This window comes from Punica granatum, unplaced genomic scaffold (genome assembly GCF_007655135.1).
Source record: "Punica granatum isolate Tunisia-2019 unplaced genomic scaffold, ASM765513v2 Contig00639, whole genome shotgun sequence".
NCBI classification, from domain to species: domain Eukaryota; kingdom Viridiplantae; phylum Streptophyta; class Magnoliopsida; order Myrtales; family Lythraceae; genus Punica; species Punica granatum.
In genome coordinates this window covers 1-67108 of record NW_022204485.1, presented here as the reverse complement: position 1 = coordinate 67108, position 67108 = coordinate 1, and the positions used below count along the sequence as shown (strand labels likewise).

Genomic DNA, 67108 nt, shown 5'->3' with positions numbered 1-67108 from the left:
TGAAAAAATGCAACTTTTCGATTTAACGATTGAATCATTTAACGTAGCATGTAAGCATTTTTTCGTAAATCCCCAACTCATAGCAAATGGTCCTTTCACAATACTGCATTAAAACATATACACGAATCTCAAGTCAAATTATATTTTTTCATTTTTATCTCATCTCTTTTTCTCACATACTTTAATGAATTTAAAAATATATCATTTTTATCCCATCTTTTTTCCTTGTAGGCCCGCGAACGAGCGACAAAAAATACTAATTTATATTTATCTCTCATCCTATTAAGTAAAGTTGAATAATAAATATTAAAATAAGTATAGGTCAATTTTTATTAAAATGTCAAAAATAATGAAAGTTAATATTTTTATTAAAATAAAGTTTATGTTAAAGCAAACTAACTAAAAATCCGTGCATCGCACGGGCCTAAAAATCTCGTGGATTTAATATAATAAAATAGAATCCTTAATGACTAAAGAAGCATGACTGACAAGGAAGTGGCCTTAGTGTAATGGCACAACCTGCCAACTCGGATTCAAAAGGTTTTGGATTTGATTCTCGCCAGTGAAAGTTATGTTCTTATCCTTATAATAGGTCTATGAGCCTTTCCCTTAAGGTCCAAAAAGAGAGGCATGAGAGTCGAAAATGGAACTTTTTTATTATCGGACAAGTGTATGCTTATCACACTATACCCTCTTTCTCGAGAGTTTATTAATTCTTTTGTTGGTGAATGGAAAGTCTATTAGCTTGCATTTGTTTTTCAATTATTCAACTCAACTTGATATTGTGCAATGATTATAAGTGTCAACAATTATATATGTGTGTGTTTGGATTTAGAATTTTTTTTAACTCAATTCAACTCAACTTATCTTCAATTCAACAACACAATTATTACTTTTTTTTAACCACTCAATTCTCTCAACTATTTATTGCTTTTTCCAGTTCCACAATTCACAATACAATCATTACTTAATTATTATTTTATCTCAACTATTCATTATTTTTTCACTCATTTTCTCATAATTCAATAACACAATCATTACAAACCAATTAAAACCAAAACTCAACTCAACTCAACTCTAATACCAAACACATAATGTGTAAGAATATATATATATATATGTATGTATATAAATGTCAAAGTATGTGGGAAATTTACTATTGAAAAATTTATATATATATATATATGAAAATAGATTATAAATTTATTATTGAAAAATGGATGTGTATGTATAGATGTGAAAGTATATGAAAATTTTACTATTAAAAGTTAATTATAAAAATGATTAGAAAAAAATATGTGAAAGATCTATTATTTAATTAGAAAAGGATAAAAAGTAATGATTATGTTGGTGAATTGAGGAAAAAATAAAGTTGAGTTGAGTTGAGTAATTAGATTTGAAAATCAAAATGAAGCCTTAATTTCAATTGATGATGGTATATAGCATCATATTGAAGGGATTGTCCAAAGAAAAATAGCCATATAAAGCAAGGGAAAGAAGAAAAGGGGAACTTTATTAATATCGATGAACAATGATCCCACTATCATCACAGGACGTAATGATTAAATTGAAAGCCGCCTTGTTTCTCCCTAATAATAATCTTGTTGGGCGAAAATGACATGAAAACCATAAATTTGGAGGAAATTTGATTTTACACCCTAAAGTTTAAATGGTTGTCTCCTGCCCCCTGAAATTGAAGACCATCCTAACACACACACAAAAGTTGGAATTCTTTTCCTAGCTTCCGATAAATAATCCTCACACTGTAAAACGAATTTCAAAAGTTGCAAAAAATGTCGATCCTTTTCATAGCTATGCAAAATTATTATTATTATTTATTAAATAAAATAATGGATAACAGTGACGGCAACTTTGTCACCCCTGCTACGCAATGCTCATATTCTCATGTTCAATCGCGAACATATCAGACGAATTGAACAACCAAAGTAAGTACTGACTCTATTAATTTAGCACACCAAATGCCTATTATAGTTTACAGAAGTCAGTATCCTGCAATCCCAAGCAAATAACACATTTTTAGCAAATGTTTTGATACAAATGCATAAAGAGAATTCGAATCCAGGATATTGAGATTATCAAACCATTATCTTTGATAGTTTATTATTATTATTATTTTTTTATAGTTAGCACACCCTGTTTTGGTCATGTTATATTTAAACTAAATGCTTTTGGACAATTTTCTAAGCAGAAAAAGTATTTTTATTATTGATCGATAACTCAAGCACCTTTTCTTTGTGCCTAGTATATTCGGCTTCTCGATTCCTATCCTGTATGTTCGACGTACATATTGTGTCTAAACATGTATTACTTCCTAAATAAATTATATCATCATGTAATTAAGGGAGTTATCTTCTTATTGGCCTTTTCTTCTGTTGAAATTTTTAGGCAAAATCACTAATTTAATAGGTTATTCAATTTATTAATTGGGAAAAGGAGGGAAACTATAAATGCTTTTATTCCAGGGGCTAACTTTGCGTGCAAGAAGCCAAAAATTGAATGGAAACGTACTGAGGGGCCCCGCCAGCTTCTTGATTTGACCCCAAACCACTCGAATAAAAACTCCTTGGCCCATTCGGGCTCTCTACAAGAAAAGATTTAGGTACGGACTCGTGCTTTGCACAAAATTAATATATAAAAAATAATGTCTTGTGAAAAAAGTTTATTTAAAAAATTATTCACGAAGGGAGAATTTTTTTATTTTTTAAAAGTAATTTTAATATTTATTTAAAATTTTTATATAAAAATTAAGTATCATAATTAGATGTAGATCCATATATTATGGAGACTACACATATTGTTTAATTTATCGAGAAAACTTTTGATTTTTTAATAATAATATTTATTGTAAATTATGTCCTAGTCGATTACATATTTAACCCTCCTGATATTGCTCATAGATAATCAACATTCTTTTGGGGTGTAGTTTGGGGGCTACTTAGTTTTGTTGATGTTATACAGGGTAAATGGTCTCTGATGTAAATCCTTTTTGTTTAATGAAAGTCTCTACCATTTATCCAAAAAAAATATTTACTGTTTATTCATGAATTGATAACTTTAAAAAAAAATCCAAGAAACCATTCTATATTTATTCTTGATTTTCGATAGAAAATTAAAGTCTTCGAACAGTCGAAAGAACGACTAACCACGAGTTGAAGGTTTCAAAAAAATGAGTCATGACACATTCTTGTATCAATTACCTGAATTACATATCATTATTGATGATTTAAATCTATTCAAAATCTTTATTTCTAGTAAATTTTTAATGGTATATTTTTATGTTATATATCGAGCTAGAAAATTTCAAGAGCATTAAAACATGGTTTCTATGAACTAATCTCTTGAGAAAGATGGCATCTCTCTCTCTCATCTCTCTCTCTTTACAATGAGTTCGGTGTCCGCGGCAATTTACCCGTGCTTTCATTAGTTCATCTCCTAAATGAGTCAAATGTTAGTCCTTCACGCTCGACTTAGAGGACTCACTCAATGACACACGTGGTTCCCAAAATTATATAAGTAAAATTGACTCCCACGAACATTTAATAGGGTTATAGCTAATAGGGCTAGAATTGTCGATTTGCTTCATCTATTAATAATATTTGTAAAAATTTCTTATATTATTTTAAAATTTGAAGACAAATATAAAAAGGAGTTTATCTATTTCTATTATTATATTTAATTTCTTTAGTAAAGGTCCGAGATAGAATATAATTCGAAATAATTTATAAAATTGCAAAATCATATTTTAATTATCGAACCCATATATCCATACTATGAGCAAGCTCCTTCAAATATATATATTCCAGAAAATTTTTAACAAGAAGTGATAATAAATGCATAAATCGTTTTCAGATGGAATCCAATCTAATATGTGTATATATATATAATTCAACTAATTTTTTTTTATACAAATGACAATGCATAATGTCATGAGTATAACAAAATATCTATAAAATTATTAATTAATAACTGATAAATGTAGAAATCGCTTTCTAAATATAATTCACTCCAATATGTAGATTAATATATATATATATATATATATATAACTCAGCTAATTTATATATAAATGAAAATGCATAATTTCATAAATATAACAAATTTAAATTAATATTGTTCAAATTTTCAACACGATAATTAATTAATTAACTAAATGACTTAAAAGCCTATTTTGCAAAAATATGAACAAATTATATAACTCTGTGATGAACCGGTGCACCGCAATGGATAGAGCTCTAAAAGAAAAGACCACTTGATTATTTATGTAATTAAAAAAAGATTATTGCAAGACATTAATTTAATGAAATTAAGATAATTTGAAAAGTTCAAAATTAACAGCTACCTGCTAATTTTACGAACTTATGATTCAGACCACGTTAGTATGGAGGTGCGTATTTAATCAATCTACTGCTCGTGCAGGTCCACTTTCAAAGTTCAAACAGCGACTCCTCTCGTTTATTGGAATACTATTCTTAAGTCAACATATTATCCTTCTAGATGAACACATTTGCGCCAATTCACATTTGTCGTGAGGAAAAATATATTCAAGAATCGAAAAATAATTTGATCATTCATTTCCAAATTTATAATCAATAATGTTATTTTTACTTTCTTTATAAGTATCGAAAAATTTATGAGAAGAAATAGATGTCAATCAATCTCGCTCTCCCTCTCGCTTCATTATAACGATTAAAATTTTGCTCTTAAGATATTATTATTTTTAGTAGAAAATAGGCTTCATTCAAGCAAATATCTGATTCAGTACATCAAGGGGTCCGAGACGGGACGTGGCTCTATTTAAAATTGTGGGAGATGCGGCTCGACCATTCTGCTAAAGAGAACACCAGAAATATCCGATGAATAAAATCTTACATCTGCATTTAGGAACTCAATGCCCGTATCAGCATGTAGGTCACTCGCGCCCATCTTCGCAACCATGTCCATGCAAAAGTTGGCTTCTCGGTAAATGCGGTTAGCCTGCGATCCCTGAAGCCGGTTGGCCAGAAGCCTACTATCGATAATAAGTGATAAATTGACTTTGTTCGCATGACCATTACCCCAAACGAGATCATGTGCCACTACTACATCAACTTCCACATGTAGGTGATCAATGACCATATCAATCCTTAATTGTAGTCCATCTCAAAGGGCCCAAAGCTCAGCTGTGATACTTGTTGCCAGACAAATTCTCTGCTCAAAGCTCCCACACAACGGTCCGCTCTCATTGCAAATAATGTTGTCGCCTCCAATCTTACTAGAGTCACTGAGCGCTGAACCGTCTGAAATAAGCTTGAACTGTTTTGAACTCGGGAAGTAATGAATATTATTATTATTTTTATATATCTCTGTCTTTACGATTTTCATTTTAAAATGTTCAATCTTGTTTTTTTGAGTTTAAATGGATGATTTTGTTTTGGGTGGGGATTTTGGGACAAACATAACCCTAACATTCGGGAGCTGCCCGAGTACAAGGTGCCAAATAAAGTGGATATCTTTTGCACCATTTTAATGCGATTCTCTCAGTCCCCACGTTTACTATGTCCGAACAATTCCAGACACAATACTCCTTTTCCAGCACATCTACCCGAGTTGTACTCGACCGCTTTATAAAATTCTCTCGTCTTTCGATTTCCTCGGAATCTTTCACTACTACGACTAGATGTATCATCGCGCCGAAACAAAACATCGAATCCGTAAAACGGGCGCAATGTAATTCACGGACAGAAAACCCGAACCCGAGAATTAAGCAACTGCTCTGTAGAGACATCGACGCCATTGACACATTCTTTGAGATATTCTAAAAACTTTCCCTGCTTTTCGTGCTGTGCAAATTGAACTCGGGTCACACGACTGAGGATGGATACACGATGTAGCAAGGGAACGATGCTGATTCCTAGTACCGAATTGCACCTCGTCAAGATCGTATCAACCGTTGCACTTTGAATGCCGGATAAGGAAAATGTTGGTCGATGAGTTCACAATGATGATTTGTATTCCATCGTCGTTGTTGCAATCTCAAAAGAGAAGATCCAAACTCAAAGCCCATTTAATTATCTAACTGATAAGCTCGAGCCCATCCATCTTTAGGCCCAACCCGGCCCATGATATTATCGTCTCGTCTATTTTTAAAAAAAATCATATATAGTAAGTTTTTTTGAGCACTTCCTATGACGTGTCAAATTGTAATTGGCCCAGCACATTCATAAGCATGTACCCTCCCGCAGCAGATCCAGGAATCCTTCCTCGTTACCCAGAGAACGCGAGCTCGGGTCAAAAGCAGCTTGTCTGTGCACTCAAATTTGATAGGAAATCTGCGAGTTAGGGTTAGGGTTTTGCTCCAATTCTTTCAATTCAGCGGTCTCGGTTTCCCCTCTCCCCTCCAAATTCTCCATTGAGCTTTCCCTCCGAAGGTACTCCGATGGCGGATGCGTACTGGAACCGGCAGCAGCAGCAGCCACTGCAGGTTCCCCCTTCCGGCGGCATGCTTAAGCGGCCTCGCCCTGATTACGGTACCCTCTTCTTCCTAATTTCCGGTTCTTATTCGTGTAGCTTCCGAGGAAACCAATCGTTTCCCTGAACTGGAGTTTGAGTCTTCTGCTGGTAGATGAACCCCTAGGCGACTAATTTGTGGCATTTTAGGTCGAAATGCGATTCATTTTTTTTTATTTATTTATTCAGTTGATGAATTTGCTAGTTTGGTGGGGGGAAAATTAATGTCGGATTTCTGTCCTGTCATTACTCTTCTATAACGTGTGATAAGTTAGAACCATCTCTTTTGAGAGCCATTGTCGATGCCCATGGCATAGAAACATCTGTAGTTATTGCCAGAAAGGTTAATAATGCAACAACTAAGCTGAAATCGTGCAAAAGGTGGAAAATACGAGCTCGGAAGTTAAACTAGTTAAATTAGAACGAAGGAATGAATTGATGCTTTAACACTATCTTGAAACAAGATTGGCAGAGCTAGACAGGAGACTCATTGATGCTATCGATGGAAAATTTGGGTTACTGAGCAATTCAAATTATGCAGAATCCTCGGCTCCTGGGATGCCATCAGGACCTGAGGCACAGAACTATCCAGTGCGTGATGATGACCGAGGTAGGGTCCATGTCGTTAAGGACACAAAATCAATAGGGTCAGCTTATGATCAATATCTCCGATCCACGGTGAGTCCTCATTTCAAGCCATCCTCTTTATTCTCGCATTCCTCCTCTATGATCACATGTGCTAAAGTATTTATGATAATTGCTGTGTAGCAACTCTCTAATCTTAACTCGGGGGAAGTTGGCACTTTTGTTGGTGGTGGTGGTGCTGGTGGCGGAGGTGGTGGTGGGTTGGCGAGATCTGGCCCCGGGCAAATGTCTAGCTATCCCATGGCCGATCCTACAGCAATGGTCCGTCCTGGACCTCTTGTTCCAGATATGGCTCCAAATGGTCGAAATACCGGTTTTGGTGGTCAGCATCCAGCAGACATCATGCCTATGCCAGGACGGGAAAATGTTCTTTTACCTCCTGATGCTTCCAGCACTTTGTTTGTTGAAGGGCTTCCCGCTGACAGCACGAGGAGGGAGGTAGCTCGTATCCTTTTTCATGTACTTGGAAATTTACTAATATTTTGGTTTCGTGCCGTTATATGTTGCTTCAAAGCCTTCAATTTCTTTCTCATTTGCTTTGAAACTTTCTTAGCTCTGATCTAGATATATTTCGTCCGTTTGTGGGGTACAAAGAAGTGAGACTCGTAACTAAAGAATCTAAACATGTGAGTGGGCTTCATCTTTCTGTTGTGTTCTCTTGTGTTATCACCTTGGTTTCTGCTGAGATTGCGGCTTGTCTCATCTGTTATGTCGAAACTTTAATGCAGCGTAATGGCGATCCTCTTATATTTTGCTTCGTGGACTTTGTTAATCCAGCCTGTGCAGCCACAGCAATGAGTGCTTTGCAAGGTGATTTTGTCACATGCTTTTTAATTCTGAACTGTTCTTCTCTCTGAATAGCTGAGATGCAACAAATGAAAAATATAGAAAAAAAATTGAGTATCAGATGAAGATTGCACTAAGCGATTTGATCATATTATTGTTGGGGTAGTTTCAGCCTGTCTATTTGATATTAATAGTGGACTTTTTAGAGAATATATATATATATATATATATATATATAGTATATACCCTGTGGATTTCCACTTCTGCTTGGAAATTCCAATATAAAGGACTGGGTAAAGCATTGCCATTTCTAAGCAATATCCGTTTCTTAATATCTCATGAGGATTCGCGATTGAATCTTACAGGCTACAAAATGGACGAGCACGATAACGATTCTACTTATCTGCGACTCCAGTTTGCTCGAAACCCTGGGCCCAGGTCAGGCCCTAGACCTCATGGGAGGAGGTGAAAAGACGTGGCCCAGCGCGAGTTCATAGCCCTGTGCTCATCTTGGGTAGAACCTTCAAAATAACTAATCTTCTACTGGGTTTCACATTTTTCTCGTTAGGGTGTTTAATTAATGTATCGTGCTTTGCTGCTGTAGTTACTATTCAGTCACTGTAAGTTCGAAGTATGGGATTTAGCAATGTGCTTGGGGGGGTTGGGATGCAGAAAATGTGAAATGAGATCACCAAAGCATTCGATGAACTGCTATGCAAGGTGATTTCATGGTTTTGCCATTTCAGAGGATAGGTTTTGTTGTATATTCACTTTTTTATAGGATATTGTGAGAGATGTTCTATGTGTTCATGGTTTCTATCATATCCCGGCCACATAAGCCTTGCATCGTTATAGTAGACTGAGCAATGCTGAAGAGCATGCTCTTGTTCATGTCATACTTTTATGGCAACAAATGGCAATACCATAAGAGCAATTGAAACTTAACGATATCGACCAACCGCTCACCCCCCCTTCTACTGCTGGCTCATTGTGATGTCCTGCATGGGCTGGTTGAATTTCGATATGTAAGGTTTTTGTTCCATCCGTCTGCTCTTGCACTGTTTGTGTCCACTAAGCAGGCCCACTGACCGGCTTGGATTTGCTTGTAATTTGTGCAAACTGCAATGCTGATAAAGCTTAGTATTAGTTTAGCTTTTATGTTTTGGGCCATCGGAAAGATCAACTCTCGACATATCATCAAATGCTTACTGAAATTCTTCTTTCCTATTATAATGCTGTACATCTAAAACGGTTTTTTATTTTCGGTGTGAATTCTGATATCTGAAAGTTTAATTGGATCATGACTAATCCAGTCGAGCTGGGTCGACCTATTAAGGGGTAAAACTCTCTAAAGTAGATTTTCTGTATTAACAAAATTCGAATTCATGACCTTATTTAAGGAAAATATGCATTAAATCATTTGCTGAGATCAGTCCTTTGACTATATTTCTTTCCCCTTCTTTTGTCGGTATAAAGAGCAGCACTTTAATATAAGGGTTCAAGAGATGCATGATTGAGCTTGAGGTGAGGCAACAGTATACACAACAATGATACATCACTGTTTTTCTTTCATTATAAACAGATTGATGTGTATATATATATATTTTAAAGTAGCCTTATAGACTTAGTATAATAAATTGAAACTAAAATTTTAAGGTTATAAGGCATACTCATGACGTAGTAAAGCGTCACGGATAGTTTCATTATGAGAATCGAATTGGAAATATTTAGGTTATTAGACGAGATTGTATATCATGGCACCGCACCCTTTTTTAAAAAAATTACTTTTTTCCTTTTCTCATTATACCAGAAGTGTAATAAAATAAAATTTTCAATAACTAATAAAATGTCCCATGTATTTTCACTGTAACAATCGAAAATGAAATCTTTTGGTTATTAAGTGAGAGCGTGCACCTTTACATTACATCCTCTTTCTCCTAATAAATCGATTTTCATTTTGTCTGAAAATGGCAGCAGGTATGTATAATTTTTATCGATATATATTTTGATATCCAGAAACCCAACGAACCCCGACTAATTCAATTCGAGCTGAGTCGGTCCGTTAAGGGGATAAAGTTCTCTCAATATAAATTTTTTTTACTCACAAGATTCGAATTCAAAATCTTATTGAAGGGGAATAAAAGTCGAATAGATTGAATTAATTCATTTATTTATAATTTGAATTATTATTATCAGCATGTCTTTGACTAGAAACAGAGAGAGCAAACCAAACCCACGTGGCACGAGCAATTATTGAAACTAGAGATCACCATTTAAATCTGGGAATATCCAAGACGATCCCGTTTTTCTTTACAACCCACTTGTCGATCGATCAATAGATCTTCGATTTAGTGTTGACTTTTCCTCGATTCTAGATAGAGCATGAAGCTTTCGTGGATGCGTTAGAAAAAAAATATGCTTCTACGACGTATCGAATATCATATATGTGCTCACGATTTTAGCCGAGTTTTAGTTCGATTTACCAATGAGATATGGCCAATGAAGCTCGAGCGCCATGAAAACCGACGCTTTTCTTGAGCATAGTTGGATCTGTGATATAATTAACTCAGGGCATCGAAAAAAGCATATGCTCCAAAATGATTGTCAGTTTAATATATGTATAATCTCAACAAGATTAATTCGATCTCACCGAACGAGGTTTGGCCGGGGTCTTTTTCAAAGGTGAGACATGTCTTCATGCCGATTATATCTACAATGGATTTATGCACACTACAGATCTTTTTCGAGTAATATGAGATAATCTCATAGTTATATACGAATGCATCTAATTAATGAGTCTCTATAAGATCCATACATATACATACATACATAGTACATTGTTGAGGCCAATTAACGACACCCAGAAAAAAAAAAGAGGAGAAAATGAAATAGCTAGTGATCGACTGGTGTCGGAGCAGATCTTTGACTCATTGCAGATTGGCAAGAAAAGTCAATATAATTGGTGGGTTAAACAGATAAGTTCTATTGTTTAGTCATTATTAAATTTGCTATACTAATAGAAGTATAGATAAAAGCAATTTCCAAATAAAAAATATTCTCAAGTGGTGATTAGTTTGGCCTGTCGGGACTAAACTAACTGGAGAGTAGAGAGACAGAACAGACAGTACAAAAATGTTGAAATCAAGCTAAATAATTTTTAAAAGGTGTAATACAGTGACGCGTGCTTTCTTTTGATAATTGAGAAGTTTTAACTTTTAAATTTAATATTCATTATGAGACCAATTGTGCCATTTTATTTTTTTTTGAATAAGTATCGTGCCCTTTTATTAACTATTAAAATTTCTATTTTATCGTTCTAAACCCATTAGTATCATTTGTAATCGAAAACACTATATAACTTCTTAAAAAAAAAATCTTCCAATAATACTTGACAAAAGATGAAATCAGATATATATATATATATATATATATATACGCGCACACATATATACACATGCATAGATGCCCATATGCATATAAGTCATAATAAAATAATTAAAGTCGTCGTACGTTTGGTGACAATGGTCCAAGATCTCATTAGACATGCATGCTAAAAATACACATTATATCAGAGAACATGCATATTCCAAATGTTGTAGCTCACTATTTAAGACTTCAGTTGATGAGTCGAGTATATGATTCTTTAGGTTATTAATTAATATAAACCGAGGTGTTCGCACATGTAGACATCAAATAATACGTTTCTATAATTTAAAGTTAATAGTTGTCGATCAGTTCAACATGATGCTGAACCGGCATCTATACTGTGCTATACATAATTATTAGGTCTAAATTTCATTCATTTTCTTGTAATTATATTGAGGAAAAGACATTTTTAGTACTAGAAGTTTAATTTTCTATCAATTTTGATCCTATATGTTTTAAAAATGTCAAATCAATCATATACGTTTGTTTTGTAAAGCAACTTAATACATTCCGTGACTTATAGGACAAAAAAATGCATTTCTTTTTCAAAATTTATAGGATCACATTTTAATCGAAAGTTAACTTATATAATCAAAAATGTCTTTTTCAAAACTTATAGGATTAAAATTTTCTTGGGGAACAAACTTATAGGACTAATTCGGTACTTTTAACTTATATGATCAAAATTGACTGACACTCAAATTTATAAGACGAAATATATATATATATATATATATATTAATAATTATAATGACCAACCTAATGCAAGAATGGGTCCTAGATTACCCCCATTGGATCAGGATGAAGAAACATAACATAGATCGATCGACTCAGTTTCATAAAAATTTCTCATGTCGTTTTCTTTGGGAGAAAAAAGGAGTCGAGGCCCGGTAGAGTTACTTTCCCTCCGTTTCCTTCGATACAAGCAAAGTCGTCCTACCGATATGCATGCGTGGATGCCTCAATATTGTATCTTGTACGTCATGTGCACGACATTAGTTTTCCCTCTTCATGGTACGTAGTGTGTACATGTTGTGGAGGCACCTCAATGCACCACATTTGCAATTGCATGCATCATCTTTCCCACACTTATATTGCAAATTCAACGATAACGGGGTCATTCATCAGATTTGACTTTTATTTTGGCAAATAACCTTGACGTGGCAATTGTTACCCAAAGGCTCTCGCAACTTGCATGTCGGCGGTGTTCGGTAGGAACGATGTCCAATGCCATCTTATGAAATTAAAAGATTACAAATTCAATTTTTGATTGGTGAACTTCTCATATTTATATATATTTAAATTAAAATTTTTTATTATCGTATTATGTTCATATAATCCCTTGTAATTCAAACAGAAGGATGACCAGGGCCGTATTCTTTGGGGGAAAAGAAATGGAATTCATACTAGAAGCCATATCTACACCGCCGTACGTGTATGTATGATAGTTCAATAATAATATGTTGGGCCGACAATTCGAGCTTGTTTTATATGCACACAAAAAAAATTGAAACCTAACAATTTTCAAACAGGAAAAGGACTTTGAAAAGGATATAACAATACTAATAATAAAAAATAATAGTAACAAATAAATATTAAAAAGGGACAACCAAATAAAAAAAGAGGGTGTAGCGCAGTGGCGCACGCTTTCGCATGTTGACTTCGAGGTTACAAGTTCGATACTTAGTGGGGACTACCCTTACCGTTTCATTAATTATTTCGAATTTTTCTTTCATTTTACTAAGTATCGTGTCTCCTTTATAATCGGAAAAAAAAAGCCAAATAAAACGTGTTTTCTCTGGTTTAAGTGTTCTTCAATTCTAGCTGTACGTCTTCACCTCCTAGAAGATATAACTAAGAATTAATATATATCTGTAAACACTGAAATAACTTTGGACCTGATTAGTGATTAATATCTTCCTGAATTCAAGATCATGATAATTTTTTTATGTAACTATAGCAACATTTTTAGTCGTTTTCCGATAGAATGTGCTGTTCTCATCCTTGCGCTTAGGCTTTCACCTAATCTTTTTGGTACGGAAGAGGGACGAACAAGTCCATGAGTTTCCGTGTGAGAATAATCCTGTTAGGACATAGAGTCATATTGTTTGACTAATCATTAATTACTTATTGTTTTATAAATAATTATATATATATATATATATATAAGGAGCGATAAAAAGATGGAAAAAGACAGAAAAAGGAGAAAAAAAAAGAAACTAGTATTACATCACGTCTCGTACAACTTGTACTACATGGCGATGTGCAATATTTTAATAATGATTAACAATGAACACAAGAAATTGGCTTAGATAGCACTTGAGGAATCGGTGCACTCATCTCCTTAAGGTTTGATCGGTTCGGATCTTGTTTACAAGCCGATTGGAAGTAATTATCTCCGTGAAATCATGATCATGCTAACCCGACGTATGACTAACCTGCTTGAACTGACTCGTAAAAGAGTTATAGGCATAGGAAAGTTAGATTTAAATCGATCACTGTTTTGACTACCGATAAATATTGTCATCGACTAATATTATGTAGCGTTGAATATGTCCTCAGTCGAGCAAAATATTTCTCATCATCTATATATGGCTCTTCTCTCTTTTTAGAATCTTAAGACGGTACATACACTCAAAATCATGTTAAAAAGGCTATAAATCAATTTTATGCATTGCTTAATTAAAACTATATACATATGAAAGTTAGATCAAACAGTGATCAATCGCCGCCGGGTCCCAGATGGCAAAAATTTTCCACAAAGTGAGGGACCATAGAAAATGCTTCCCCTGAAAAAAAGAACTTAAAGTAAAAGATTCATCTTTTTTATTTAGGGTGCATCCTGATATTTAAAAATCTAATGAATCTTGAATAATCTAATTTGAACCGAGTCGATCCACTAAATGATAAAACTATTCTAATCATAAATTTTCTTTATTCACAATGTTCGAACAAAAAATCTTACCTAAGAAAAATAAGAATCGAATTACTTAAACTAATTCATATTAATTAATTTTTCTTATTTTTATTTTTATTTTTTTGTTCCTTTGGGTCATAGGGATCCATTAACGAAATAAATGAATAAATACTAAAAAAATAAAAAAGTACAAAAAATTTCATAAACGAGAAAGAAATTTAAAATCTTTTAATAAGAGTTCCAATAAAGATGTATATTTCTTCATTACATTTTTTTAATCGGACATTAGTTATATACAATTTAATTAATCGAGGCTGCATGCAACTATTACTTTATTATCTTGCTTAGCTTGCATCCTCAATCAATCAAAACCAAACTTTTGAACAACATTTATTTTTCACCCAAAGTCAAATTTCTCCCAAGCCTTCGAGAGATGACTCTCCCAATTCAACCCCTTGCCATTTGTTCTTATTTCATGCGGTATCTTTTACCACGGTTAATTATTATTGTTAATTAAAAGGGGGTAAGAAACCAAATCTATATAAAGAGTGGGGGAGGGAAGTGTTAAGGCATACCCAACACCCCACAATTTCGTAGGGCAAGGAACCAACTACAATGGGGTCTCCAATGGCCTCTCTGGTTGCCACTCTCCTAGTGGCCTTCATGTCCCTTAGCTTGCCCTTCGAGACCACTGCGAACTACGCTTACTCCTCTCCTCCGCCGCCGCCCAAAAAATTGCCTCCTTCGCCGTCGCCGCCTCACCACCCCTACAAGTACAAATCCCCACCGCCGCCTCCGCACATCCCGAAGTCCCCACCGCATCTGCCCCCCCATAAGCCCTACAAGTACAAGTCCCCTCCCCCGCCACCCCCAGTTCACATTTCCCCACCACCACACAAGAAGCCCTACAAGTATAAGTCTCCTCCCCCACCACCGGTCCACAAGCCGTCACCACCACCTCATCCAATCTACAAATACAAGTCTCCTCCGCCACCACCCCCGGTCTACAAGTACAAGTCTCCTCCCCCACCTCCAGTCCACTCTCCGCCACCACCCCCTCCTCACAAGAAGCCATACAAGTATAAGTCCCCGCCACCTCCTCCTCCGGTTCACAAGCCACCACCCCACCACCCTTATCTCTACAAATCCCCTCCTCCTCCGGTTCACAAGCCACCACCCCACCACCATTACATCTACAAATCCCCTCCTCCTCCGGTTCACAAGCCACCAGCACCGGTTCACAAGCCACCACCCCACCACCCTTATATCTACAAATCCCCTCCCCCGCCGGTTCACAAGCCACCAGCACCGGTTCACAAGCCACCACCCCACCACCCTTATCTCTACAAATCCCCTCCCCCGCCGGTTCACAAGCCACCAGCACCGGTTCACAAGCCACCAGCACCGGTTCACAAGCCACCACCCCACCACCCTTATCTCTACAAATCCCCTCCCCCGCCGGTTCACAAGCCACCAGCACCGGTTCACAAGCCACCACCCCACCACCCTTATCTCTACAAATCCCCTCCCCCGCCTTACCACTATTAGAGGATAAGTTTGGTGGTACTCTCATGGTAGGTCGAACATTATTTTCTATGTTCATTTTTACCAAAGTGATATATACATTTTTTAATGAAATATTCAATACTGATTCCGAATCTTTAAACTGTTCTAAAAGTTTCTTGATTTGGTTCATGCATTTCACATGATCTTCTCGATTAAAAATTTTCAAAATAGATATAGAAATATTATGTAAATAATAAAGCATTGCTATTGAAATGTAAACTCATTGATTCATTCATTCATCCACCTTACATTTGTGCAGGACCACGATGGAGAGTATTGAAAGAATAAGTGAGAAGCTAATGAGCCTCAGGCAGAGAAAGAAATTGGATCGATAAAAAGCGAGTCTCCGCGTTTTGTATTATCAATCGTTTGAAGAAAGAATAATACTGAAAGATGGTGTAGTAAAAGGATTCCCGTCGATCATTTTCATATAATATTTCACTGTTTGGATGTACCTTGGCCTTCCCAAACATGGCCGATATGATATAAGCATGTAATTTCTCTTCAATAATAAGATCATTTCCCTTCAGATAACAATGGAGTTTCTCATCCCTCGTCGTTCTTCGAGTTATCATACACGAATGTAGTCATCGAACTCAGTGTCGTTGATGTTCGGATACATTCCTTGACCAGACTGAGAAGGAACTAGCTAAACGTAAACAATCCGGGACAACCTTAACAACCCAGATATATATTTAAAAAAAAAAAGAGGATAAAACGCCTCACATTCTTATAAAAGTCTGCAGTTATATAAAACTAACTATTATTGACAGTGCCAAGTCTGGATCTTACCAACGAGCTGCTACCAGTGAAATGCATGCACAACACAAGTATGCTAGTTATATATTTATATATACACATGTAAAAGAATATGCATTATAACCGACTATGTGAACTATACATATGGTGAGAATATAATTCTATATTTAGAGAAAACAAGTGTAATGCTATGAAACACGCTCTTGCTTAGGTTCTAAGAGTAGTCAAGTTCAATTCTCGCCAATGAAATTATGTGTGCCTAATTTTTAATTTTATATTTCCTTATACTAAGTCTATAAATCTCCCTTATAACAAAAAAAAATTCTAGTTGCGTTAGATATGTGGTGGATGTAATCGGCCATAATATAATTCATTGCAGAGAAAAGGGGTGTCGGGATCAGAATGACTATTCAGCATGCTACATCCATTTATGATCATTGTCCGTCGGAAACGACCTAGATCAGTATATCCTATATTTCGATTTCTATATATATCAAGGACATGACCCTATATACAATTAGTAAATTTCTCACCTTAATGGGGTGCAGATTGGCTAACGAATCGCCCGCTTTCGCTTTCTATTAGTGCTAACAGGTTGAGTACCATTGGACTCTATTTTTTACTATTTGGTGTTCCGCATATTCTGATTATACATGGAACTAGAGATTTAGCTTGTGTTTGGTTTTCGAGTTGGATCATGATTCAATTTAACTTGATTTTATGTAATGATTATATGTATTGATAAATATATGAATTTGTGAGAATATATATATAATATATATATATATATATATATATATGTATATATAAATGTGAAAATAGATGAAAAATTAATTATTAAAAAATTAATTATAAAAATTGTTAGGTAAAAGTATGAGTGAAAAATTATTATTAAATGGAAAAAAAGATAAAATAATAATGATTGTAGTGTTGAATTTGAAAATGAATAAAGTTAAAGTAAAATTTCTTATTTAAAAATCAAATAACCTTACAAAGCCAGATATTTCTTCTTCTTCTTTTTATTTTTTTTCCAGGAGATATAATAAAAGGTCACACCAAAGTACATAAATTTAATTGGTCAACAGAGGTTAGGTTGTGCAAAGCCACATTTTATGTTTTTATTTCTTTGTCTTGGTGGAAATTGGGGTTGATTGTGGGGGCAGAGGACCCCCCAACATTTAATAATCATTGAACAGCCAATCAGTAATATAACGACGCCAGCTACATGGCCATGCAAAAGTTTAACTGACCGTACAAAAATATATTCGATCTAACTGTGACTTTCCTTGTAAGTTTTTCAGTGCATGGAAACATGATTTAGTTAGGTAGAGAAATGTCACATCTTCTAATCCTATTATATGTGTACATATATATATATATATGTATGTATATCTAATTACTGTCGTCATATATACCATAAGGACACCGATGATGTAATTTTTCTCGCGATAATGATAATAATTTCGATATTTTACTACCCAAAATTGATTATGAGAGTTGAATCTCGATCAACAATGATGGTGTATCTTAATAACTTAAATCTACCAAATCCAAGATAAGAATTAGTTTCTTGTTGTTCCATGACTCCTCAGAGAGATTAGACTGAGTTTATACGAATGAACTACTATTATAAATGAATGTCCGACTTTTTATTAATAAAAAATAAAAAAATTTACCGACCCTTAATCAGATGATTTCTGATTACATTTTGGGTTGTAGGATTAAGTGGCCATGTAAAGCTAAACTTTTACATTGACATGACATTTGATTTCCTGCTATTGTCTAATATCAGGGCAGAATAACTTTTTTTTTCCCCTCAATAATCAGTGAATTTTTTAAATAAATAAACCGATCTTTATGAATTAATTATATTTCAATTATGATCGGGTGTCAAGAGACTCGAGAGCATCCAGTCGAGACTCTAGAATCTTACGAGAGGGTTGTGGGGCCCATGTGATTATGATCTGAAAATTACACATTCATTTAATTTCTTATTACAAAATTATCGATCAATTATATATGTATGAATTTTTAGCAGACAACTACACATGCATATGGGATGAAGAAAATCGTGCAATATTTTCCCACCTAATCCCATCCTAATATTCCTACACATAATTATTCAAACTTGTCTTCGCTGGAACTATTGACAGTAACAGAGATGGATGGTGATAATAAGGAAAAGGACTTGATAAATTCAAAAGACCGAATCCCAATTTATTTATATATACATATATACATACATATATATATATGTTTTGGAAGATTTCACGACCCAATTGCTGAAGTCTCTGTAAGGATTTCTCGGAGCGATCCGAATAATGTGAATTCCACCACAAAGGTTGATCTAATAGTCTCGAGATGCCCCTAAACAGTATAGTAACCGGACCGGCATAGATAGAGAACCATGCTTTAATTTAGCCACTTAATCGTCGCTCCTTTGCGTGTCTCTTCATAATTACATTAAAAAAATGTAAATATTTTGATTGAGAAAAGAAAAAGGCTAAAATAATTGTACTCATAGTCTATGATTGAAAAAGAAATAATGGATTTGTGCCCACAGAATTAATTAATAATCAAAAGAAAAAAAGAAAACCAGCTCCTATTATTCAACCCCACCATTTCCATTACAGACAGAAAAGTAGGAAAAATCAGAAAAAAGAAGAACAAAGATTGAAGGAAAAAAAAAGCAAGAAAAAGATACAAATAAAAGGATTATAAGGAAACAAGTAAATCATGCTGAACCTGCTGGCCGCTGAGATTCAAGCACATCATCCCCATTGTACCACACATGATCTAAAATATATTATTAATCTAATTTTAGATATAGGTCCACCGAATTTATATATCAATTTCATCGAATTTCCCCCCCTTTATTGATAACTCATGTAGTTTTTGCACATGGTCTGGTACAAGTGATATAACATTATTTCAGCCCCACCATGTCATAGCTAAATAAAGCCTTCCCAGCATTGTCCTATTGTATGCAAATTGCAGCATTCAATTATTTGGGGGTGCCGATGAAATTATATTTTTCTTAAAGGTTCATCTAGCTTTTTTTTTTCTTTTGAGTTTTTTTTTTTCCATTAGTTTACGATACGTAAGGTATCCAATGGCCAGACAAGAAAAACTCACGTTTAGTATAGTACCATGTTTATTGCTATTTTGTGGTTTTAAGAGATTCGAAAGGATCGTAATTTCACCGCCAACTAACACAACCCTTTCCTTACTAGGAAGTAATTATTGATCACACCTTAATCAATATTCCTCAAAAACGTAGAAATATGGCTAGAAAGTACAGAGTGAGTTTAAATATATCGAAAACAGTAAGATATATATAGTCATACGCGACTCTTATCTTATAATTTGGAAGGATCGATCCTCCATAAAACTGACCGGAACTAACTATTTGAATAATGCATGACAGCACATCTTGCCAAGTAGTTCATAGAATAGAGTTATATATAAACTTTGTGAAATGTTCAAGTCTTCCTTTTGTCCCTGTCTAAACCTACCAGAGAAGACCACGATAGGACCACCTCTCTTTCCCTTTTGCAACTAGGTTTCGAAACAAACAAAGGCAAATAAAATGAAAGAAATTCAACGAAAAGTAAAAGTAAAAAAAAAAAAAGAAACTTGTGTGTCTTCTCGATAAAAAGATCAAAGAGAGTCATTCCATGCATGCTGCCTTTAAAAAAGAAAAGAAAAGAAAAAGGAAATTAGACCATAAACAGAAAACAAATCATTTTATGAAGATTCTAAGATAATTTAGATGGAATCATTGAATTGGTTCAAATATTTCAGTACTTGTTTCTCTTAAATAAATTTTTGAATTTGAATTTATGTATGAAGAAAATTTACGATTAACAGAACTTTATCAGTTACTGGACTAACCAGACTTGAAGTGAAGTCAAATCCCTTTGATCTCGAGCACGCCATCAATTTAAAAAAAAAAAGAAAAGGAGGAGGATTCAGACAAGAAATTCAGAGGATATAGTAAAATTAATGCCTTAAAATATTTACCGACTATTATTTTCCGCCATAAAACATGCTTAACGGTTTTGTCTTTTTTCTCTTATTTTATTATATTATATAAATAATACATGCACGCATACATTCACACACAGACACATGCATACATATATGTGTGTACATATATATATATATATGTATGTCTGTATAGTCCAGCAAATCTGCATTAATTAGGAATTGGTAGCTTAGTTAATTGATTTATTTTTCAGTAATTAGTAGCTTTAATATATTTGCTTTTCTTAATTCTTTTTGGGTAATAATATATTCATCTTCTAGAGAGATCGACCTTTTTTTTTTTTGGTTTTAGGAAGAGAGATCGACTTTTCCATACCGTCGGCTGATCCTAAAGTAAAGATCTACCCGCACATGCTCATCGTGCTGCTAGCATGTCTCATCCGATGTTAATAAATCGACCAAGCGATCGACCTTTTGGTAAGTTCAATTAAATTTACTGCTAGACATGCTGATTCGATATAATAATAATTGCTGATGGGACCTGCACGATATCCTGAACAACGTGGGATGGACTCGAAGAGACGAGTATGGATAAGAGTGATCAGTGATGGGTGTAAGAACGTGACATGGGCCATGTCTAAGATAGATCAAGTGATATAGAATAGTCTATTGACATATGACAATTGGACGTCCCTCCCCAATATTTTAGGATCCAATGTTTCTGGACTGATTCCTCGTCCATGTTCGTCCGCCCTCTTAGTTAAACTAAACTTCTTTGATCTTATCTGTCGAATATTTGCGAGAGTAACCGTTCTTCCTGTTGGGGGTTAGGGATGTACTCAACCAAACAATAACGCAGCGATTAATCTTCCTCCCCTTCTAGTGTAATCGAGATAGGAACTAATCAAATCAACCAACAAGCAGTAAAGTAAAACAACACCAAGAATTTTACGTGGAAAACCCCAATGTGGGGAAAAACCACGGGACCAACTCCGAATCAACGATCCACTATGAAGGTTATACAATGTCTTTCATCAAGGGTAAACCCTTGGATCACCAAACTCAAGAGAAACACTCTCTTGGATCACCCAAATACTAAATTCGTCACCCACACCGGGTGGTTCACAAAATCAGCTGAAACAGCACCTACAGAGCTCGAATAGAAATTCTGACCGTTCAGAAGTTAGCCCCACGTGTTGTGAAGCTGCTGTCAAAATTTCGTCCCAATCGGAGTTCGTTTGATGTCCCGATCGAGGTTTGATCTCCAGCTGCGCGCTGCCCCTGCTCTTCGAATTCTGCTGTCTGCTCTTCCCTGGTTTTGTGCTGCTATGCTGCTGCACTTCTGCCGCTCTACTCCAATCTGCAGCTGTTCTGCTGCTATTTATACCTCAGCTGATTTGCTGAAACAAAAACCCTAATAAAATGGGTTCTTGGGCTTATTAAGGCCCGATAAAAGCCCAATACAATTTGAGCCCAACTTCCTCCAAATTGGAGGGATACCCAACAATTGGTATCCGAGTTCGGAAGTAAAAAGCCCGGCTCGAAGTCCTCCATATAGTCCAGAATGGGGGGGAATTGTTGGGCCGTGACCTAACTTGTTAGGAAAAATCCATGGGCTTACTTCAGACTCTGGCCCATCTGCAACCCAAAAGCTTAAGCCAATGGGTTACTAGACCATTATCTCTTATAAACCTATGGATTTCCTCTCAACTTTTCCATGTGGGATTACTTCCAACACCCGCACTCACCATTCTCCATATAGGAGAGAAACCGGCCCAACAATTCCCCCCCTTCTCGACTATATGGAGGACTTCGAGCCGGTCTTCCACTTCCGGACTCGGATACCAATTGTTAGGCCCATCACTAGCCACGAGTTCCACACTCGGGCCTTGGCGTGGTGTGGGTTTCCACGCATAGCGTGTGCACTTCCCCAGGATCATTACCTTGGGCTCTGATACCACTTGTTAGGAAAAATCCATGGGCTTACTTCAGACTCTGGCCCATCTACAACCCAAAAGCTTAAGCCAATGGGTTACTAGACCATTATCTCTTATAAACCTATGGATTTCCTCTCAACTTTTCCATGTGGGATTACTTCCAACACCCGCACTCACCATTCTCCATATAGGAGAGAAACCGGCCCAACACTTCCTTTGCGCGAACATTTTTACATGCCCGCGATTGAATTTTTTTCAAGAAACACATCCGATTGCTGCATCAAAGTCAAACTCTATAGAATTTACCATCTTATCGAGCGACATAGAACATGTACTACAAAAGTTGGATGACACAACAAGGCGCGTCTAGGTCAAACAAGTAACGCAAATGCTTTAGATTGATTGATCAGTGATAAGTCTGTGAATTACAGTCCATATAGGGGCATTTGATCCGTAACATATTATGGATATTGTAATTGGACAATAAGGGCTAGTGTAGGCCTTTAGGCCTATCACCAAGGCCTAAACATACATCGTCTCTATTCATGGCATATATTAATTAGAGAATTTCTAAAGGTAACTCCGTAACACACAAATATACTACTCTAAAATTTCTAGATGAACTTGGACTTCACAGCCTGCTTCTACTCGGCAATTACAAAGACCTCATCGATAACTTGATGTCTCCTCATCATGTCCTGCCCGAACTATTTGTTATTATCCCTATTATGCTATTTGATCTTTCTTTTTTTATCAATTGGACTGCCCTATATATCCCTCGAGCTGATAACTACCTTACCCACAACATTGCCCATTGGGCTGGTTCTTGTAACTTGAATGGTCCTATTGACATCTCATCCATCCCTCCGGCAATTCGCTTCAGAGAGGAAGAGATGCAACATGACCCATTCAAATTTTGATACTTTTCTTTTTATTAATGAATGCCATCTTCAAGCAAAGTCTATATATATATATATACTACTCTAAAAACACTCTTCTAACTTCAACCCCAAAAAAAAAAAAAAACGCTCTTCTAACTTGAATGTCGAAGTTGCAGGTCTTAGGCCGCGGATGGACTCGGAGGAGGAACATGGAAATTCTTCCCGCATTAGTCAGTACGCTATCACATTATCGATGATGCTAGAAAGTAGAAACTCTCAAAGTTTATGCATAAAAGCTTTTTTTTTTTTTTCTTTTCCATTTTTCCTTTTCCTTTCCTGTTTTTTTCGAGATGACATGACAAAGGAGAGGGAAATGAGAGTGATTGGAGCACCTTATCCAGAGAGGAGCAAAGAACGAGAGTGATTCAACCGCAGGTGACAAGTCCTGTGGATTTGGGCTGATCTCATCATGGAATGACGACCTTCACGGTATTCTAATAACACCACAAGGCCCATTCCAGCCTATGCCTGTTCTGTTCTGTTCTGTTCTTTTTTTGGGTTAAACACGTCCATATGGCCCAAGGATGATCCTCACGTTCCACGGGGACAGACCACACCCGTCCATTTCTGCCCAGAAGAAAATAACCTATAATACATCGGCAAACCAGAATGAGAATTCAATGCAGCAACACTTGCTCTCAACTTGTAATCGAGGTCATAGGTTCGACAAATTGAGGCTCCATTTGCATTTTCTGATTCACTGTTCGAGGAACGAGCAATGCGTTATCATCAACAAGAGTAAACCAGCTGACCATCGAATATGCAAACGCAAGTCGAATACATGTAATGTATTACAGACAAAGGGCGATATACAGTTACAAAGCTGCAGTGTAGACAGGAACAAAGAGTAAGATACACTGTCCAATACAAAATGATAAAATACAATGGCAACCTCGAAAAAAAGAGCAACAAGAAGCACAGGAAACAATCGCTCCACACTTTTTTCTTTTCCCCCTTCCCAGAAGGGCACCGTAAATCCATCTATCAAGACAATGCAGTGAGTGCAGCCCCGAACACAAACCCTCTGCAGAAACCATCCCCGAAAGCAGGCACCTCGTCAATCCACCTCCACTCTGACTTGCCATCGCAGTAGTCCCACAACGCCAGTCTCCCGACCCTCTTCCCAGAGAAGCACACCCTGTTCCCTCCGCCAAACACCTTGAACTTGCTCGACTCCTCTGAGAAGCACCGGAACATCTCCACGGGCATCCTGCCCGCCTCATCCCACTCCAGTGTCCCCAGATCGAGCCTCAGTATCAGGATTGTGGAGCATGACGCATTCAATGAGAATGAGGATTTCAGCCCACCCACCATCAGTATCTGATCCTCAGCGCCACCCTTCACCAGGCGTGGCCGCTTCAGAATGTCAAACACATCCCCCCACTCGTGCCTCTCGAGTCGGACCCAATGGTGGGTCGATGATGATGAGTGTGATGTCTTCAGGGAGCAGGAGAACAGCTTCCACTGACTCCTCCACGGTGACCCAATGTCACAGAGGGCATAAGCAGAGTCTGAGACGAGAACTGGGCTTCTAGGCTTAGACGGCAAATTGGAGGAGAACTTGAGCCACCGGTTTGAACCTGTGTAGTACAGAGCGGCTAGCTCAGTCAGTACCATGACTCGGTTCTCCGAGTCAACAAGGACCGATCCATGGCGTGACCAAGCTGAACCCAAGTGAGGCAACACCTGCAAGGCAAAATGCACATCAATTAACCGCTTTACCACACAGAACACCATTTTAAAAGCTAAATTCATTCACTAAACCGTTTATGACCATGCAGTACTTCTTCTGCAGAGCCTCAAGATTCTCCAGGACGAAGCAAAATCTAAAACTGCTGGATTATACCAGAGCCGCATAAAAGGTGATAATCCAATGCACTACTCACAACGAACAAACGGTTGCTGACTCTAATCTTCATGAGAAGTTGTCAACTAATAGCCAAGAACCAGGAACCACAACAACTTATCAGCCAAAAGAGAATCTCCTGACAGGCATCCCTTCCACCAAGTGTGTTTCTTTTTACATAAGTTATTACTTGGTAAAATTCTTGAAGGATCACCCAGAAATTTCAATCAAACAGACAACTTCAAAAAGGATATCACTAAAGCGGCAGTCGCAAGTCGTCTTTTTCGTTTTCCCTATCCCCTTTTTTGAGTGAACGGTTGACAACAATGCCATCGATACTCAAACAACTTTACATGAAATGCTGAGAATGTTCGGAATCACAACTACTCCGGAGGTGATAAGTATTTATAATAGCTGAAGATTTGATGAAAAACGCAACTTTGATGATTCCACGAAGCTACGCATCAAAGCTACACGATGTACAATTCACCTAATTTAATGGGCATCGGAGCAGCTAATGTTAACAGAAACGAATGATACTTCCGTAATTCCACAAGTTGGCCAGGCAAGACAGAATTCAATTGAGAAATTACAGCATAAGGTAAAGATAATACCTTGAATTGACGGGTCAACGGGTTGCAGGCAACGAGAGACCTGCTGGACTCGGGCGAGTCAACCGAGTCGCCCCAGAGGTAGACCAGGCCGAGCGAGGACGCCGCCACGGGGTGGAGAGATCTGAAAGGGAGAAACCCTAAGCTGAATCCGAGCCATCGGTCCTCGCAGGGGTCGAAAGCGTGGAGGACCGAGGACGATTGCTGCGGCAGCGAGGAGTGGCGGCTGGTATGCCGGTAGTGGTGGTGGTGGTGAGGCGGCCTGAGAGCGATGAGGCGGAGGGGCAGCGAGGCGGAAGGGATCAGCAGGTGGTGGACGAAGGAAGGGGAGGTGAGGAGGTGGTAGAAGAACTTGGATACGGATCGGCAGACGATGATCTGCCGGAGGGGGAGGGAGGAGAAGATCTGAAGCAGGGCGTCTTCGGGGAGGTTGTAGATCGGAGCGGAGGCAGCGTCCATCTGACGGTGGCGGCTCAGCAGAGAAGGCGGGCGATGAGGGTTTGAGGCGGAGGAGAACCTGATAGCGTCCAAAAGGATCGCTCTTTGCAAGAAACAGTGTATTTAATTTCCGTCCCTCTCTCTCTCTCTCTCTCTCTCTCTCTCTCTCTCTAGTCTCTCCCCTTTATTTTTCTTCCTAATTATTTTTTTACTTTTTGCTTTTTATTAGTTATTTCTTCTTTTGGTAAAAGTAAAACAAGTAAACATAATTTCATAATTTTCTCATCTATTTCTTGAGGACAATAAAATTTGAAATGAATATACCATTCTATTTTCCTCTATCTTGGTCAAAAGTTTCTCCTAGGCTTGCTAAAACGAAATGGAGTGGGAGTCCACATTCATATGTTCGGCCGCAACTTAGAATAATAAAATTGGATATTTGATTCCACGTTCTCCTCAAATTTTTAAGTGTGTATTCTTTTTTTTTCGGGTCTAGTGAAAACATAGGAGGAGAGAATTAACGGGTATGAAAAATATCATAAGTGTGAATCAATGCAATGTCAATTTTAAGTAAAAGTTTATATCATTACACGATATTCCCTTCCCAACTATCTATGTAGAAATTTCAACGAGATATTGAGGCGATCGAGAATTATAGAAGGCCTTTCTAAATGTCGCTTAATTGAAAAACCAAGCCATTGTGATCTTTGGACGCCGGTACATTTTAAAGAATTGTAAAAGAACCTTTTTATAAGACTAAGTAAATGAAGGGATAACGTGAAGTGTAATTGGTTCCTTTGAGATCGATATGATATATTTCCAGAGCAACATATTCTTTTTTACATGCCCTTGCATAGTTTCCCACTTCGTCGGTGTACCTTCGGTGAAGGGCGGCTCAAGAGAGTTGCTGACGCAAAGCCAAACTTAATTACAAGGCCTTTTGGTTCTTTATAAGATTAAAAAATAAGCTAATATTTAAATTTCATTCTTTTATTATTTTAAATAAGAAGTTGATTATTAAATTCTTATAGATAATCTTTTCTAGTATTATTTTGAAATTATTGCAAAAGAGATTACTCAACGCAAGTACTTAATTATACGTTTATTGCTACAAGACTTTTCAACAAAAAATAGAATGTTCTTGAAGAAAAGTAGATTTAAAACTATAAAATTATAATAATAGTAGTAGTAATAATAATAATCCACACTTTGTTTATACAAAAGAATTCAAAATTAGAGAGTAAATTAGAATTAAAGAGTATCAATGGAAGGGAAAACATTGATGACTTGGAGAAAATTTCAAAAATAAACAAGATCGTCAGCGATGCAAAAAAAAAATCAAGAATGTTGGAAAAATAAGAATTAATTTGGAATTATAAAGAGATAAAAACGAAGATGGTGGGGAAGTGATTAGGATGTAGTTGAGTAATTGATACAAGTGACTAGGGAGGATGAGATTTATTACTGATTAAGTTAGAGATATGGATAAATATAACTATGTAAAATTTTAACTATAATATTTATTTATTTATTTTTGTTAACCCGGGATGTCCGAGCTTCGTTTGACTAATTTTCGAGGCTCCGTGAACTCCTAGCGGCGTACGGAATAAATAATCACGCCAATGGCATTCCGGTGGCTCCAAAAAGAATTTTAATTATAATATTAGTAAACTATGGATGGTGCCTAAATTTTGGGGGCCCTCGATCCTTTCCTTGGGTTACTTTACTGCTGGGCCGCCCAAGCTTTGGTTCATGTACGTGTTTTTTTGGTAAACTTCATCATACATATTTTTTCCTTTTCTCTTTTTCTTCTTCTTTTTGTGTGTGTACTGTGTGTTAAACTTGTACTTAGTTTTGCATTTCTCTTTATCTTGTACCATTAATTAAGCAAAATTTCAATTTTGTAACTTACGACCTTATTTATAGAATGCGGTTAAAAAATTCGAAAGTACAACTTATTCTTTTTTTTTCAATTATAAATGAGGCACAAAATCTAGTACAATGAAATATGAATTATAAATAATTAATAAAGGGATAGGGATAATCCCACTAGATATTAAACATGCGACCTATAAGTCAACAGCCGAGAGCACGTGCTACTGCACTACACCCTCTTTTGATAAGTGAAACTTATTTTTTGTTTAACTATGATACGATTTAAACTAAAAGAAAGGCATTGAATGACAATATTGTTCACTTAATACTATACTCTCTTCTATCTTTCTTTGTTAAAAAAGTTGAAAGTATCACATTATTTTTTTAACAAATTCTATTTTCAATTAATACTTTTTTTTTATTTTTGGTAAAATGTAGAGCTCCGTTGAGATTTAGAAAAATGACATTTAGTCTCAAATATGCACTTAACTCCAATTGACCGATTTGATCAAATCTTTATTTTTGCAAAAATAACAATTAAGTCATGATTTTTGGCCTTTTTTTCCTTAAGGCCATACAGTTGTTTGTTACAGAATAAGATCACCATTTTACATAAAATTTTCATATAAGGACCCCTTCATATATTAAAAATAATTTATTTAATTTGATAAATTTTAAAAATAAAAAAGAAGTTGAAATCATTGAACAAAGAAGAGAAACAAAGAGAGAAAATGGCGACCGTGGTCCACTATTGGCCACCACAACCCCAGGGATTGTCACTTGATGCGGTGGTGACTCATCCCATCACGCCCTTTGAAAAGAGAGGAGAATAGAGTAAGGAAACAGTAGTGGCTCATATTCAGTCATCATCGGCCTAGGTAAGGTTGTTGGCAACCTTAAAAGCCAATGACTACCTCGTTTGTTGGATAAATAGGGGTCGGGGGGCGACGCATATAGCTACTGTTCTAGTTTAGTTTTACTAGAGAGAAAAAATAAAGAAAAAGAGAGAAAAAAAAAAAAGTAAAAGAAAGAAAAAAGGTAGTTTAGTTTAGCTGACCCAACGCAGCTGGCCTCGTCGCACCAGGGGCTGCTATTGGCCGCCCATGCTGACGTGGAGGACAGTGATTAGCTGTTGCCCGCTGCGCGAATGCCAGCGAGTGGGACCACGCCCATGAGAGCATCTTCTTGGAACGAGAGATTCACAGTGGCTGCACGTGAGCCCTGCTCCAATTTAAGAGAATCTTCGCGTGGGTCCACCGGAATCCTGGCCTTTAACGGCAGATCCCCGCCTTTCGACGGCGTTGATGTCGGGCGCTGCCGATTAATGCATGGGCGGCTTGCAGCTGATCACGGTCGTCATCCCGGCAGGGCTAAATGGCATGTCACGGCCGTTAGGGAGGAGTTAGTTGCCAACGCTCTCACAAACACCGTGACCGTCTCTTCCTTCCTTCCCGCCTATAAATAGTTTGCGACTTGCCGACTTCTCTCTCTCGCCGTCCATCGGTTCTCGCCAGTCACCGGAGGAAGGGGAAAATGAGCGCGACGGCGGAGGTAATGTCCGGCGAGTTCGATCAGGCGGCCGTGGTGGCGGAGCCGCTGCCGCCGGTGGTCGGCGGCGGAGCGGTGGACAGCGGAGTCGAAGAGGAGGAGGGGGAGCAGAAGAGCAAGGGGCGGGGGCAGATCGTGCTCGGGAGAAATGTGCACACGTCTTGCCTCGCCGTGACAGAGCCCGAGGCGAACGATGAGTTCACCGGAGACAAGGAGGCGTACATGGCGAGCGTTCTGGCTCGTTACAGGAAGACTCTTATGGAAAGGACGAAGCATCATTTAGGTAAAAGCCATCCACAACTCTGTTCCGTAATGCAGCCTGATTGCTCTATCTTGTTCGTCTTGTGAAATTGAGCGCGTGTTGGAACATTCTCGACGAAGGAGAAATCGAAAACATAAATTTAGCCGGTAGATGAACAATACTCGGACAGATTGCTGTTTACGTTCGGATCGGTCGTTGTTCGTTAACTGATACTGTTGTTGCAGGCTATCCTTATAACTTAGACTTCGATTACGGTGCTCTCGCACAACTGCAGCATTTTTCGATCAATAATCTCGGCGATCCATTTATCGAGAGTAACTATGGTGTTCATTCGAGACAGTTCGAAGTCGGCGTTTTGGATTGGTTTGCCCGTTTGTGGGAGATAGAGAAAACCAAATACTGGGGATATATAACAAATTGTGGCACCGAAGGCAATCTTCATGGAATTTTAGTGGGGTGAGTATGAAGAAAGTTTGGAATTTTCCTATCTTTCTAGAGTTTGATTAGAACACGTACTTTCTGAATGGAAAAGATGAATTAATGACAGAATCGATAATGCAGGAGGGAAGTCTTTCCAGAAGGAATTCTCTATGCATCCAGAGAATCGCATTATTCCGTCTTCAAAGCAGCACGAATGTACAGAATGGAATGTGTTAAAGTTGGCACATTAGTGTCTGGTGAAATCGATTGTGCCGATTTTAGAGCCAATTTGCAGGCAAACAAGGACAAGCCAGCCATCATAAATGTTAATATAGGTAGATTTCTCTCTGTGTTTCTGTCTACTCTCCTCAGATATATATGCCCGTATAGCAACCAACTTATGTATATATAGCAGATTTGAGTTGACATTTTACTTGTACTTGCAGGAACTACCGTCAAAGGAGCTGTCGACGATCTCGACCTTGTAATACAGACTTTAGAAGAAAGTGGATTTACGCATGACCGATTCTACATACACTGTGATGGAGCTTTATTTGGACTTATGATGCCTTTTGTAAAACGGGTAAGTCATCCCATTTCCAGCACCTCTTGTTTTTGCAAGGACGAGCATTGAAAGATATTCTCTTCCTAGTGGTAAATGAGTTTCTCCTTTGTCAGGCACCGAAAGTCTCATTCAAGAAGCCGATCGGGAGTGTCAGTGTCTCAGGACACAAGTTTGTTGGATGCCCTATGCCATGCGGGGTCCAAATAACAAGGATGGAGCACATTAATGCGCTCTCGAGGAATGTCGAGTACCTGGCATCACGGGACGCCACGATCATGGGGAGCCGAAACGGCCATGCTCCAATCTTCCTCTGGTACACCCTCAACAGGAAAGGCTACAAAGGGTTCCAGAAGGAAGTTCAGAAATGCCTTCGGAATGCCCACTACCTCAAAGACCGCCTCCGAGGGGCCGGGATCAGTGCGATGCTGAATGAGCTCAGCAGCACCGTTGTGTTCGAGCGGCCACTGGATGAGGAATTTGTGAGGATGTGGCAGCTCGCTTGTGAAGGGAATATCGCCCATGCTGTTGTCATGCCAAATGTTACCATCGAGAAGCTCGATGTTTTCTTGAATGAGCTTGTCGAGAAGAGGTCGGGTTGGTATGGAGAGGGAAGAGGAGAGCCTCCTTGTGTTGCTGGTGACTTAGGGAGCGAGAATTGTGACTGTGGCCTGCACAAGTGAACATGTTAAGCGAGTGATCAGTTTCTTCAGTCGGTGTGGGTCCATCGCGGGCTCGTGTTAGATTCGATCCTTAATGCCGGTTCCGTCCTGTTTGTAATAGTTGTTCATATCAGTTAGTTGTTCCTACTAATGTGTACGGGGCTTAGAAGCCGGATCAATACTTGATTATCCGGGTTTCGTAGTGCCTCGAGGAGATGTGTTAGTTGCTTTCGAGTCCCATTGCGACCTTCCAATACCCCTCTGCCTCTCCTTGTCTAATCTCTCTCCCTCTCCCCATCTTGCTCATGATCCAAGACGGCCGCATCCCATCGGATAATTGGCAACCTAGACACCAGTGTGCCGCAAGAGGAAACGAGACGCTATAAAAAGTACATACGAGAATAGCCAAATACATATAGCAGATTCATATGTAAACAAATCGAATTTTTTACTAATTAAAATTTAGTTGAAGCCCACTTGCTTGCGTGTGCCGCGTGGCACTGTTAAATGCCACGTAAGCTTATTCCGTCAATTTTGACGGAATAATTGATGGCAAGTTAGACGCGAAACCAGCATGTCATGTATTTTTGTGTAATTTTCCCTATGTCGGGCTAGAATATGAAAAAAAGTGTAATGGTCGTACCCTTTTGAATAATTAACTCTATTTAATGTAATATATTTTTATTTATTATTAAATTACGATTCATAAAAGTTTAAAATACCCATTGATATGCTAGAAACTATGCAAACACGAACTAGGCCGTGTGCATTGCATTTCAACTATAATGATTTTTTTATAATACACTCATGGAGGAATCGGTTTGGAATAGGAAGAAAAATTAAGGGTAAGAAAAATAAAAAGTAAAAATTGGAGATGGAATTTGAAAAAAAAAAAGTGATAGAACGTGATATTAAAAGGTTGAGAGGAAAAAAAAAATAAGGAGAGGTTGATGCGTGGGATGAAAAAAATAAGGAAAAATATGATTAAGAGAATAATATTGTCCTTTTAACTTTTCTCTTTTATTTTTAATTATATCATATTTAAATAAAAAATAAGAAATATTTTTTATTTTTCAATCACATCTTATCAATAAGATGATAATTACAAAATCGAATTTTTGCTTAAATAACAATAAGTATAAGGTGAGATAATATAATTTAAAAAATAAAAGAAATGGATTACGTTTTATCCGGTGCATCGCAAGAGCTCCATAAGCGGTGCATTAAATAAAAGAGTAAGTAGTGCATTAAATAAAAGACTGCTACCAGTATAAGGATCCTCCTTGAAAGTGAGACTCAAAAAAACAAATTTATTCTATTTAATAAGATTGCATCCTGAGTGATCTCTCACGCGTCTCTGAGGCTGACGTGACACGGGTGGGAGACCTGTCAGGCTGGGCGTCTCCCATGCGAGGAAAAGAAGCAGCTTTTCCCCCCTCCCCTTATTTAATTATTTTTTAAAAAAAATTGGCCTTTTTTTATATGTATACGGCCCCATAAAGAAACTCAAAAAAAAATGTGACGTTTAGACTTTAGAATGATGAATCTTTTTTTTTTATTAAGTGTATTTTTAAATGATGTGACGAGCATGTGATAATGATGGATCTATTTCAGAAACTCAAATAAGAGACCGTGTATGAATATAGTCTATTAGAGTCTTAGTTTATCCAAAATAATAAATATATTATTATTTAATAGGTGTTTTATTATATTAAAAAAAATAAATTTCTTATCATTTTTTTACCGACAATAATCCTACGAACTGCGAACATGGCACACTTATGATTGGCCTTTATGAGGCGACACTCCCTTTTAATGAGGCTCCGTAGAGAAGTATATCTCTTCAATAAAATGGATGGGGCTCCATGACTTGTTTATTAAGTAAAATGGATGGCATGTGGAAAAGAAAGAAAGGATGCAATTATTGATGGAAATGGAATCGTCGAAAGTAGCTCTGACTAAAGTAGCCCACAGCACCACACTATTTGTAAAACCTTTTCATGTGCCGAACCTCCGATCAGCCCCCTCCTGGAAATATACCTCTGAATCTGATCATCCTCACGACAGAGACGAACAGACTGGGAATGTTTTATCCCTCCTTCCGTTTCTTTTATGCTTGAGCTAGTTCTAGAGAACTGGGGGGGGGGGCAAAAGATGTCCGGGGCACCAAGTCGTGAGCACTCCATTCTATCCATACATGACTTTATCATTGTTGCTCATAATAATGTGCTGTATAATGGATTCTTTTAGGACGACGTCTGGTTCTTCTGGTGCAAGCTCAATGGCCTAATCATTGTTATATATATATGTGTGTATGTACATATACATATCTGCATTTTGGTAATGTGTCAATAGTAACTGGGAATTCCTTCTGCAGCTTTCGGGCAGTCTTCGTCGACAAGCCCCTTCAGGCAGTCATCGAGCAGTCCTCTTCTGTCCCAATCGGTCTTCAGCCAGTCAAGTACTACAAACAATCCTTTGGCGCCCAAACCCGAACCATTTGGTAGTACAACGACAACCCCTTTTGGATGGCCACAAACGGGGCCGTCCATATTTGCAGGAACATCAAATTGTGTTTTTGGTGCTACTCAATTTTCAGCACCCGTGTTTGGTGCGTCATCATCACCAGCTTTAGTAGCGTCTTCTGCTCCTGCTGTAGGAAGTTCGTCGTCGTCCGCACTTGGAGGTAGCCATCATCATAAGTCGACGTATCTTCCCCCTTTGAAATGTTATTAGTTTTTGTCACTCTTCTGTTTACCCAACTTTTTTACCTTCCAAGTGTTGAGGCCAAAGGGTTATGGCCTATGGTTATAGATTTTTGGATATGTTATCAATAATGGATTTTACACGGTGACTTTGGTGGGAAAATTTATTTGAAGAGCAGGCTTTTCAGAAATACGCCGTATGAGTAGGTAGTGATGCCTTTTATACGCCGTAAGGTGCACGTATGTGTTTTTTCTTTTCCTGTATCTGGAAAACATGTGTTGCATGGATGGATTATGAACAAAGGTATTATCTTCTCTGAGTTGTGTAGCTCACTGCATTTTATTATTTTTATCATGTTTTTTCATGTATTTTCCTAGCAAAATGTTATCTCCATAAATGAATCATAAGCTTTAGCTGGAGAAATTGTTAACTTAGTTTTATCGATATTCATTAAATGTGAGATTTTCTGAGAGTGAAATACGATAAGCTTTGCTGGTTTGTGTTCGTGCACGTCTGTCCTTGGAGCCACAACCATGCCTTCCTTTGGTCTAACTCCCCCTTCAGCGTTTGGTGGCATAGGGTCTGCATTTGGTGCATCAACTTCCTTAGTCTTCGGCCCTAAAGGTGCATTTGGGGCTTCTAGCACTCCTGCTTTTGCCGCCTCAAGTAGTCCGGCTTCTAGCACTCCTGCATTTGGTGCATCATTCGGCCCTAAAGGCGCATTTGGGGCTTCTAGCACTCCTGCTTTCGCCGCCTCAAGTAGTCCGGCTTCTAGCACTCCTGCATTTGGCGCATCAACTTCCTCAGTCTTCGGCCCTAATGGCGCATTTGGGGCTTCTAGCACTCCTGCTTTCGCCGCCTCAAGTAGTCCGGCTTTTGGGGTTTCGAAAACTCCTTTTGGGACTTCCAGCAGCCCTTCCATCTGCTTTGGTTCATCTCCAGCATTTGAACAGTCAGCATCTGCTTTTATTAGTAGCAGCCATTTTGCAGTATCATCTCCTATTGAGGCCCGGATAGGTTGTTATTTCTATTTTCACGGACTTTTATCATCATATTTATTCAAGTTCACACAAGGTCTCGAGGGTCTTTGAAATCATTCTCCTAATGCGGAGTTATTGTGCATAATGTAGGAAGTCAGGCCACAACACCAACTTTTGGTGGTGCTGGATTCGGGCAGTCAGGTTTCGGGGATCAGCAACAAGGAGGAGGAAGTAGAGTGACCGCATATGCAGTGACTATCGAGCAAGATAATGGAAGTGGTGAACAACTTGATGGGAAGTTAGAGTCGGTATCAGCCATGCCCGCATGTATTAATAAGAGCCATGAGGAGCTTAAGTGGGAGGACTATCAGTTGAGTGACAAAGGTAGGATTAAGGCTGTTAATGGGAAAAAAAATGATATTAGTTGTTCTTATATCTGCGCTTTGTTCTTATATTTGTGCTTACATGCATACCTTTTCTGATAATTCGCAGGTGAATCAAATCCTGCTGGTCAATCTGCTGGTTGTAATCTCTTTGGTGCATCTTCTTCCATCTGGACACCTGCATTTGGTGGACTGTCCTCCACTGAAATGTCGAATCCATGTTTCTCCACCATTGCCTCCAATTTGTTCTCTTCCATGACATCCAATCCATTTGCTCCAAAACCTGTGAGCTCGGGCTTTGGGTCAGGACCTGCTTCTTCACTCTTTCGTTCTATGCCCTCATTTGCAACTTCCGTGCTTGGTACCACATCAACTCTTGCTTTTTTCTGCTAGTTCATCTTCGTCCGTGTTTGCTACAGCGAGTCAATCTACATTTGAGACATCTCCTTCAATTTTTGGTTCTACTCGGGGTGCCGCAGGATTCAGTTTCAGTTTTACCTGGGAATCCTCCCCATTGTTTTCATGTATTGCTCCCGCCCTCGCTCAAACAAACATATTTGGCACATCATCGTTTCCTTTGGATCCCGGATAGGTTGTTATTTCTACTTTCATCTATGGTTAATCACGACAGTTTGTCAATGAACTGTATTATCTTTCGGTCTCGAGATTCTCTGAGATTATTCTCCTAATGCTGAGTTATTGTGCATAATGCAGGAAGTCAGGCCACAACACCAACTCTTGGTGGCGCTGGATTTGGGCAGCCAGGTTTCGGGGGTCAGCAACATCGAGGAAGTAGAGTGGTCGCCTATGCAGTGACTCTCGAGCAAGATGATGGAAGCGGTACACAACCAGCAGGGAAGTTCAAGTCCATATCGGCAATGCCCGCATATTTTGATAAGAGCCATGAGGAGCTTAGGTGGGAGGACTATCAGGAGCTCAAAGAGATGCATGCCTCGAAGTTGAAGTCGGAGTCTGATGCTGAGTTGAGTAGGATCAAAGCTCGTATCCAAGCTCTTGAATTAGAATTATCTAATCTCAAGATGGAGGAAGCTACTCATATTGCCTCTCGAGCCCCATTGCTTCCCGAGTCATCTTTTAATCTCGAACCCAGAAAATCCGAGCGTACAAGGAGAATAAGCAAAACCAAATGCAGGTGTAGAAGGCGCTAGCCCTCTTGGTTCGATTGAGAGAGCATAAGGTTTCTTGGGGCTATGGTCAGGTGCTGACGTAGAATTTCGATCGAGTTTTTCGTTCCCTCACCAATGACGATGTTAACATGGGACTAGGCTCAGGCGAATGGTGGGGATCCAATGGTTTTGGTGAAGAAGACCCTGAGGAGGACCCTGAAGGAGATTCCTGATGAAGACTCCTGAGTCCTGACCCAGCACTCTCCAAGCCAAAGCGGCTTTGAACTAGACAGGGCTGAGCCTTTGGGTTGGACAATGCGGGGTTTGTATTAGTTGTTCATATTAGTTACTCGTTCCTAGTAATGTGTACTGGACTAAGAAACCCGATCAATACTCGACTCAGCCCAATGATTATCGCGGTTTACTTAGTGCCAGCTCTAGGAGATGTGCTATAGTTGTCCTTATATCCCTTAAGTAGCTAGTTGGACTTGGTTAGTGGATGAAAATCTACTCCAGTGTAAGGCCATTCTGTTCGACATGGTTCGGTTTCGCCGATGATCGTAATGAATGCTAAATGACTCCGAATTGTTAGTTGTTATTAAAGATCTGATGTGGAACATAATCCCTCTGTTTTTCTGCTGCAAAAAATGCCCGGATTGGGAAAAACAGGCTCGCGACATGCAACAAGACAAACCGGGATCTGTTAAGCAAACATGCCGAGGAAGTGGGCCATGATAGGGTTGGGCCAATATACATGGGCTTTCATATTGGGACGCTTCGCTTTAGAGCCCTTGCCTAAGCTGGCATCTAGCCTATTCATATGAGAAATTATTAGTTGATTGTCAACTGTCACGTTTATCATAAGAAACTATGGTACATTATAGCGCAGTGGAGGGTGATATGTCTCTCAATCAAGAGGTTATAAGTTCGATTCTCGTAATGAGATTATCCGTACTATTTATTAGCTATTAAAATTAAAATTTTCATTTTTTTATATTAGACTATGAATTTCCATTTATTAAAAATATGGGAGTGCTCTGCCTCTTAATATAGAGGTTATAGATTAGATTCTAGTAATAAGATTATCCGTGTCATTTATTAATTATTAAAATTAAAATTTTCATGTCATTATATTAAATTAATGAATATCCATTAAAAAAAATATGGGACATTGCCAAGTTGTGTTGTTATGTGGACTCCGCTACAATAACCTGTCGTACAATAATTGGAGGCTATATCTATGTACATATGACACATGCATTATTCTTTTTCAACATGTACTGTGAAAGCAACCCCCACATCGAAAAGGTGAGAAGCATATGTACTTCGGTTGGGTAAAATAGAAGCTTGTGTACGTTTCTTGCCATTGATTTCTAATACGATACCACTTTTTTTTTTTATGAATAAAGAGTATTATTAATTAGAAGTAGCGTCTACAATAGTAGTTAGGATCGGATACTCCTGAAAAATACATAATGAGGCAAAATTTGACCTTGAGCTGTATTGGCCAGGTCATGCGCTAGGGAGTTGTCCGATCTAGGAATCCAAGAACAAACCCAATTCGAAAAACGACTAAGAGTAAAGCAAATATCCGATACTATGCTCTTAATCTTCCACGGAGAGTTATGTGGGTGCAAAATGGCATCTATTAAAAGTAAAGCAAGGCGTCACAACGTAATCAAATCTTGTTGAATCCTCTTTTTGTCGCAATAGTTAAGGCGAGGAGTGCAACTCGAACATCTGCTTGTAATGGCTTCTCTTCATGCGAGATCTAGAACTATGAAAGTGTTGGAGGGCCGTTAGGGTGTAGTAGGACTCCAAAAAGGCATGAGCTGCTGATGTTCCAGGATGCATCCGTATTGATGATGTTCCAGTCTGGCCCTGTAGCTTCTTGTGAAGGTTTGAGTTGCAGGGATGTTGCGGACGAACTTCCTTCTTGCTTTTCCGAGCAGCGTCCTCTCGATTAAGGTTATGAATTTGCACGAGCCCTTCAAAGAACATTTACGCAGGACGTTCGTCTCGGTTAATTACTACGCGCGATAGACCGGCCGAGCGTGTCCATTGGTTATTCTACCATTCCTAATGTACACACATAACGAAGAAAAAACTTCCATATGGAGGAGGAGTACCAAATTCCCAAAGGACAAATTCCAACACTGCTATACGCGTTTTACCTTTGACCACACAGAATAAACATATACATCGCCTCTCATATTAAGGATTAAATAAACCTAACGATTCTTTCCTATGAACAAAATAACAATAGCTGTTGTATATCATTATATTATATTATAAAATTAATTAATTAATTAATTTTCTGCAAATGTAATTTAACCTTCCAAGTTCCAACAAAACTATCTTCTGAATGAAAAAAAATTCCATACTATAATAGCTTTACTCTTTTAATGGACCGATTCGGTTTGAACTAAATTAACCAATTCGTTGGCCGGAAAGTAAAGTATACACTGAAAAACCTTCCAACAAAAGAAACGAAAAACAATTAATTGTCCATCTCTAAACGCATTGACCCTGCATTTCTGCATTCAAATCCTTTACCAAAGGACAACCTATATACACGCACACACGTATACATGTCATCATGTGCATGCATTGCACATAAGTGACTACGTTAATATATATATATATATATATATGTATAAATAAATTTCTTAATCATCAATGATATTCTTTCTACCAAACATTTGAATATTATAACATCACGATCGACCAGCTTAAACATATGGAACGTCCAGCCTAGGCTTGACTCCATCATAAGCTTAAACACGCTGTTTCCTTATAACACGTGAGAGATGACCCTACATAATACGTACGGTAGGATGTGAGAACAGTGGATTAGACCTTACAAACAACGTAAACATGATATATCAACCTAGCTAGGGTTTACTCTATCACAGTCTTTAACAAATCATTTTGCTTGTAATGGGCGACGAAAGTATCTGATTTCGATTTTGATACTCATGCGCATGCAGGTATGCTTTGCTCTTTTGCACACTTGAAAGATGTGGACATTGCCCACATAGGGCAATGGAAGCGATCGCGCTGTATAAGGTTCGAGTTAAATTCGAGCTATCGAAGGGATCTACTAACAGTAACCATATATATCGGGCTTCAATAATGGTTCCGGCGCACCGAGTCAACTCCACCTACTATGACATGGACTAGGGAAATTATAGCAGGCAGACGTCCCAACAAACTTGATTAATATATATTTCTCACGATATGGTTTCCAAAGCTAATGATGATTGAAGAGACCGTATCTTAAAAAATGGGATTAATCTTTTTATTTGATCTCACTTCAATAAGAGAAGGATCTATTTTCTGTTGGTAAATAACCAAAGATCACAAATGTGAGGCGATTCAGATAGTTCGATTTTTCTCATTCATAAATAAGATTTCAAATTCGACTCTTGCTAAAGGGGAAAAAGAATCCACTATTTAAAAAGTTTTATCCCCTAACGAACTAACCTCATTCGATTCTGGGTTAGTTGAGGTGATCAATCGATTTTCGAATATTAGGTGTATAAATATCCGGAGACAATTCAGTTCAAATTACTTGTTTACCCTTTACAAATGAATTTCATAAAAAATAGTATTAAAGATTTTTAGAGTGCCTTGTTAGGTTAGTAATGATTAATTGATGAACAACCACGTGGTGGTGGTGGTTGACTATACAAGTACGTTACAAACGAATAAAATAAAATGGAGCGAAAAAAGAATGAATGGATCGCCATTATAGAGTGTTATCATGAGGTCGATGTAGACTAGATGGCACGAGAGACGCGATAAATACAAACTACATGTAGTGTAGAAGAATAAGGATGAAACATTTCCCTACTTGGATGTTAGCTTGGGCGTTCAGAGAGGCCGTGAATGATCGAGTTTTTTGAACAATTTTAATGATAACTTTCGGTTAAAAGTATGGGTGAAAATACAACGAAAAATAAGGTATTTAATTTTATATTACTTTCTTCAATGGGAATATGAAAGAAAAATAAGAACACGCCGAGGATAGCCCATTCGCCGAGTTAGTGAAATATTAGGTGGTGCGATGCGATATTTATATCCACCATATTTAGAGCAGTTATTTTCTTATCATTTCCAAATTGGAAGAACCCTGTATCAATGATGACTGAGGAGTCATGTCAAAATAGCCGATGTGTAAATTTATAATTACTTAGTTAGAGTATCCAATTGATCTTGGACATCATATAATATGTACGTTTAATATAAATTTCATAAGCGTAAAACTCTACATCACCTTAATCTGTCAATTTGATGGAATCATCAGCAAGTTTAACGCCCCGTTTGGATTCAAAGATTCCTGATTTTAACTTTAACTTTAACTTTAACTCAACACACTGCACAACAAAAATACACATTTTCCAATTCAAAAATTTTAACTTTAACTTTAACTCAACATACTATACAACAAAAACATACGTTTCCCAAATTAAATTTATAATCATATCTCATTTATCATTTTCCACAATCAAAATCAATATCAATATCAATATCAATATCAAAGTAACTTTAACTCTGAATCCAAACGGCCCCTAATTGTCAATAGGTTCAACATGTATCTACGTGTATTTATAGGAAATGAGTTGTGACCGTCAACTAATGTTGTATGTTATCGGGTCTCACAATAACCAACCGCTGTGATTAAACGGGGAGTTGATTTGAGTTAAAATATTGCCTTAATCAAACCATAGTCCACGGCACGAGGCCCTCGTCCCGTTGTCCCTCCGCAGACCAAATCCCAATCCCATCGCATCCTATCCTTCCTGTCCCGTAATTTTTGCTCCCAGTCCCCCCCAACTGACCGTACCGTCCAACCACCGCCGCCGCCGCCGGTCCGCTGCTGCAGCTCAGCATGGACCAGCCCCCACAGTTCACTGCCAAGCCGCCGCTGGTAGCTGTGGACATGATCATCGACCAGATGGCGGACACTCCCCAGCAGCGCCGCCCCCACCACCGCCGGGCACACTCCGACACCACCTTCCGCCACCTCGACGACGACCTCCTCCTCTTCGACCCCTCCGATTTCGACCTCTCCTCCCTCGACCTCCTCCCCCCCGCCACCCCCACCCCGCCCCGCGTCCCCACCTCCCCGGCCCCCCACGACTCCTCCGACGACGGCTCCTCCTCAAACCCTAGACCCGCCCCTCCCAGCCCGTCGGCCACTTCCGGAGCCTGTCCGTGGACTCGGACTTCTTCGAGGGCCTGGGCTTGACTTTGACTGGAGGCGGGGATGAGAAATTCGGCGGCGGAAAGCAGCCTCCAACGCCGCAGGGAGAGAAGAGATCTTACCACAGGCACAGCAACTCGATGGATGGATCCTTGTCCTCCGCAACGGCGTTGTTTGATGTGGAATCCGATGGGGCGAAGAAGGCCATGGCGGCTGACAAACTGGCCGAGCTTGCCCTAATTGACCCCAAGAGAGCTAAAAGGTACAAGCTTTATTCATTTCCAATTGATTCTTTAGAAGCATATGTTGCTCTTATGGTGCTGTGAGTTCAATTCAATATGTCAGCTTCCGTAGTCTGATATCATTGACTGCGAACTGAGTCGAGAGTGCTAAGTAATCACGATGTATAAAAGCAGAAGCCCGGCGATCAAGAAACTCTAGTCTTCTGCGCATAAGCTGTAGTAGTTGGATTGTGGATGTTACATGGGTCATGAGTTGAGACTGAGCTACTTTCGATTGTCGGGTGTTCTTTTATGCCACTTGTAGTTTTCAAATATGGGGTTATGAGCTATTCCAATGTTAACAAGTAAGTTTGGACTGCAAATTTCGGGTCTTGATGAATTTGTGAACTCTTTTTCCCTCCCAAAATCGAATTGTTGAACATAGGCCGTCACCTTTCTTAATTTGATGTTTTGGATACTGTAGGATTCTTGCTAATAGGCAGTCTGCAGCGCGCTCTAAGGAGAGGAAAATACGGTACACTGGCGAGCTGGAGAGAAAAGTACAGACACTTCAGTCCGAGGCGACCACTCTCTCTGCCCAGGTCACGATTCTGCAGGTACGAGTTCTGTTTAGTTCCTTTCTCTCCATTACTCATTGATTATGAAGTGAGAGGTTTATCAGAAGTTACTGCGTTGTTAAGAAAATTGTCTTTATGTGTGAGAAATGTACAAACTTTTACACTAAATTGTTCCTAGATTGAAAGAAAGGCAGTATCTCTCTGGTAGTTTCCTCGGATAGCATGGAATGTGAAACTGTCAGTACAGTGCTGAGATAGAGAAATCATGCCACGATGAGACTCATTTATTACATATATACATGATTATGGTAGTAAGCTAACACTAAGATCAGGGGGGCACTTCTTGGATGTTCTCTTGGGTTCTTTTTGGAAGTGGATGAATATGTTTCCTTTTTAATTATTTCCTCAATGATGATTTGATTCTGATTAACAGTTAGAATTTCATCTACCTACTGATTTGGGTGAACTTCTTGCTAGTCATTGATTTACTGGCCAGCTGATAATGGACTTGGAAATATAGATACAGGCCAGAAGCAAAAGCTACCTTAGCAGAAAAATGCACTATTTATAGTAGCTTCTGCTCTGTGAGATACATCTTTTGCCAGATAAAGAGGCAACAGTCTCAGGGACATGTCTCCATGAAAGTGGTTTTGCGATGGGGACATGTCTCCATGAAAGTGGTTTTGCCAACAATAGGATTTGGCATGGCATACTTGTAGCAAGAACTACTGTATTTCGCAGCTACCAAATTCATCACTGCAATCCACTGATTACGAGTATCATTGCTAAACTTGGCTTCGATTAACGGTTAAGATGCTTTTCCTGTATGCTTGATACTTGGTTTGCTTGTAGTTTCAATGTCACTCCTGTGTCTGTCTGTTGTGTCCGTTTCCAACTACAGAAGATATGTGTGTAGAAAATTGAACTGTGATAAAGGATTAAGGCATTCTTAGTATATGATTTGTTGGTTTTGCACAGAGAGATACCACTGGGTTAACCGCTGAGAATAAGGAACTCAAGCTGCGGTTACAGGCTATGGAACAGCAGGCACAGCTTCGAGATGGTATTCCTCTTTTCAATATCTTCTTCTAGTTGGTGTATATACATTGAGTTGTCGGTTCACTATACATTCCTTAATCATCTATACTCTGATATTATAAGCCAGATATTCATTCTTTTCAAGACTCACCAAAATGGTTTTGACAAGGTGCCAGTCTGCAATCCTAAATAGGCTTGAATGTATGAATGAGGGGCTTTGATGAACTAGAAGGCCCTCTTCGGCCCATTATGTGAGAACATATTCTGTCCATGAAAGTTCCCTGAGTCCTTATATCAAGACCTCCACTCATCTGGCCTCTGTTTGACCATAAAGAGAACAAAAGATTCAAAAGACTTATCCAACAGAAATCCTCAAAGCCTGAAAAACTTTAATGAGAGGATGCATGGTTTCCTCATGGAACTATCTTAATTGATAGAGTTTACGATCTTTGTACTCACGATTTTTATCAGAACACCAAAATATTCCAATATTACCTATTTGGAATTTGCATTTCAGTTGCCTGATGCACAATAGTGAATATTGTGGTCATCTTAAAACGCATTCTTCCCCAAATTGTTGTTCTTATGGTATGAAGATTCTTTTTTCTTAAGTCGAAAAAAATTTATGTTTGCTCACATTCTTTGCAGCTCTTAACGAGAAATTGAGGGAAGAAGTCCAGCGCCTCAAAATAGCAGCTGCCCAACTTCCTGCTGTCAATGGGAACCCATTCGCTCGAGTCCCACCTCAATTTCCAGCCACCCCGGGTCAGCCCTTACACAACTTGGCGGGCAACCCAAACATGCCAACACAGCAGCATTCTCCATCTGGTGCGCAGCAAGGTCTGGACGGGCAGCCTCGCCCAAGTTTCTTGGACTTCAACAACAGGGCATAATGACATACCCCTGAAACAAAATTAGTTGAATCTAATTAGCATGTACACCTCAGTGCATTCGATAGTAAAGGTACGGACTCGAACTTTATCCATTGTATATAGCAGTCGTGCTTGTTGTATGTATGGCTGAGAAAAGAAGGTTGTGCTCTTGAGCTACATCGGTAATAGTTGCATATGTGGGTTAACTTAGGATGTAATTAGGTCAAACGAACCGAAATCTGTTCTAGAGCAATTAGATGCAGACCAAAATTCCAAAAATGTGATGGGGGTCATCATGGGATGTAACATTAATTATTCTCTGATTATATAGTATGTGACTCATCTAAATAAGCTGCTTTTTCTCGTTACCTTATCCAAAGCCGAACTTTCATGTGAGCGTTGAATTGAATGCTTTAAATCCGATAAGGACTTATGTGGTCCAATCTAAGGTACACAGCAGGTAAGTCGGGGTGGACATACAGTACAGGATTCAGTACACCTTTCCGAAGCTTTAATGCTTTTGATTTCATAATTCATCGTGATTTTTGCACATCATTTTTGTTCTTTATAAAGATCTACTCACGATGCGAATAACACCGGTTCAGACTCAAATTACCCATAACTTCGATCCATTGTATCTCGTCGAAGGTTACTTGTTGAAACGGCATCTCCTCCATCTCCAACAAAAGCTTTATAGCTACACCCAAAAGAAATAGCACTTTGGATTGGCTCGTGGAGGATAAGAAAAGACAATTTGGCTGGTTGTGAATAGCCAAAATTGCCCACATTCAAAGGGCTTCCACCGAAATATGCTCCAACATGCAGACACTAAGGGCATGTTTGGTTCGTGGCAAATCATATTCCATTCCTTACGTATTTTGCACGGAATATTCATTCCGACGTTTGGGAACATGGGAATATGAAATAGTTATGCTGGGTCGGAATAGTTTTCAGGTCTTCGTAAGGAATAGGTGTGCCTCCGTTGAACGTAGAGCAGGATAGCTATACTGCATCCAGAAAAACTCGTGAAAATCCGAAAATGCCCTCAACTTTTTTGACTTATTACCATAAAGATGCCATCCACTACTCTCCTAGAACGACCCTGAAGCAGAGCAAACCCAGCACACATACTCGAACCCCCCTCCGGTTCCGGTTCATCTGAAATGTTTAGCTCATGGAATTTTGGTAATAATACGTGAATCCTGATGCATGAAACGCTAATTTCATTTTCATTTTTTTTTGGTATTGTATAATAGGATTTTTCAGCCTTAATTCTTCGTTTTCTACTACATCCTGATCATTGCTCTGCTTGTTGATTTAAATCATAATTTTAAGGACTTATACATGGCAGGGTGGTGCAGGTACTTGGAGTGATGGAAAGCTAGTAACTAGAATTGGAAGAAACAGCGAGAGTGTATTAGTGGTAAATTTTTCTTCTTCTATTTTTGAATGTTCTTCCTCCTTTTCATTTTAATGCATTCGAACCTAAATGATCGCATGGATCTTGTTGTTTGGTTGGTAAGAATTTTCAAGTCAGTTATATAATTTTGTACTTTCTGCAATTCTTGATTGAAAGTTGTTTCATCTCAGGTTATGAATACCTTAGTTCATTTTGGGGCTCCGAAAAGTATTTTGGTTGAGGGAAAGCCTCATGTGGGAACAGATAGGTTGGTTCCCTTACTTCAAAGTATGGAGCATTGCGATGTACTAGGCTGGTGGTGTTGCCGGAAGTATGATTAGGATAGCTATTATACCTTTTGAAATGTATATAAATATGCAGAAATGATTAAATTGTTCTACACTTATAGCCCTTTACCATTAATTGTAATTATTATGTAGAACATTAGTTATGGTGTAAACATGGTTACGAGTTTGTATATAAGATTCTATGGTTAAATTTAGTGTCGTTGCATTATTGAAAATCTGTTTTAAGCAGAGTATTTATCATTTTGGTGTAACATATGTTTTTGTGGAGGTTGTTCTAAGTAGGGTTAATTTTCATTTTGGTGGAACATATGTTTTTGTGGAGATTATGGATAAGATGGTTATTTTTCATTATGGCGTAAAGTATATTTTTTGTGGAGGTTTTTTAAGCCAGGTTATTTATTCTTATGGCATAAAATATGTTTTATGTAAGGTTATTTTAAGCAGGGTTAATTTTAGTTTCGTTACATTTTTTTTCATTATATTTAAAATAATAAGAGAATATGTTTTTGTTAAGAAATTTTTTTTATTAATTTTTTAAATAATTATACTTATTAATTTATTAAAATAGTAATTTCTAATAATTACAATTAATAAAAATAATATTTTTAATTCATTATTAATAAATTTATTTTTTATTAAAATAATTAGTTTTATTAATAATCATTATTTTCATTAACTTTAATTAAAATAATTAATTTTAAAAAAATACTTACTTTTAAAATTATTTTAAATGTTTATTTTTTAGTAATTATAAAAATTGTCATTAAACTTATCTATTTATCGTACTAAATCCTATTAGATTGTCACGGTGACTTTTCTTGGCCGTAACACGAAATACATGTGTAACTTTCTTTTCCGAGGATTTTGCCATTGTTGTTGTATCAAAAATGGAAAAGGGAGACGATGAATCGGAAATGAAATGAAATTATTGGAGATGGGGATTGTGGTGGGGCTGGGCTAATCCAAATATAATATTTGATTGACACTGACAGACATTTCCCTTTTGTGCAAAGAAGAAAAACATAAGTTTTTTTTTTTTCCCCCGGAACACAAATGTGTTCTCAATCTAGGAGTTAAGATTTATTTTCTGTTTGGACATCTGTAATTGAGTTAATACTGGTCATGAGATATTCCTCGAACCCTTTATATAGCACATAAAGTATGTTCACGAGAAATATAATTTGTCAATAACATCACATTTCATTGTTAATTAGAAATCTGAAAAGAGCAATGGTATCTCTCATCCATGTATATCACAGCGACACCTGTTGTGAACTTTAAGGGCGGTTGAATGGTGAACTCGTGAATCCAACGTGGATATTTATAACCCATGAAATAGCAAGAGACTGAGAATGGTCTGCCTTCGATCCAATCCACCAGTTGGCATTACAAATTCAAGCAGCATATATGGCTCGGAGGCAATGTACGTTGTGTTGGTGTAAAAAAGTCCATTTTTCTGCCAAAAACCGTCACCTCGTTCTTGCGTCACCCACCGGACATCCTAGAAGTCGGGTTAATTATGAAAATAAAGCATGTATTGGTGAGATCGGACCGATCTTTTTATTTGTATACATTGCTGAGTTATAGCTAGCTCGACCTACCGGACGTTGGGGGATCTTCTTATTGATCAATTTCTTCTGCTTTACGATGCATGTGCATCCTTCTAATATATATATATATATATATAGTTATCCACAAGCAGCGTAGTTTCATTCATTCATTCATTTATTTATATGAAAATCCACGTGCAGTTTGAATTTTTTGACAAACCTTGTTATCATTATTACCTTCTAAATCAGAAACATGGTGCTAATGATTAATATCGTGTACTATCTAGAATTTATGCTTGGAATTCGGAGTGTTCACTGTCACGATCATAGTGGAATCACCATTTTGTTAGACCTAGGTCCAGTTCCAAGGAAAAAAAAATTTAAGTAGGGCGGGCTGAAGGGGATAGGGTTCTTCATTTCGCAGTTCAGAAATCCAGAACCCTAAGGAAACCGAAATGCTTTCGCAAGTTACCGACCCTGTTGTCTTTTGATAATTCAAGAAAAGATAGGTAGATATTGAGACATTTCCTTCTAATGAGATGAGGGCTCTTTAAGTAGCTAAAGAAGTAGTCATGTTAGGAAGGAAATCACATTGCCACAGCGTCATTTCATTCGGTTCCAAGATGAACACACGACATGCATACTAAATTTTCTCCAAAAAATTTTAAAAGAGAAATTAGTATCCCATTAATAGATCTTTAGTAATTAGAAAACCGTGTAGTTTGATTAACTTCGGTGAAAGTTGCCTTTTTCTAAATCGAACTCCCATAAACTACAAATTCTTAAGTAATCATATATCGTTATCTCCTATGAGAATGACAATGTGATTACACTTTTATAAGTAAAGGAGGTATAATGTGGCATGATGTATTTGCTAATCGTAATAAACATATTGATTTTACTGGCCGCATTTGTTTATGCTAACGTGGAATCACTCGAGACTTTCTCACACTTTCTTATTACTGAGTAACACTTTCAAATTGGTCAAAATATATAATTTCAACCTAAGTGAGTTAGTTTAAGCGATTCGACGTCTATTTCCTTTAAGCAAAGTATCGATTTCAAGCCTCGTGAACGAATAAAATCTACGGTATGAGAACTTTATCCCTTAGTGGGCCGATCCAATTCGACTATATTCATCGGGTCTCAATTGAATTTTCGGATACCAAAGTTTACACCGAGAATATATACTTTCACCAAAATTAGGAAAATAAAATCTTGGTCACGTACTTTTTGAGAAGAAAAATGACTGCGGGCACGAAAAGAATTTTTAACTACAAAAGCCCCCGAACTTTGAGTAGTATGTATTGTAACACCACTAATCTTAATTACCTGTCAATCCCAAAGTGTCAAGTGGGAATAAAATCGATTTTTCTATCTAAATTATTTTTTTTATGTCAGTGGTATTTTTTTATTTTTGGGTAGTTATGTCAGTGTTATTTTAGTTGATCAAAAAGACAAATTTTAAGATGCAATCGGCATTATATTTTAGCAATTTTGTTGGAGTTAATTTCTTCGGACACATTCACTTGTCTTTAATAACCTCTGGAGATTATTATCCTATTCACCACTACAAGGCAGCTTGATTTGACATAGAGTATAAGAAGAAGAAAAGTTTTCGTTATGTCACGTGGAAAGTTACAAATCTCATATGCCGATATTATGGCGTGGTATTTGTTAATTGCGTTCAAATTGTCTTGATTGCACGATCCTTGTGAGTTAGAATATATATATATATATATATATATATATATATATATTTGTATTTTCACAACGCCCTCAAAAAAAAAATCTCTTAATATCTGATGATTAGGGAGCAATTAACAATTTCAACTTGGTCAATGTTCTCACCAAAATAAATCTTGGTACTGTGTGTGGTCCAAATCATTTTCCTATTTTGAATTACAAAACAACGTGAACTTTAATCAACGTGTAACATCATTGGTCATTTCGGACAATCCCAAGTTATCGAGTTGGAATTATTTTAAGTGATTATTTTTGCAGAGAAAAAAAAAGAGAAAGAGATTATTTTATAAGTTATTCGAAGTTAATAAAAACAACTATTTTCCAGATGAAAAGGCATTATTCTTTAGCAATTTTTATGTATAAAGTTAAGAAAATAATTTTACCGTGGCCAAAAAAGAAGAAGAAAAGAATGGAATAATTTATATATATTTTCCGAGAGGATAAGAACAATCACATGAATGCATCCCTAATGCCCATTGCCCACATTGGAGGTTAACCATTAATCCACCCATAGAAAGCAACTTTGACGCGTTGTGTAAGCAAATTTAAAAGGAAAAAAAAGGACATATGGGCATGTTTGGTTCAGGGAATTTAATATTCCCTTCCTCATGTATTCCGTGCGGAATACATATTCCGGCGTTTGGGAACCCACCGATCCGGAATTGCCATTTCGGATCGGACCTCCCATCATGAATAGAACAGGCATTGGCATTCATCTCATGGAGATCAGTCATGGCTATTCTCCATTTTGCATCTCATTCGGAATATGTGTGAAATGGCAAAAATACCCTCCATTTTAATCACATATTACAAAATGATGCCACTCTGCTTCAGGAATCCTAGATCGAAGACTGAAGCTTCCAGATCGAAGAAGCGGCAAGCCGTAGAGGTTCGCCAGCAAGACGGAGTCACTTGCGAGGAATAGGGAAACCCTCCACGCAGATTAGAGTCGAAGAAGCCAAGGGAAGCGGCGAGGATGTAGGAGGAGTCGGCGGAGGACGCAAGCGCGAAGGTGGTGGGGCGGAGGAGTCCGCGGATTCGGCGGTGGCCGGAGAAGGCAGGGGGCTCGACGAGCCGGGACCAGCGGCGACAAACGAGGGAGACGGAAGGCAGGGAGGGTGGGTGGGGGCACCCGGGAGAGGCACTCGAGGAGGAGATCGTCGGGATGTGAGTCGAAGCAGCTGGTAGAGGCAATCGATGAGCTGAGCACGACGTGGCCGTGGCGGTGGCGGTGGCGGTGGCGGTGGCGGCGGTGGAGGGGGACATGGGGGGCCGGGGAGATGCTTGTCGTTGGGGTCGGGGAAACAGGACTTCATCAGCCAGGAGAAGTGGCCACGAGAGTTGTAGCTCTGATCTGACATTGACATGAAGGGCATTTCTGTCTTTTCATCATATTTATGTTCTTTTTATTTCTCATTCCAGCCAACCAAACTTCAAAATTATAATTATCAGTTTTATTATTTCCTCCAACCAAACAAATAAAATTTCATCAGAATTTATATTCCCTTCCATGTTTAGACTAATCCATGTCTATTCTATTCTGTATCAATTCCATTTCAGCGAACCAAACGTGAGCTAAAACTTAGGGGCCCTTCAAGATTTAAAACGTACACATCAGCACCAAATGAAAATGTCTCCCCGTACAACATAAAGTAAATAGAAAAGGGCACCTCATCAATGTGCATTTTATTTTTTGCACTTGGCATTCTATCCAAGGCGGTCGATGGCCATGACTCACTCAGTATTTCACTGTCCTTCGTTTGGGAAGCAAATAGGAAAATCATTGGCACATGATTCGTTTTTCACTGTGCTGTTCTTCCTTTTTTTCAGACAAATTGTAGTCATCAAGCTTCGAGCCCGACCAAGGATCGTCGATGCAACCAAAGCTACCTAAATTTAACCATGTTTTCGATGTAGTGGTCTTTCCTCTTATGAATACGGCTGGTGTCGCGCGCTGCTTTGAAGTGAGTCCCACCTTCACTGTGAAGGATAGCGTACGTCCACGACACATCCTCAAAGCTTACTGCCCTTTGGCCCATCTCATCCTTTCTCTTCCTCGAGCACTTTGCTGAGTCTGAAGTAACTCATGAGACCGTCGGCCAACGAAAAAGCATACTCATATTATGGGCCTATACGATACGCAAATGGGATTCCGATCGTGGCGTATGCTGTTTCCTTGTTGACTCTCAAGGTGATCGGGCAAATGAATCAAGAAGCAATAAGCCGATCAGTGGCCCCCATACTGTTAAAAAAAAGGATAAGGAATAGAGCATAAATCAATGGTATCTTTCAAGTTTCACTAACTTATGAGTTATATTTTTCGGTGAAAAACTAGATATTCTTACTCTATTGTTTTAAAAATATATATCGTCCGGAAGTCGGCTTGATTCTAATCACAAAATATTTTTCAAGGATTTCGCTACGCTGCAAGTAAAGTCCTATCACTAAAGCTTAATTTGCTATTGAGCCACATTTTCGTGGTTAATTAATTCGCGAGGTATTTTAAAGAGGAAAAGGCCGATTGTATCACATATAAAAATGATACCTAGTCGAGTGGAGAAATCTAAAGAATCTTGGAGATTAAGCACTGATCATTAATTGAAGAAATGCAAATGATCAGACACGCAATTTCGTGTGGGAAGCACACTCCTCTCGAATTTACTAACGTTTATTTAAAATCAATGCTTTTGCCACCATGGTTGTCGCCATTGATAATGACGATGGCTGCTCTAATCTGTTCCATCGAGTGCCCTCCTCATCAGAAATCCATATATGGAATTATTTTATATGCAGAAAAAGGAGAAAGGGGGAAAAAAAGGATAATAATGGGGGCAATTTCCAATGGGACTCCCCTCACTTGTCCTAATTACATGATGATGTGGACCACCCCCATAGATATCCCTCGAACGATCGATGATCGATCTTAGTGGCTAAAAGAAAGAAAAACGATCGATGATCGACATTAACTAATATGGACTACGAGGATGATATATATACAATGCATCTCCTTTTGAGAAGGTGTTCATTACTATGGTCCCTTACATTCCATGAGCCAACAATAGTTGATTAATCCCGTTGTCAGTTGTTGTTTGTCGTTCCGAGAGCTTATACAAGCTGACTTGAATCGATAAATATATCGTGTCCACAAATTAATTACGTATACGGTTTGAGAGCTGGTCGGTTATAAACCGCTTGCCTACATTCAGGTGATGCTCGGCCGGGCTTGGTTTCTTGAATATTTCCGCGTTAATATGTATGGAGTTCTATATGTGGATTCACCTATCAATATTGAAACCCTTCTCTGGATTCGGTATATGAGCTTGCACCGATCAAACCCTATCGTACATATTCAACTATTTTGCTCTTGAAGATGTCTCGATTTGTAATTAATTCGGATCAGGATGATGTTGCGACCGTGTGTTTCGCAATTCTTGTTTACCACAATACGGTAGGACTATAAAATCTCATCATATATATTGAAATCATGAGTATCTTAAGTAGTCGCACCCCAACAAGCCCTAATTAGGGTTTTATCTACTGGTGTAGGGTTTCTTTTTCAGGATAACTATCCAAAAAAGCATAAACATATCACGAAGACAAAACACTAATTAACTCATTTCCCGCTCACTTGTTCTCCCAGAAGTGAAATCACAATCTCATTATTAATTTGCGAATCGCACACACATTAATTAACATTAAGAAGAAGATCAACAGATGATGATCATCACTGCATCTGCAAAAATGTTTAAAGGCATCGATATATCCCATGCAAAGATATTGGTTAGTTTAGCTACAATTGTTGTGATAACTTGGTCACGATGTGCATATGGTTTCTCAATCGTGTGATCGAGTAGTTCAATGGTGGAATCCACCGCAGATGACTGGAACAATCGAAATTTTAGCTTGTAATATTCTTACATCAACGAATACTATGTGTAAGAAAAGGGTTAGAGTATATAAATTAGGCAAAGCTTCATGGCATTATAAGAACTTTATCAGTCGATTACTTTGTTGACTCAGTGGAAACACATGACTAAGCACTAATTCATATTCACTTTAATACAAGTAATTTCAATTTTTATCATGTGAGAATATTTCTAAAATTTTCCTTCACTTACACGTTATATCAATTGAGTATGTTAAGTGTATATATAATAATTTCAATTATATGATTCAGGCTAATGGGTCTAACAAAATAAAATAGAAATTCTAATAACTAATGAAAAAATACGGGTCATATATCCATAACAAAAATTGAATTTTGATTATCTCAATTAATAAGTGAGGGCATAGACAACTCACCCTCTTTCTTGTGTATATGTATATATATATATATATATATATAATATGATATAATATAAAAAAAAGGTTATATAAATAAGGGTTGGTTCAAGTGGTTCGACATTATTCTCATGAGGATTCAAGTTCGAATCCTGTAAAAGGAGAAAATTCTTAATTGTTAGAGTTTCACCTTTTAATGAGTCTATTTTACTGAAATTGAATTAATTGGACTCTATTGAATTTCAAGTTATATATCAAAAAAATTTAGGCAACATAAGGACTCATATAATTATGTCAGGGTTGTGAGTAGGCCACTCCCTCCACCAATGCACTATCATTCTCCCTCCATAAATACCCCTTCGTCGGGGCGTGTGCCCTCCACACACACTTCTCTATCTAAATATTTCCTTCTCCTATTCTTTCCTTCACTTGAGGACGTACATACTCACTAATTCATTGCTCATTTGAATCCATATCTTTCCTTCCCAATGGCTTCTAACCAAACTCCTACTCTCAATGGATCCACGATATTGGGCACCAATCATACCCTAGACATCGAAAAAATAAAGGAGGACGACTTCGACTACTCGAAGCGGTCCCAATGGCTCCGAGCAGCTGTTCTTGGCGCCAATGACGGACTGGTATCCACTGCTTCCCTTATGATGGGCGTTGGAGCCATCAAGACTGATATCAAGGCCATGATATTGACGGGCTTCGCGGGCCTCGTGGCAGGAGCCTGCAGCATGGCCATAGGAGAGTTCGTTTCGGTGTACTCTCAGCTGGACATAGAGCTGGCCCAAATGAAGAGGAACAACAGCCGAAACGGGGAGCTAGACCGAGCCCAGGTGGCTGGGACAGAAGACGGGGAGGAGGAGAAGCTGCCGAACCCGTTGCAGGCAGCTTCTGCCTCTGCCCTAGCGTTCTCGATCGGTGCAATGGTGCCCCTCCTAGGGGCATCATTCATAAAGGAGTACAAGGTCAGGCTCGGAGTGGTGATCGCGTGTGTGACTGTCGCTCTAGTGGTGTTCGGCTGGTTAGGGGCAGTGCTAGGGAAGGCACCCACCGTCCGGTCTTGCCTTAGGGTCTTGCTAGGCGGTTGGCTTGCAATGGCGGTCACATTCGGGCTGACTAAATTGATCGGCTCCCGCGCACTCTAAACCGAAACTGAACGAATTAATTGGATGTGATCTAAGACGTCAAGCTTCAAAAATTGAGATTCGGTTACCCTGATCCAAGTTTACAATGTCGATTAAATATATCACATGGAAGGTTAATTAAGTTTTACGTAAATCTTTTTCTGTTTAAATGTACGAAATTATGTATCTCATCCCTTTTGCTTTCGTCTAGTGTACTAAGAGACGGTATAACGTCCATTAGGATACGAGTACTAGTAAGGTGGGGGTGGTGGTAATTTTATGAGGATTATTATTATTAAATAGGTAGAATTACCATTTTATTTCTTTTCCTTGATAATGTGCTTGTGAATTATTATATTAAAGAACAATATTGGACTACCTACGGGATTTCTTGAGGCTCAATGGGCCCATTGTTTACATTATGGACCTAACAGACTTTCCATCTCTGAATATGAGACCATTTAAATTTTCTTGAGCCAAGTCTTCGGGATTGATCCACGCGAATCCTGTAGATCGAGATTGAATGGCTTGCCTCCGACTTGGCCGGGAGATGGATTCGTAGTTTTGAGTATGACGGTCGGAACACCCCGTTACCGCCCAAGGGAAAGACCTTCCCAAGTGGGAAATGGATCCTCTTGAGCTAGCCATATCGGCATCGCCATGCGCCGTTGGAAACAGTCCACTGGCGTTTCCCAAGTTTGTACCAAGCGGGCTTGAGACTCAGTTGCTTCAATGGCCACAAGCTCTTTAGGTGTCCATTAAGAATTGGAGAGACAGAGCACAAATGTATTACCAGCGGCTCTGACATTGAAGAGTATCTAGAAATTGTGTATAATGTTCCGACCAACAGTAAAGACGGCCTTTAATTTGATCCAACAAAAACAAAATCTCAAAATTGATGAAACCATTGAAGCCTCAACTCAGAGAAAAAGGAAATTTAAGTACAGAACTTGACGTGCCAGAAATAATTTTTAGCGTCTGCCGACAGAAATACCAAATTTATTTCCATCTCTCTTCATCCGAAAAGTTCGGCATCGACACACGAACCTCGTATCTCAACCTCATATTACATATTTGATAGAGCAAAAACATCGTCAAAGAACCCCCGACCTATGGGTCAGGTCTTCCTCACGAAATCGGGCAATTTACTGCTGAGGAGATCCTAGTTCTTCCTTCTCATCGTTGATCCCGGCGGCTGCTAGAAGAATCCTTCACCCAAGCAGCAACCCCTGGAGAGTCTGGGAGGATCCGGATCAGGAAATTTAAGCATGGGGACGTAACCATCTTACTGTATTTTGAATAGGCTCTTCAACTTCACGACGAGTTTCCACTCCTCAATGGAAAGATCATCCTGCAAATGTACATGTCATTTCATAAGCATCACTGATCCGAGATGTTCAGCACCGACAACATTTTTACAAGTAATGAAAAGCCATGGCAGGCTATCATAAATCAGGAAACTCACCCGGTAATTCGTTTTGAGAATATCGATCGACCTCCTCGAGATATGACTCACTAGCTCATCCTCCAAGTCAAAGTGCCTCCCATACATCTTCTGCTGCTCTTCAGGGTTGCTACCAACAATCTGATAAGAGAATCAGATATTTAATTTGCTTCAAAAAGACCAGAAAAGTCTTATGGAAAGCAATGGAGGAACACCGAATTACCTTAATTGCCACCTTTTGGCCTTTCTTGGCAGTATCAACTGGTTTTTTATTATTCTCAATTGATGCAATACGGCCAATATCAATAAACTCCCTCTGAGGAATACATATCGGAGTCCCCACCTGTCACAAAAGCAGGTAATGAGAAATTTTTATCTGGCAAAGCCCCAACGAAATTATCAAGTGAAACCAATCCTCTTAACCACGCAAGATACAATGATAAACAAGTAACTACCTTAGCGATCCCTTCGAGGACATCAACACCCAACACTATTGGGTCCTTCTTGTTGAAAACACAGTTGGGTATAATCTTGAGCACACAAGGGAAGACTGCCTCATCTGCTGCTTCCTTCTTCTTTTCTTCCTTGATGTTGTCTATATAAGCCTTGAACTGATCAAATAGATGATAGATAATATCCGCCATGAAGATCTTAACGCCCAATTCTTCTGAAAGCTCCCGAGCTTCAGGGGTCACTTTCACGTCAAAGGCTAAGATGGTGGCAAATTCCTTTTTCTTCTCAAGCATCACAGAGGCTCTCATCACATCCTTTTTGTGCACAGGCCCGATGCTTATACCGCTAACTGGAATGCTTACTGCTGGGGACTTCAAGAACTCTAGCAATGCCTCTAATGAGCCGAGTGTAGATGCCTGTACACAAACTCCCTCACCGGTCTTGTCAATTCGGCTCATTACGGACTTCATATCTTCCATTGCAGCTTCCTTGACGTCCTCAATATCATCATCAGGACCCACCACGTATAGACCAGTGCCAGCAATGGCATGCTCCAGTCCCTGGAATAAAAAGTACGGGGAATTAGTACATGCAAAGGTAATTAGGGATAAATTGCAAAAGTCAAAAGCTACAGAGTCAATGTAACCAAACCTGTGCAGAGATCTTTATACCCTGAGCGGCCTTAATTTCTTTGTGGTGCAAATATGTTCCCTGAGATTGGACAAGCCATGGAATCACCAAAGCATGGAAATAACTGCTATAGGTTTAACAATATTGAGAAACAAGAAGAAAAAATTATGTAAAGCAAAGTTCTATCTAGTAACATCAATGCACTTAATATTTTTCTTTTTTGGGCCAAAAGCTCCACGCCCTTAATCAGTTGTACAATAATTAAATAATAACACTTGCTAGCTAGTTATGGCCAATGTTAATTAGGCATGGAGGGAGATCAACTGTCCAAGAATCTTTCTTAACATAGAAAGCAGGGGAATACTTCACTTATCCTGTAAAACTGCCAGTCTCAAATTTTCTTGTTTTCCTTCAAAAATGTAGTAAGCTTGCGACAGAGCTAGAAGGTAAGAGAGAGGAAGCATGAAAAGGAATAGGAGGATGTCACCTTCACTCGGAGTTCCTTCATAGGATGGGGCGTCAATAGAGCTCGAATGGTGGTGACAATAGGCCCCTGCATACAAAGTTGCAAACAGCAGCAAGTGAGAGATTGGAAATTAATAACTAACTGTGTTTAAGGTAAAATTTGACTTTTAAGATGCAAGACCTGCAAACCACAGACAACGATCTGATCTCCTTCATGAAGTACCCCATTAACTAACACGACATCGATAGTTGTCCCATGGCCTTCAACCACCTTGACCTCCAGTACTGTGCACTGCCATAAATAAGAAACAAAATCAGTACTTAGATCCATGAATTCTTGAACAACTTCATTGGGGAAGGGGGAAGGAACAAAATGTACCTGAATTTCGTCAATATATGTTAGTTTTTCAACCATGGTCTTCTGAGACCATTGTACCAGTAAAAGTAACAAGTCCGGTATGCCTTCCCCACTGAGACCAAGAAAATAATTGGATATTTATTTGTGGTTAGAATTTCACAGGTGCTACAGAACAAAGTTCCGGAGAAGAAAAATGTACCTGATTGCACTTGTAGGCACAATACTAAACGTTTCTCCCATTTCTTTGTTTTTGTAATATAGCTCGGTATTTAGACCCTGCTCCTTAAATTGAGTTATAATCTACAAACAGAAAGAATTTCAATTAAAAAATGGAAAATTACTAAACAGGAGTACAGTGACAACTGATATGAGTGAACAGTTAGAAACCTGTATGAGTCTCATATTAAACTCGTTTTGCACGTCTTTCGTTTGTTGCTTCATAGCCTTAACAATAGGTGCATTATTGCATGTTTTCCACCCATAAAGCCTGTCAACCTGCATAACAGAGGAAAAATATTGCACAAGCCAAATCAGCAGAGGAACAGTAATTAAAAACATTTTCACAAGAAATTGCATTTTTCTCCTTTAGTCCAAGACGCACTTCTTTAGTACATCTTGGTTCGCTATTCCGAACTTGTTCTTGTGCAGACATTTCCTTGGCACCCCTTTCAGTTAATGAATTATTGCCTTTACCATTTCAAAGAAACACTAAACGCTCATCTTCTAAAGTGCAACAGTCAATCTCTTGCTGTCTGAACTTTACAAGGAAATCAATCAAAGCGCCCAGGGCCGGGACCTATCACACACTAAATGTAGCAACAGGCAGTACAATACATTAAAACTGACCTTATTCAACGCGACTATGAACTCTGTGTTCCTCATTTTTAATAGATTCAACGACTCTATGGTCTGTGGCTCCAAGCCATGCATGATGTCAACCACCAGAATAGCAATGTCACATAAACCTGAACCTCGTGAACGTAAGTTCGTGAATGATTCGTGCCCAGGTGTGTCAATAACAAGCAGTCCGGGGACCTTGAGTGTTGCATCAGCTTTAAGTTCCTTGGTCCTCTCCCTTATGTTCTCAGCAGGGAAGTATGTGGCACCTATTTGTTGTGTAATACCCCCAGCTTCACCTTCCTGTACATTTGTGCCCCGAATGCAGTCCAAAAGTTTGGTCTTCCCAGTGTCAACGTGCCCCATAATACAGCAAATTGGAGAACGAAGCTTCTCTCCGCTAGGTTTAGGAGTTGGAGAGGGACCAGGGCCAGCTTTTGCTGGGGCAGTCCCTTTTGTCTTATTCCGCTCTCCAACTTCAGCCTCAGGCTGGGTTTTCTTAACCTCCTCAGATTTCACATGTTCAGAAGGAACGACTTTCTTGGGAGCACTGCTCAACTTTGTAGCAGCAGGAGGAACTATGAAATGCAAAACAAACAGAATTAGCACCAATAAGGTGAAGAATTAAAAATAAATAAATAATAAGGAACCATCACTGCTCTTTAGCGACATATCGACAATTCTCACCTGCAACTGCACCCTTTCTCTCCTTTTTGGCCACCTTTTCAGGCTCAGAGTCTGCCTCCTCTTCAGCGAATGAGCTTTTGACCGAAATATTGACATCATCCCAACTCTTTGCATCCCACTCATCCTCGTCCTCATCTTCCGCCATCCCATTCTCTTCTTCAGCATCACCAACTTCCGACTTTTCTTCTGCGTTTACCAGTTCCACTTCCTCAATTTTTTCTGGCTCCATTGAATCAGCTTCACTAACAGTTTCTTGCTGGATATCCCTAGGTTCATCGCTCTCAACCTCCTTAACAGGGGCAGCACCGTTAGCCTGCTGGCGAGCTTGTTTGGATTTCTTGGTCTGGTAAATGGGCCTTTTTGCTTGCGCACTGCCAGTATCACCAGCAGATGGCAAATTTGCATTGGCTAGTATCTGCTCCCTCATAGCAGCTAGCCGGCGAGCTTCTTCCTTCTGTTTAGCAGTTAAGAGCTTGCCTTCCTGTTTCTTCTTTAGCAGCTTCTCCTTCTCCTTTTCCTTTTTCCGACGCCTAGCCTCCTCAGCTTGCCTCTCAAGTTCTTCTTGCCTTCTACGCTCCTCTTCTTCCTTCCTTTGCTTCTCCTCTTCTTCTCTCTTCTTCCTCTCTTCAGCTTCTTTCCGCCTTGCAAGAGCCTCCTGCATCTCTCTGACCTGCCTAGAAACCTTCTTGTCAGCAGCCTTACCCTTTGCTTCATTCTTCTTAGGTTCTGCAGTTGCTTTTGGTTCCTCAGGCTTTTCGTCAACAGCTGCTGCAGCAGCCGCCTTCTTCTCCTTTTCCTTTTCTTTCTTCTTTTTCTTCTTCTTTGCAGCAGCAGATTCCAAATGTTCTTCTTCACCTACTTTCTCAGCCGCTGGTTCTGCTTGGGTAACTGGCTCAGGCTGAAGATCAACTTTCTCCTCCTTGGGAAGTGGCTCAACTGGCTTTGAAACAGAAGGACCTCCACCAAGCTCTGCAAGAATTTTATCTAAGTCGTCTTCTTCCTGAGCAGTCCTCCCACTCTTCTTTTTCTTCTTCTTGTTCTTTGCAGTCTCTACCACGTCTTCCTTCTTCTTACCTATAAACAATGCACGCAGAAGAATTCAGATATTTATTCTCTCTCCATTTTTCAAAAAAAGCAGGCTGTACCACAAGTAGCTTCTATTTTTATATTTCAACACACTGAATCTCCACCACCAAGGAAAAGATCACTAGAGAAATATCAACAAATCACAGACTTTTGATTATTTGGAACAGAAACCAGCCTATCTATATCCAAAGGTTGCAGTACTTTGCAAGGAAAAGGATTTAGTCCAGCCCGGCGATCAGTTAGTTAAATTCTAACTTGCCCTTGGCCAAAAGGCGAGCTATGTACTATCTGTTCTGTTACTTTGAGAAAAAAACCACTTGACAAAACAGCACACTTAGATCCCCAGCCATCTACTTAAGAAAGACCCTGTCAAGAGATGTCCAAGAAGAAACATGCACAATGAAGTGTCTCACTGAATATCTTCAAATTCTTAAAGTTCAATAAAGGGAAAGTAGCAGATTATCTATGGACGTGCTCACTTACAGCAACATTTTACGTAATATCCACCAGTTTATTGTAGAATATCTAGTAAAGTATCTAAAGATGCATGTATATAAGATGCTATAACATGCATGCACACTGCTCGAAGGGAATAAAGAATTCTATCCAAATTGTTTCTTACAAGGAACTATTGTCAGAAACTTCGCAACAGATATCTCCAAGCTAAAATTTACTGATAAGACAAAGATGATATTGCACCCACATAATCTCTGAGGAAAAAATTGAACAAGACATGGCACGATTGGCATAGTACACAAGATAACAACTCGCTACCAAGAATTGCTAACATCTTTAACCGTAAATAAGAAAAACACAATAAACAACCTTCATCCTTAACAGTCTCATGAATGGCGCTAGGGGCCTCTAGTGCAGAGTAATCCTCGACACTCCCTTCATCAGCGAAGTCAGCAGCACTAAATGAATTGCCACCGCTCTTTTTTGAGGCCTTTGAAGACTTCTTCTTCTTCTTCCCTGTAAAGGTAATGTTGCTGATTTCCTCGTCCTCATCTTCCTTCTCCTTCTCCTCCTCATCTTCTTCACCCAAAGCACCAAAACCCGATGCGGTAAATGAGTGCCCATCGCTCTTCTTGGAGGTCTTAGAAGACTTCTTCTTCTTCCCTGAAAATGTTACTGCATCTACTTCCTCGTCCTCATCCGCCTCCTTCTCCTCCTCCTCCTGACCCAGAGCACTAAAACCACCAGCCCCACCTTTCTTTCCGCCCTTCGAGGGCTTTTTCTTCCCTGTAAAAGCAATTACAGGCTCGTCGCCATTATCATCAATCGGTTTGCTTTCGTGATCACTATCAACCACAGCCCCTTCATCCACCTCATCGTCGTCATCTAAAGCACCAAAACCTGAGGCCGTAAACGAAGTTTTCTCACCCTTACTTCCTTTCTTTGAGGACTTCTTCTTCTTTCCAGAAAAACTAATAGCCGGGGCCTCCTCTTCCTCGCTATCTCCTCTCTCAGCAGTCAACACCGATGCCTCCTCTTCATCCTCCTCATCCTCCTCATCCTCTCCCTCGTCTCCAAGCAATCCAAAACCTGCAAATGCATTACCACCTCCCCCCTTTTTCGACATCCCCTTCTTTTTCCCTGTGAATACAGCAGGCGGGGGAGCATCGTCCTCTTCGACCGCCATCTCGACATCTTCTTCCTCCTCTTTGGGCTGCTGAGCCTTTGAGGTTCCCTTCTTGCCTTTATTTTTCCCAGTAATCACCACCGGCTCCTCCGGAACTTCCCGTTCTTCGGATAATTCCGTCCCGACCGAGTACTCATCGTCGTCTATCACAACCGCCTTCTTCTTGGATTTCGCAGCCGGAGCTGGGTTGTCATCGTCCCGGGCTGTGGGCTTCTTGCGACCCATTTACGCTGGATTACCCGGGTTAATTCGACAGATACAGTCCCTGCACATCAGCAATCCAGAAACGCCAACCAAAATCTAGATCATATCAAACTGAGTCGCGAAAATGATCACGATAACAAAGAAAGTTAATCAGCGCAGCTCGATTCAGCTCGATAGACTAACCAATTATCTTTCCGATACAAACTGCTCAAACCAGCACGATTGCCCGCACTCTCTCGCCCACACACAGACACGGAGAGAGAGAATACTGTGATGGCGATGAGGGACGGACGGTGGATTAGCGCTTGGGTCCGATCAGATTCTGAAGACGACAGAGGTTTGGCAATGAGAGAAGTGATTCTTATTCCGAAGGTTACTTCTTCTCTCTCGCAGGATCTCGCCACCGCTATCACCGAAACGCAGAGACACGGACACAGAGAGAGAGAGAGAGAGAGAGAGAGAGAGAGAGAGAGAGAGACAGAGAGAGATGGAGATTTTAGGGTTTTTCGCGTGTGACAAAAAAATATATATAAAATAAGGTTAATTAATTAATTAAACCTGGAGAGCCACGGCATCCCTTATCGGCTCGAGCCAGTCGTTGCTTTAGTTACGCATGGAAATGTAAATATTAAATGGTGAAATATATTTGATATATAATGAAATCTATATATTGATACGTGAAAAAATAAATATAGAATCGTACATTGTACTAGATATAATAAAATATATAGTATAATTTTTATATTGGCAGATATATATGTGTAGCCATTTGATGCATTATGAAAATTTTTAAAAATATATCATTTTCCTATAATAAACAATATATAGATATATTTATGGATATATATAGTTGACGTATATTTACATTTTCTTTATATATTAAATTTATGTATTTAAAATGACTTCATTTTGATATGAAAACTAGCAGAACTCTCCTGTGGTTCAATATCTACAGTTCAATAGTCCAGGGGAATTTTTTTTTTAAGTCTCCGGTGATCCTAATTAGAGGGATAGTAACCGTCAATAAGACTTCCACCACCTACCTCCTTAATTATTTTCTCGATTTTACTTTCTCTTTCTTTTTCAAATTCGGACAATGTGGGCCTAATCGGGGCCCATCGTCGCCCTTATAAGTTAGCCGGCGATCTCGGCTACCTCAATCGGAGGATGTGGCTATAAATTTTCGTTTAAATTAACGAAAAAGTTGAGGCATGTTAAAATTGATATCAAATTGATAGTTCGTGCATTTTTAGGTTGAAAAAAAAGTTCGTGATAAAATTGATAAAATGTGAAAATTTTGTATTTTTTGAGGCAATTAACTCAATTTGAAAATATTATACAAAAAAATAATTTTAAAGAAATAAATAAATAAGTGTCAAATTAGATTCTATTGCCTGCTATTTATTTGAAATATTAAATTGTTAAAATCCTATCACATAATCCCCATTTTTAAATAGAAATTGAAAAGGAAAACAAAAATACTTGTGAATCTTTACTCTCCTCGAGAAATTTCATTTTGAAACTTCACTTTAGCCTAATATATAGAAGATATAGATGTCTAAATAGATAGGTAGATATATACATGTTTCTCTTTTTTCCTTAGGTATATATATGTCCTATCTGTTTTGGAAATATATGATATATTTGGTATTCTATAAAAAAAAATTGATGTAAATAAAATAATTTTTTCTACTTTGATATTTGATTTTTTTTCTTTATTCTACTTTTATATATTGATTTATTTACTTTGAAAATCCTATTTTTGTTGAAAATTAATAGATATCCTTCAATATTTAAACAAATAAAACCATTAATATCTTAATTGACATATAAAATTCTTATATAAGTAACTATCGTCAAATATTTAATATTACCAAATTTTTTATTTATTTCTTTCATGCTCTAACACGATAAAATTTTTCTTGCTCTTTATTAATATATCTTTCTATATTTCCCTCATTTTTTCCTTGAATTTAGTTCGATCTATTTTTTATAATCATTAAAGATTATTCTATTTTACTTATAAATATTATTTTATATGTCGTCGAATTCAGTTAATTATTTTGTCAAAATCTTTTATATGTATTTGATATGAATGATTTATTGCAATATAACTCCTATAAATATTTGAACAGATTAGTTGCAATTAAAAATTATTTAATTTCTACCATTCAACCAGTTATTTATAAATCCTCGTGATTGGTTTAAATGGCTCGAGCGAAGATTTAGACATTTATATGAAAAAAAATGCGCGCTTGAAAAATTTACCCTAATAGGCTGATTCGACTCGATCATGGATTAATTGGGTGTTATTGAGCTTTGGATTTCGGATACCAAGGGGTGCACACCGTAAAATGATTAAAAAATATTTATGAGATTAACAAGGTTGAATTGATTAACTTAATCAATTACCACCTCTATCGATTTTCTGAAACCGAATTTGGTGAAAAGGATTGATGGAAATTGCCTTTTGCACCCCGAAGTTCTTCATTCAGCTGCTTATCACCTAAAGTTTGCATGTGGGTTTCGATTTCAGCATTGGATCCACCTGAAGTCGAGACGATGCCAGTCTGGCTATGAGACACCTACGGGATTGCCTCAGCTATTCCAGAGGTCAGACAACAGGAGGTCGAAATCAAGATCGCCATGACCATATGACAGTTTTGTCATAATGTACTCTCGTAATGCATCGATGCATGGCAAGGACCAGAAAAGGTTATCACCAGTCAGGCTCACTATAAACAACTACTAGCCCGAGTCTCACGTTTGCTGTGAACCAATGGGACGACCTCTTCCTCGCTTGTTTGGATTGCCGGTTAAGGATGGTCATGGAGGGTTTAGTTATGAAGAAGTATAATAAAAATTTGTATATTAATCCTTCATATATCTTTCCATAACCCTTTTTAACCAGCAATCCAAACAGGACATCATCAGTCGTGCAGCAGTATAAAGACTAGACTGTCTCGCCAAGAAAAAAGAACAACAAAGATAAAAAGTTCATGCTAGACTAAGTTGATCGGCGCGAGGACGTCCTGAGGTTAGAAAAACCTACGATTAAGTAGAATTTTCACACTAAATATGCAACAAAATGCAATCAACATAAATAAGTTCTTATTCATCAAAAAACACATAAACGAGTTCTTTCGAACAAATATCCAATCCTCAAAAATTGAATGAATTTCACTGTGCTTTCATTTGATGAGTAGGCCCTACATTAAACCACAAGATGGGTGATTCGATGCTCTTTGGAGATCTCCTTCGTTCCTTGGTCCCTTGGTTCACCCCGTTTGATTTTATAATCTGATTTTAAAATTTTAACTCAAATTTTAACTCTATTTACTACACAACAAAAATCAACTATTTCAATTCAAAAAGGTAAGCCCCATATATAAACACACATATAACTACACTAACTCAATTCAATTTTTAATACTAAATTATCTAAACTATTATTACTTTTCATAATTTTACTCATAATTCAACAACACAATCATTACAATCCAATTAAAATTAAAATTTACCTCTACTTAACTCTAAAACCAAATACAGTTCTTTCGACTTCTGCATCCGTTCTTTCTTCACTTTCCTCCTCAAAAACGGAAAGTTCGCATATGAACTCACACCCGTGGAATGATGCCGAGAAGTCCTTGTACTAGCTCAAGTCTTTTTCCTAGGTTGTGCCACTGCCTTCATTAATCTGGCTTTTCTTATGCAGCTGATTTCTTCGCATCTCTTTATCTCCTTCTTTTGCAGCCGCAGATTGTATCGTCAACTTTCTTCTCAGCCATTGATGCTGGGAAACTGGCTCAGGCTGAAGATCAACTCTGTCAATTTTGTTGAGAGCCCGATGGGCTCCAAGACAGAAGGCCTCGACTGAGGTCTGCATGGATTTTGTGCGAATAGTTCTCCTCTTTAGCAGTCCTCCCACACCTGCTTTTTCTCTCTTGGAAATCTCCAGCAACCTTCTCCTCCTGCCTAAAACAATACGAGTGCAATCACATAACAAGCATTAGTATATGCCCAAAGAACGTTAATACTTTTTTCATCCAAAAAAAGAGAGGATTACTTGAGGT

The 67108-nt window shown here is 38.4% G+C and overlaps 8 protein-coding genes across 15 annotated transcripts; 6 read left to right on the top strand and 2 right to left on the bottom strand.

The window, feature by feature from the left end:
• Window positions 1-6281: 6281 nt before the first annotated feature.
• Window positions 6282-8790, top strand: LOC116191974 (RNA-binding protein 2-like). Its single transcript, XM_031520349.1, has 6 exons — window positions 6282-6527; window positions 7049-7185; window positions 7276-7597; window positions 7717-7778; window positions 7881-7962; window positions 8304-8790. The coding sequence occupies exons 1-6, from the start codon at window positions 6437-6439 to the stop codon at window positions 8405-8407; spliced, it is 798 nt and encodes a 265-aa protein (XP_031376209.1). The 5' UTR covers window positions 6282-6436; the 3' UTR covers window positions 8408-8790.
• A 6050-nt stretch (window positions 8791-14840) lies between these two features.
• LOC116191967 (extensin-like) lies at window positions 14841-16384 on the top strand. Of its 2 annotated transcripts, XM_031520336.1 has the most exons (3): window positions 14841-15726; window positions 15802-15855; window positions 16107-16384. In XM_031520336.1, exons 1-2 carry the CDS (start codon window positions 14897-14899, stop codon window positions 15827-15829), a joined length of 858 nt encoding a protein of 285 aa, XP_031376196.1. In that variant the 5' UTR covers window positions 14841-14896; the 3' UTR covers window positions 15830-15855; window positions 16107-16384. The 2 variants fall into 2 exon arrangements, with proteins under 2 accessions (XP_031376196.1, XP_031376194.1); XM_031520334.1 differs by having other exon boundaries at window positions 14842-15855.
• A 7818-nt stretch (window positions 16385-24202) lies between these two features.
• Window positions 24203-26535, bottom strand: LOC116191968 (SKP1-interacting partner 15-like). Its single transcript, XM_031520337.1, has 2 exons — window positions 25932-26535; window positions 24203-25157 (listed from the first exon to the last, which is right to left on the bottom strand). Exons 1-2 carry the CDS (start codon window positions 26385-26387, stop codon window positions 24456-24458), a joined length of 1158 nt encoding a protein of 385 aa, XP_031376197.1. The 5' UTR covers window positions 26388-26535; the 3' UTR covers window positions 24203-24455.
• A 2978-nt stretch (window positions 26536-29513) lies between these two features.
• On the top strand, window positions 29514-31951 carry LOC116191966 (serine decarboxylase-like). The gene is made up of 5 exons (XM_031520333.1): window positions 29514-30072; window positions 30276-30507; window positions 30613-30806; window positions 30918-31054; window positions 31150-31951. Exons 1-5 carry the CDS (start codon window positions 29775-29777, stop codon window positions 31714-31716), a joined length of 1428 nt encoding a protein of 475 aa, XP_031376193.1. The 5' UTR covers window positions 29514-29774; the 3' UTR covers window positions 31717-31951.
• A 1711-nt stretch (window positions 31952-33662) lies between these two features.
• On the top strand, window positions 33663-37494 carry LOC116191970 (nuclear pore complex protein NUP98A-like). 6 transcript variants are annotated; one of them, XM_031520342.1, is made up of 7 exons: window positions 33917-33965; window positions 34073-34381; window positions 34966-35418; window positions 35532-35765; window positions 35874-36066; window positions 36158-36356; window positions 36479-36620. In XM_031520342.1, exons 1-6 carry the CDS (start codon window positions 33920-33922, stop codon window positions 36354-36356), a joined length of 1434 nt encoding a protein of 477 aa, XP_031376202.1. In that variant the 5' UTR covers window positions 33917-33919; the 3' UTR covers window positions 36479-36620. The 6 variants fall into 6 exon arrangements, with proteins under 6 accessions (XP_031376200.1, XP_031376202.1, XP_031376203.1 ...); XM_031520343.1 differs by having other exon boundaries at window positions 35874-36125; window positions 36244-36356; XM_031520340.1 differs by lacking the exons at window positions 33917-33965; window positions 36158-36356 and adding an exon at window positions 33663-33868 and having other exon boundaries at window positions 35874-36125; window positions 36479-37494.
• Window positions 37495-41597: 4103 nt separating this feature from the next.
• LOC116191969 (transcription factor VIP1-like) lies at window positions 41598-45181 on the top strand. The gene is given in 5 exon segments (XM_031520338.1): window positions 41598-42065; window positions 42068-42362; window positions 42806-42938; window positions 43878-43962; window positions 44586-45181. Coding segments are annotated over 5 exon segments (1038 nt in total). The 5' UTR covers window positions 41598-41785; the 3' UTR covers window positions 44831-45181.
• A 9278-nt stretch (window positions 45182-54459) lies between these two features.
• Window positions 54460-55609, top strand: LOC116191973 (vacuolar iron transporter homolog 4-like). The gene has a single exon (XM_031520347.1). The coding sequence runs from the start codon at window positions 54582-54584 to the stop codon at window positions 55248-55250; it is 669 nt and encodes a 222-aa protein (XP_031376207.1). The 5' UTR covers window positions 54460-54581; the 3' UTR covers window positions 55251-55609.
• Window positions 55610-56044: 435 nt separating this feature from the next.
• On the bottom strand, window positions 56045-63518 carry LOC116191972 (eukaryotic translation initiation factor 5B-like). Of its 2 annotated transcripts, none has more exons than XM_031520346.1 (14): window positions 63219-63518; window positions 62015-63131; window positions 60104-61177; window positions 59426-59994; window positions 58967-59074; window positions 58779-58879; window positions 58601-58691; window positions 58403-58513; window positions 58244-58309; window positions 57778-57837; window positions 57129-57686; window positions 56897-57016; window positions 56695-56814; window positions 56045-56580 (listed from the first exon to the last, which is right to left on the bottom strand). In XM_031520346.1, the coding sequence occupies exons 2-14, from the start codon at window positions 63054-63056 to the stop codon at window positions 56515-56517; spliced, it is 4086 nt and encodes a 1361-aa protein (XP_031376206.1). In that variant the 5' UTR covers window positions 63057-63131; window positions 63219-63518; the 3' UTR covers window positions 56045-56514. The 2 variants fall into 2 exon arrangements, with proteins under 2 accessions (XP_031376206.1, XP_031376205.1); XM_031520345.1 differs by having other exon boundaries at window positions 62015-63096.
• Between the last annotated feature and the right edge of the window lie 3590 nt (window positions 63519-67108).

Bases quoted from the DNA above. Each gene is read 5' to 3' on its own strand.
- LOC116191966 (XM_031520333.1), top strand. From the start codon at position 29,775: ATGAGCGCGACGGCGGAGGTAATGTCCGGCGAGTTCGATCAGGCGGCC. The intron at 30,508-30,612 runs GTGAGTATGAAG...TCGATAATGCAG, and splicing joins CTTCATGGAATTTTAGTGGG to GAGGGAAGTCTTTCCAGAAG. The intron at 31,055-31,149 runs GTAAGTCATCCC...CTCCTTTGTCAG, and splicing joins TGATGCCTTTTGTAAAACGG to GCACCGAAAGTCTCATTCAA.
- LOC116191970 (XM_031520340.1), top strand. From the start codon at position 33,808: ATGCTTGAGCTAGTTCTAGAGAACTGGGGGGGGGGGCAAAAGATGTCC. The intron at 33,869-34,072 runs GTGAGCACTCCA...TTCCTTCTGCAG, and splicing joins GATGTCCGGGGCACCAAGTC to CTTTCGGGCAGTCTTCGTCG. The intron at 35,766-35,873 runs GTAGGATTAAGG...GATAATTCGCAG, and splicing joins CTATCAGTTGAGTGACAAAG to GTGAATCAAATCCTGCTGGT.
- LOC116191974 (XM_031520349.1), top strand. From the start codon at position 6,437: ATGGCGGATGCGTACTGGAACCGGCAGCAGCAGCAGCCACTGCAGGTT. The intron at 6,528-7,048 runs GTACCCTCTTCT...CAAATTATGCAG, and splicing joins GCGGCCTCGCCCTGATTACG to AATCCTCGGCTCCTGGGATG. The intron at 7,963-8,303 runs GTGATTTTGTCA...TGAATCTTACAG, and splicing joins AGCAATGAGTGCTTTGCAAG to GCTACAAAATGGACGAGCAC.
- LOC116191973 (XM_031520347.1), top strand. From the start codon at position 54,582: ATGGCTTCTAACCAAACTCCTACTCTCAATGGATCCACGATATTGGGC.
- LOC116191972 (XM_031520346.1), bottom strand. From the start codon at position 63,056: ATGGGTCGCAAGAAGCCCACAGCCCGGGACGATGACAACCCAGCTCCG. The intron at 57,687-57,777 runs GTTTGGTTACAT...TTTTTATTCCAG, and splicing joins GTATAAAGATCTCTGCACAG to GGACTGGAGCATGCCATTGC. The intron at 56,581-56,694 runs GTGAGTTTCCTG...GTACATTTGCAG, and splicing joins TTCTCAAAACGAATTACCGG to GATGATCTTTCCATTGAGGA.
- LOC116191968 (XM_031520337.1), bottom strand. From the start codon at position 26,387: ATGGACGCTGCCTCCGCTCCGATCTACAACCTCCCCGAAGACGCCCTG. The intron at 25,158-25,931 runs GTATTATCTTTA...TTTGCCTTGCAG, and splicing joins CGTTGACCCGTCAATTCAAG to GTGTTGCCTCACTTGGGTTC.
- LOC116191967 (XM_031520334.1), top strand. From the start codon at position 14,897: ATGGGGTCTCCAATGGCCTCTCTGGTTGCCACTCTCCTAGTGGCCTTC.